Here is a 72,089-nt window from a genome sequence, read left to right on the forward strand (position 1 = left end):
TTGACAGACTGCTTCTCCCAGGGGGCAGCCGTCACCCTGACCTGGGGGCTGAGAGAAAAAGAAGCTCTCTCTTCTTGGCTGCACCTGCCTCAAGTGGAACTTCCATCACACTGAGCTGTCCTTACTGAGATTTATTTTATTTTCTTGAATAAGTTTCTCCATTTGTTGTATGCCTTAGGGCAATTTCCAGAGATATTAAAAATTGTTTCTGAAATGTCGTATTCTTTAATGATAGCTGTTTTGCTGGGGAGAGGGTCCACAGAAATCTTTATACCACCCTTCAGAAGTGTTTTATTAAAAAATAAAAGAAGAACCACAGTTCAACCTTTTGTTGTTATTGTTGTTGTTGTTTGTTTATCTTGGGTGTCTTAATATTTTTACAGCACTATAAAAGTGCTGGAGTGGTCATGAGAACAGCTTGATCCTTTCATATGCTCTGAATTATTTTTGGAGGAAAAGTCCTTTGAAGTTCCATAGATAGTTCTGAGTTAGCACCTGGCTGCAGTCTCACTAATAAGAGCTTAATCAAGTCGGGCATGGTGGTGCACACCTGTAATCCCAATGGCTCTGGAGGCTGAGGAAGGAGGATAGTGAATTCAAAGCCAGCCTCAGCAAAAGCAAGGCACTAAGCAACTCAGTGAGACTCTGTCTCTAAATAAAATACAGAAAATAGGGCTGGGGATGTGGCTCAATGGTCAGATGCCCCTGAGTTCAAACCCTGGTTACCATCCCTCCCCCGCACCCCCACTTAATCCAGTAGGGCCTCATGGTAAATTGTCATCTTTTCTTAAATCTTGTTTTCATGACCACAATTCTGTTTAACAGTAAAAGCCAAATCCTTAGGTGTTCCTCTTTGAAAGACTGGGCTCCTCTGTATGAACCATTTCATTCTATTCCCTTATAAAAGACTCTTTTAGGCTTCAGATTGAGCAGCAAAGGTAAAATTTGAATTTAGTAACTGATCAGACATTTCTAAACCTGATAACAAATTCCTCCCAGTTCTAGAATTTCTCTTTAATGTCTATTTTATTAGCTATTTCTCCAGGTAATTAATAACTAAAGATCTTTTAAAAATATGACTTCCATCAAGCATAAGAATTATTTAGCTCCTCATAGGTTTTGGGTATTGAAGTAGGGACTCCTAAAAATAAAAATAAACTTTTCTTTTTAGTACAGGGAATTAAACCTAGGGGTGCTTTACCATTGAGTCTCATTCCCATTCATTTTGCTTTTTAGTTTGAGACAGGGTCTCAATTACTGAGGGCCTTGCTAAATTTCTGAGGCTCGCCTCAAACTTGCAATCTTCCAAGTGGCTGGGATTATAGGCACATACCACCACACCTGACAAAAGTAAGCTTTTCTTGTTTTATAATTTCTTTCTAAGAACATTTCTGGGGCTAATCATATTTTAAAATTTTATGTTTTATTATTAAGCATTTCTCACCATTAGAAATGTGCCATGGTAATAAGAAAATGATAAAACAAATTTAAATGAAGGCTATGTGCTATTAGTGGTATGTAGGAATAAGAAATGTTTATGCTTAATCTACATAATTGACTAGATTAAGAAACTTAATTTCTCATTTCATTTAAATATTCAAGAAGATGTTGTTTAGGTGTCATGCTTGTCCTTATTTCCTTACTCAGACTATTTTAATAAGCTCCATCCTCTGTTCTTCATTTTTGGATTATTGAGGAAATAATAATAATAATATAGCAATAACTTTTATTATTATAAATAATAATTTTATAATAAACTAATAATTTTGTTTATTATAACCAGAGTTCTTCTGATCATTTTGGCAACCTATTAAAAAACCTTCAATGTCTTCAACCATCCTTAACATGTCATATTATACATCAAATACTGCTCTCAGTTTATTGTTTCCAGCTCCCTTGCAGAAACTCTCTTCTCTAGCTAGTTTGGTGCATTCATTTTCCCCTGAGTATATAATGTCCAGTTTCACCTCTTAGTTTCTGATTATGTCACTTGTCCCATCTGGATTGCCTCTTTAATCTAGTTTCATCTGTTAGTTCAAGTTATTTTTCCAGGCATCACATAATAACAAGGAGAAGCTAGCATTTCCAGGTATGGTTGCATTTAAAATGAGGTAGAACTAAATCAGTGACTCAGAAAGAGAGGTGAGCAATAAACCTAAGTACAGAGAAAATTTGGTATATGAAAAGTGGCTTTCAAATTAATTGGAAAAAGTTGGGTTATTCACATGGTCATCCTTTGGGGGTGGGGAATCCAGCTATAGTTTTACCTCATCCCGATGTTAGGAAGAGAATCCTGCTTATCCAAACTCTGAAGACTTATTTTCCACAGAGTAACCTTGGTATCTCTCCTCTTTCTCTTTTCTTTCTTTTCCCCTCCCTCCCTCCCTTCTTTCTCTCTCTCTCTCTCTCTCTCTCTCTCTCTCTCTCTCTCTCTCTCTCTCTCTCTCTTTCGTACTAGGGATTGAACCCAGAGGTGCTTAACCACTGAGCCATATCCCCATCCCTTTTTATATTTTATTTTGAGACAGGGTCTCCCTAAGTTGCTTAGGGCCTGGCTAAGTTGCTGTGGACTGGCCTCAAGCCTGCAATCTTCCTGTCTCAGCCTCCCAAGTTGCTGGGATTACAGGTATGCACCACCACACTCAGAACTACAACCCCAGCCCTGCATCTCTTTTATAATAGCATCTACTTATCACTTAACTTTGAAGTTGAAGTAGGAAAAGAATGTGATTATCACTCTTAAAATCTCAGTCCCAAATCCACAAAGCCAAACAAGAAGAAAAAAAATCAGTAAATCTTATGCCTATCAAGGTTTAAGACTTCTCTTATCATTGAAGGTCATGGTGAATACTTTCACTTTCCACTTACCAACACTATTCAGTGTGTCCATACTTTGACATTTGTTTATTGCTGTGAATTTTTGTAGCTTTGGTTGAATTGTGTAATCTTCATAGAGTACAAACTTGTTGATGGAAGACAGTGTGTTGGTCATCTTTAAACACCCAGAGTGCTTTCCAATGAAAGCCCCAGACATGAGTGATAGTGATAGTGCTGAGTAGTTCTTTTATGATTACTGAAAATTAGCCCCTGACACAGTGACTTCTCTTAAGTATAATGTTATTGAATTTGTTTTGTATTTTATAATTTTCCAAATGTATTCCAATTGACATGATTTATTTTACTCAATCTTTAAAGAATCCTATGAGGTGGGAAGAACAAATATTTATTTCCTTTTCTTAGATGTAACCAATTTTAAAGAGATGGAGTTATTTGCTCATGGTGCTTATAAACTACAAAATCTAGGACTTCTAGTTCTTAGGAGCTAACTCATTCATCCTGCCACAAGTATTTCTTATATGAAGATGAGAACCACAAGTGACCTTTCAGAAATGGAAAGAATCTCACAACATTAGAAAATAGATGACATTCCTAAGGCACTAGTAGAAATTTGATGTGAAATTTTATCTGACATGTTTGTAACAGCTTTAATTATTTAATCAATTTAATAACAGAATATTTAAAGCACCAACAAAATCACTGGCCATAACAAATTTCATCCACAAATCAGACATTTTGCACCTCAATTTTTTGCTCTTCAGTTCTGTTTTGTGAACTAATTGGCAACACTTGATGAAAATTTAAGATGTAGACAGACTATAAGAGGTGGAGCAATCACATCTTCACAAGGAAATTAATTTATACCTACACACAAATACACACGCATATTCATAGCCTCTGATCCTGCCAAGAAAAAAGCCCCAACAGTGTGGTTAGCTGCAATTATAGCTAAGTGTCATAAAACAATTTTGGCATATCATGGTGCCCACAGGAATCACAGAGATCTCTCTCTTTTTTTTTTTTTTTTTTTTTGGTCTTCCAAGCACGTTTCTATCTCATATAAATTTGTCCTTGCAGGTTTTCTCTTAGCTGTTTTGTTTGTCAGGAAAGTAATTTGACTACATCCTGCAACTCATTTTGTGAGTGGGGATGTTGTGAAAGCAGCTATCTTGCAAGTTGAACTAGAACAAAGTATGTCAGTATGATATATAGGAATAGCTGTGTCTCGGCAACGATGAACTGACTACTCCATATATGACTATAGATTCCACAATGTCTTTTGTAAAACACTTTCATACACATTTTCTAATGTGTTTCTGGGGTTTTCTAATGCTTTCATAACTGCAAGGTTATTATGGGAAGTTTGAGTAGAAGCAGTTTTTGATTAGTTAGTGCCTTCTTTTAGACAAACTTTGCCATGACTATTTACTGACTTGAATATTACAAATGAAACAAACTTCTGTGAGTTTACACTAGACTATAGGCCTGGCAATATTCTTCTTCAAAGTGTCATTGGGGATATTCCAGGTGCTCTGTATATGGTAAAATGTGTGATGTGTACCAGATAAGAAAACCCCAAATTGGTGATAAGTCTTCATATTTAAATTTTTCCATATAATTTTTGCTATTATGGAATGTTCCATTCAATACTTCACTCAATATGAATTACCACATGGCACCATGTATGAGCCATGTGGTATTATTTAATTTTGAATCCCATAGAGTTTCAAATAGATAATGGTATATGTTTTAGAAATTTCCACTACTGTTTATCTATTTCTAAAAGTCAAATTCATCCACTTTGGCATTTTACAGTTTTAAATTATTTTCAGTTTTGAACCTTTGTAAATAACATAGGTTCATAGACACAAATATATATGTATCCTTGTACAATTCATTCAGCAGGTTTTTATTAGGTATTTTCCAAGTGCTAGACATTATCTTAGTCACTGGTGATAAAGGAGTAAATAAGATATTTGAAGCTTTTTCTTGTACGGAACTTATATTCCAGAGAGGGAGTCAAACAAATAAATAACCAAGATAATTACATATAGAGTCATGTGTTTGAAGAAAACAAAACAGGTAAACAGGATAGTAAACTTAATTAGAGGGAGAGGTAAAATTAGCTAGTGTAGTCAAGAAAGGCCTTTCTAAGAAAAACAGATTTTAGCAGAAATCTGTACCGAAGGAGCTAAAAAGGGAGAATTTCTCAGGCAATTGTCCCAGCTGTGATTATCGATGACCTTGGAATGTGTGATAAGTGTTGTGGCTTGGGTGTAGCCTGTAGGAAGTCTGTTAGAAGAAGAAAATAACGGAGGAGTAGGCAGAAGTTGATTCTTCAGGGCCTCATGGGCTATGATTAAGAGTTAGATTTTATTCTAAGTGGATTTTTTCCAAATTCTAAATGCTGTTTGAGGAATTTAAGTGTGGTGAGGATGCTGTTTTTTGGTGAAGAAGCAAGGGAAGCACCTGTTTATTCAATCTGTCATTCATCAAATATTTATGGATCTATAGTCTCATACCAACCATGTTTTAAGCCCTAGAATCTAGGAGGTGCTAGGGATTCAGTAATTCCCCAGAGGATGTCCCTGCCCTTTTCAAGCTGACATTCTAGGTTCATATAATAGAAGTCTCGTAGCAATGCATGTGGAAATTTAATCAGGGTAGCTGGGTAGTTGAAGATGCTATTTTAGGTAGGGTAGTATGGAAGGCCTTTAATCAACATTTTCAGGCATTGAACTAGTGAGTCAAGCCAATTTATGGGGGATGATTGTTCTCAATAGGGGACATATCAGGATCAGCAAATGCAAGATCTTCTAATTGATGAGCCTAAAAATCCCAGGAGACCTTTGTGGCTAGACTCAAAGCATAGAGTATGAGGACAATGCCAGAAGTTGAAGACAGAGAAGAGCCAGGGTCCTTGAAGGCCATGGGGAAGATTTTAGTTTTTCTTTTTAGTGGGAAGAAATTAGAAGGTTTTGAGCAAGCAAATAGGTGGCATGGCCTCAGGTTTCAAGATCACCTTAGCTGCTGTGTGAAGGGAGAAATGATGGAAATAAGCGAGGACAGTTAGGAGACTATTTATTAGTCCATGCAAGAGATGATGGTGGCTTTGACTTAGTGATAGTGGCAAAAGTGGTGAGACATTGTCAGGTTCTGAAGGTACCAAAAGGGAAGAGCTAATAGGATGTATAGATGCATTGGACATGAAATTTTAGGAAGAGAAAGGAGTTAAGCAAGATTCCAGTAGTTTGACCTTATAAATCTAGTGAATGATAGTGATAGTTTTAGAGATGGGGAGACCAAAGAAGAGAAATATACAAGGGAGAAAATAGCAAACTTGTTCAATTTATGCTTTTTGGACTTCTCTGTGGAGATGTTGAGTTGGTAGTTAAATATACAAGCCTGGAATTCAGGGTCAGGTCCGGAGATACAAATTTGAGACGTTAACATTTGGGTGATATTAAAAGCTATTGGAATTAATGAAACCAGGTAAAGGGTGAGTGGCAGGGAGAAGACAAGATGCTTGAGGGGAGAACCTGTGAAGCCCCCACATTTAGAGATCAGATCGAAAGAAAAGCTAACAGATGAATGACCAGAGGCAGAAGGAAGGTCAGAAAGGCGTGGCATCTCAAAGGCTAGCTGAATAGAATATATGAGGAAGAAGGGCTCAGTGTCAAATACTGCTGGAGAGTCAAGGAGGAAAATGAGTTGGCTATTGGATTTCCTAATGTAAAGTTTATAGTGTTAATAAAAAGAGGTGGGAGGTGTGGAGAAAAGTATGATGGGAGAGGGTTTGAGGAAAAAAATGAGAAAATAGAGACAGATTTTAGACAAAGGATTTTTTATTATTTTCAAATTAATTAATTATTAATTGTAATAAAAGGGAACAGAGAAATGAGCCAAGTGTTTCAGGTTTTTTTTTTTTTTTTTTTTTTTTTTTTTAAGAAATGTGGAGTAAGGGGCTGGGGATGTGGCTCAAGCGGTAGCGCGCTCACCTGGCATGCGTGCGGCCCGGGTTTGATCCTCAGCACCACATACCAACAAAGATGTTGTGTCCGCCGAGAACTAAAAAATAAATATTAAAAATTTTCTCTCTCTCTCTCACTCTCTCTCCTCTCTCACTCTCTCTTAAAAAAAAAAAAAAGAAATGTGGAGTAAATAAAGGTTTGCTGTTATTTGTTTGGTGGTCAGTTTTTTAATATGAGAGAAATAACAGCACTTTAGGCATTCATTTTTAAAACATAAAACTTTATGATTAAAATAGCGAGTCTTTATTTTGGCTTCAGAGTTGGGATTAGCTCATGTGATGTGAAAGTAGAAGCCAGATTAATTAGGGAGCTATTGTAAAAATACAGGGAAAATATGACAGTGGTTTGAACTACAGAGTGAATAGTGGGAAGAGAATAAATTCAAGGCAGATTGGGAGGCATACTTGAAAAGATGAGTGAGAAAAAGGAAGTGTGGACAAAGAGACATTGAGTGTGACCATATTTCTCTCTGGTTACGTACATGTCCACATTGTTAGCCGTGGCTCACTGGCTGCCCTCCCTGCTTCTCTGAAACCCATCCCCTGGAAGTCTTTGTCAGTCACTATGGTCCACATACCCCAGCTATTGCACATCAATATAATTATATATAGTGTATTGCACATCAATATACTCTACTATTTGGAAATGTAAATTCTTAGAAATATCCCCACCCCAAACCTCTCGAATTAGAATCTCCGAGGTGGGGACTAGCAATTTGTATTTTAAGAAGTTTTCCCCGTAATTCATATAAAATCTAAGAACTATTTCGATGTGTTCCCTATCCCCAGTAGTTCATATCCTATTTATCTTTATGCCCCAAATGTTACAATTTGGGGGCAATCTATTTGAAATTTATTTCTGAGTGGTATATTGCTGTCTGAGTAGAACAGTTTGCTGTTCTGGCATTCTTTCTCGTACATGCCATACTGGAAATTTTTTGGTTTGTTTTGGTAAATGCAAAGTCTTTTTCAATTCCTCTCATCTCTTATTTGTTGTCACTCCCTTGTCTCATTGGCTGCAAATTGTACCTTGTTGTATGACTTGCTCATCTCAGTTGCTGATAGACATAGCCACCAATAGTATGTGTTATCAGTTGAAGCAAACAAATTGTTTTATATTGATCTATATTTGGAGGAACATCTGTGGTATTAACTATACGTCAATATGCTGCTATACACATTTAAGAGCCAAAGGTTTATATTATGTACCTAGTCATGTTGATTTTTGTGGTGGGTAAGGAGACAACTGGGGTTGTGCTCCAACATGAGAGCTTTATCCCGGGTGTGTGAATGAATTGGAATTTTTGTATTGAAGACACACTTTTTGGACTTTAGAAAATATTCTGCTCTGATGGCAGGGGGACAGGTGAGGAAGATTAGTTCGTTTCCATATTTAAAAATGAGTTGGCTAATTTGAAAGATGCAAATTAAAAAGAACCCCCATAAGGATATATAACAATGGAACCTACAAAATTTATGAGGCTGATGAATACGTTCATTATCTCTATGTGTCAATATTTAAACATACATAGGGTATTGTTACATATCAGTGTGCATCTAATGCAAATTCCTGGGCATCTACTTTAACCCTTTTACATAAGGGTGATCATTATATCTGTTTTTAGAACATATATAATATAAAACCCATAGTTTTTGTGGGTATGTCAAAACAATTTGCCTGATTGTATTATGTATGGATATGGAATATGGGCTCTAGTTATGGCTCTTTGTAAAATTTATCTGTCTCCCTACAAGCCATGGGATAGAGAAAAAAAATGGCATGATGTGGTGACTTTTCTAGGTCAATCATTTTGATTTTGAAGTATTTCTGATACACAGTGGAAAAGGGGACTACAAATGATATTGGCTAATTCAAAATCTATCTCAAGTCCTTTCTAGTATGCTGAGAATGAAAAGCTAACACTGTATTCCCAGACTCTTAAGGAATCAGATTTTCAGGTATGATTTAGGATTCATCAATCAAATGCTGTTGCTTGAGACTTTGATTTTAAAGAAGTGGCGGGGGGGAGGGGAAGAGGCAGAGTATAGGGCATAGGTTCTGAAGCTATCACCTGAAATGATGACCTCCCAATATAGATCTCCCGATCCTATGGCTTCCTGTCGTTGGTGGCAGTATTCCAGGCATATGAGAGTTGTAGTCAGCAATTGTGCATTATTGTCTTGCTTTAGTAGTAATGGCCACTTTCTCAATCACAGCAATTAGAATGGTTCTGAGGGCTGGGGATTGGTCTTGGGAGATAAGCTTGGTCCTCCAGCTGTTTGAATTTATGGAAGCACCTAACTCCCTCTAAAAAACCCTTTCTGCTTAAAGTACTTAAAGTGGGTTCTGTTGTGTGCAGCTGAGCCCTCAGTAATAAAAGTAATTAGTACCAGAAATGGTTGCAAGCAATAGAACATAAAAAATAAGACTTTGTTTTGTTTTAAGGCTATTGTAGCATTGATTGAGCAATAACTTAAATTATCACCTATGGTCATATGGAATAATATGCCTGTTGAAGTAAGGGTTTGGAAGAGAGAATGACTGTTTTGATAGACAATTACAGGGAATGTGAGGATGAAGAGGATTTAGGGTATTTTTTTTGTGTGTGTGTGTGTGTGTGTGTGTGTGTGTGTGTTGGTGAGCTAAAAGAAAGAAAGTAATAAGCTCAATATTTTAAAATTTCAGCTCTAGGAACTGTCTTGAGAATCCAGGAATTTCTATAACTGTCCTTAAAGAATCTCTCATCTTTTGTAGCCTCATTTAGATGGAAATTATATGGAAAGTCTGATGCTGCAGGGTGTTGTATTATAAGGTGGGCTGAATTTACAGTTTTGTCATTTATTTTTCACAAAATAAAAACTACTGCCTTATACAAAGGTAGATACCTTTATTGAAATGGCGTCATTTAGGAAAACTTGGCTCAGTCTGCCTACCCTGTACCCCTGAACCTTACCACGTCTCCCTTGTTGGCTGAAGAGCTCCTCCTTTGCCGGATGATGTTGATCTCATCTTGTGTGAAGACCCTGTAGCAGTTGTTGGAGTCACATTTTTGCAAAGAGTGACAGTTCTGCTTTTGCACATCCTTCCCACTCTTACTGCTTCCAACGATAGTCAGAGTCAGATGCCTGCCTGTCTCAGGGAATAGTTGCAATGTCGAGACTTAGAGGAAAGGGCTTAAAAATGAAAGGAGTTAAATGGTTTTGCTAATATATTTATAACAGCATAAATCTGGAGATTATGTGTGGGAAATGGATTTTGAAGACACTAGACCAAGGCTTGGATAGGACTGATTCATTGACATGGATGCAGTTACCAGAGAATTTGGAGTTCAGTGTGTAGCTTGAGAATTTGAGAGTATTTCTGTTTGGTTTGATGGCTGACTGAATCTTGGACTTAATGGCAGCTTAAACTAAATGAAATTGGGATGCCAGAAACTCCTTAGAAGAAATGCAAAACTTCAGGAATTAAAAACTTTAGAAAGGATTTGGCATGTGTGTTTGGTTCACCTGCCCAATAACTGCATCTCACAATAGTACTTAAATCATTGATAAACACATTGATTTGGGTACTTTTTTGATAAGCCATGACTGTCCTCTGTAGGCTGAAATGAACACAGAACATGCTGTTATTCAAACAGAATCACAACTTCAGTGGAAATGATAGAATTTTATGTACAAAAGGCCAAGTATGGTACTAATTACACCAGAAAGGTTGAGTGTAGTTACCTCATTAGGAAAAAGGACAACAGTTGGTTTGATGGCAGAGATGTTTAGTGGTGGCTTATTGATTTGGAGGCCTTTGGAATGAAATAGGTGGGCAGCCCACTAAAACCTGGGGGTCTATGAATAGATGCCTGACCTGAGATAGCTAATCATGGCTTCCCCACCAATTACCAGACCTAAGTCAGTACAAAGATCAGAGCCTCTTGAGTTAAAGGGAATCATTGTTTGCTCTCCCAATGTTTGAAAGAATCTACCCAAACATCTCAAGAACATGCTGCAAGTCTTCCACTACTTATGAGAAGGCAGTGCTATGTGAAATAAAGGAAGATAGTCAGAACTTTCAGCAATTATAGACACTAGTTCTGAGATAACACTTACTCATGGGGACCCAACTGCCACCATGGTCTACTCATCAATGTGGGGGCTGAAGTGTTTTAGTGATAAATACAGTTTTAGCTCATGTCCACCTCAGAGTATTTCTCACACACACACACACACACACACACACGCGCGCACGCACACACACAAAGTATTTTTCTAATTCCTGAGCATCATTAACTAGGAGAATCCACATATGCTCCTGCAACCAAAATACATGATAAGAACACCTTAGAGGAGGAAAAGTTTATTTTGGATTCATCCTTTCTTAAGTCCATTCATGGTCAGTGACCCCACTGCTCTGGGTCATAGATGGGGCAGAACATCATGGTAGAAAGGAATGACAGAGGAAACCTTCTCAGCTCATGGCAGCTGGGAAACAGAGAGAGAAGGAATGAGATTTAGTGCCTATGGGCACACTCCAAATGACCTACTTCCTCCAGCTATGCCCCACCTGCTTAAAGTTAGCACGCAGTAGTCCATTAAAATTATTAATTCATCAAGTGGATTAATCCACTGATGTTATAGCTCTCATAATCCAATGTTTTTACCTTGGACATTTCTACATTATCTAACACATGAGCTCCTTGGGTAACACTTAAAAATCCAAACTACAACAATATCTAACCCTAGAATGCAATACAGCTCTTTCTCATAAACTAGGTCATGTCTGATTCATGGAGTTATAGATTAGGGCTTTTCCATCAGCAGTCCATCCTCACATGGAAGTATAAAATGTGCTGTGAGCTTCACTCAAGTTTTTATGCATGTCATTCTTCCATCAACTCACCTCCCAGTCAGTTGGGTAATTCTATATAATCTGAAAAAGAAAAAAAAAAGTCTTTTATAGATGGATCCTCATGACAGGTGGTGTGAGCTGGAGGTAGACTGACTGCTGCAGCATGTCAGCTTGGCTCAAGGGTGTTATTAAGAGGGGAGAAGGAAGATCCTCCCAATGGTCAGAACATACAGCAATATGTCTAATGGCCTATTTTGCTTAGAATGAAAGATAGTTCTGAATATATATTTCACAGGCAACAGCAAATAGTTAATGGTTTAGAAAATATGAGATTGAAGGAAGGTTTGAGAAAGAGGTACATAGACCCCTGGGTGGGCCCAGAGGCCGAGTCATATATTCTTTTTCTTTTTTTTTTAAGTTGTAGATGAACACAATACCTTTATTTATTTATTTTTTATGTGGTGCTGAAAATTGAACTCAGTGCTAGGCAAGTGCTCTACCACTGAGCTACAACCCCAGCCCCAAGTCATATATTCTCTATGACTTCTGTGAGATGGGGGTTCTCAAAATCAAGTGAACATTATAGTCACTAGGAGTTGTGAAAGAGAAATCCTTCTCCATCTACTCCAGTGTTTGCACTATAGGCTAATGAACAAGATGGCAGTAAAGCACAGGTAGAGGTTCTATGTCAGCTCAATGAATTTTCCTCCACTATAGTTGATATGATTATATATTAATTAAGTGCCTTCCAGAAGCAGAATAATGCACAGGTAGCTTAGGGGTAAATAAAGTTTTTTTTTTTCAGGCTGGTTGTCACATTTTGTAGTTGTTATTAGTTTTTATTATAGATAGATTTTATGAAGTTTCTGCCGTAATGAAGAAAGCAGTTATTTTCCTCTGTAGAAATGGATTATTTAATCTAGATTTGGATTTGCCTACTCAGTTTACAATGCTTTTGTCAGCAGACATCTGAGGACTAACTAAATAGTTTATTCACAGTATCCCACACAATACTTTTTCTGACCAAAGAACTAATTTTATAGCCAAAGAAATGAGGCATTAGGTTGGTACTTATGGGATTCACCGGTAATATTCATCCAGAAGCAATTGCCCATGCACAATGATAGAATGGCCTATTGAAGATTCAGTTATGGCACCATATAAGAAGCAACACCTTGTGAGATTGGGGTGCTGTCTTACAGATGTGGTGTTTACTCTGATTCACTGATCAACATATTTCTCCCATAGGTGGAATTCATGGAGCCTGAAAATGAAGGGAGAGACTTGGGAATGGCGTCTCTTATTATTATACCAAATGACCTACTTTATAAAACTTAACTTCCTGTTGCTGAAATTTTAGGCTCTGCTGGTTTAGAGGTCTAAGTATCTAAGAAGAGATTATATTCTCCAGGGGATAAAAAATTTAATATGAGACTGTAAACTGGTCATCTTAGGAAAAGGAGGCTAATCCTGTGTTGGCTGGCAAAATTGATCTAAGTGTTATGGGGGAAACAGAAGGAGTCTGGCTGGAACAGCAGCAATTCTCTTGAATATCTCTTATAACTGCCAGTCTACAGCTATGCTTATAGGGGGATACATTATTGTTTGGAAATAGAAGTCTGGAAAATAGCTGCATATGGATGCTGGACAGATAGTGGCTTTATAAACCATCATTTCAAATTTTTCCTAGAATTAAAGACCGAAAAATGAAAAAAATCATATGTTGTGGCCTCTTTGCAGCCAGAGAAAGAGTTCCGGACATGATTGAGGTTATACCAACCAAAAGCATTTTTATGATACATTGATTAAACAGTGAGTCACATGGGTTGTTCTTACCCAGGTGGGGCATCCATTCACTTTCTGAGGTTATATGTTTCTCAGGTCATCTGCTAACACTTCCTAATTTGGCTCTGTATTTCAGCAGGTTCTTGGAGAAGCAGTTTTCCTGATCATAGCCGAGGAAGTGTGACTTTAGGATCTGTTCAGGTTTAGTTCTGCTTTTCCTGATCTTCCAACACTTTTGTAAGCCCTTAATTTCCTGCATTAGCTTTCGTTAACTAGGATAGATCTTGTTTTCGGCAATGGAACCCTGCCCAATCTACCTTCCAATTTGGAAATATTAGTGGGATTTTTTTTCCAGAAGAATTTTCACTTATTTCCAGCCATCCAAAACTATTCTCTTAAGAAGCTGCATTATATAGTGTATGCTGGCAACTTCTTCTAATTTAGTCCAAATTTAGGTGTGTCTCAAATGTTATACCTGTTAGATTAGGACTCCTGTCTTTCTTATAGGATCAGTAAGAGTTTCTTTAATAATTTTCCTTCTTTCTTAGAAATTTGCTTTCAATAGAAAACTAAGAGATATTTAGTAAATTATTTCATAAAAAATCTTGAACTGATTTATTCTAAAGTTATTTTAATTTCAAGCTCAGTTTACATTCTGTTGCTCAAGCTGGCAAGCTATAGTCATATCTTCCTCATCTATTTGGGGATTCCTTGAAATAGGAAAATATATTTGTCTAAATTTAAAGAGATTCTCTCAAGTTTTGTCAGAATAGACTTTTTAGAAGTTAGACCCAGGGATTAAATTCTATGAACCAAGTAATAGAATTTATTCTCAACCTTGTCTCATAGAGAATAATCCTAGAGGCTTCTGAAAAAAAGTTAATTCAAGGCCACACCTCATATACGTCAAATCATTCTCTATGGGGTATATATATATTTTTAAAAAAAATCCTCTACCAGATGAGTCTAGCTCACAATGGTTAGATTAGTCTGCTCAAGCTGCCGTAATAAAACACCTGGGTGACTTAATACAATAATTTTCTAAATATAATACTAAATTATTTTCTCACAGTTCTAGAGTCTAAAAGTTCAAGACCAAGATTTCTCTTGAAGTTTCTTTTCCTGGTTTGTAGATGGTTTGTACATGGCCTTTCCTTTGTTTCAGCATGGACAGAAAGAGATCTCTGGTGTTTCATCCTCTTCTTATAAGTATTCCAGACCTATCAGTTTAGGTCCCTACCCTTAAAACTTCATTTAACCTTAATTACCTCTCATAAGGCCTGTCTCCAAACAGTCACAGTTTATGAATTTTGGGGTAAGGGACACAGTTCAGTCCATAACAATGGTGATTGATGACTATTGTTTTAGTAGAATCATTTAGATTTGGGGACCAGTTTTGAGGGTATCAGAAAAAGCAGGTGTGTTTCCAGGTTTACTGTATGTGGTGACTTCTTCTGGGTAGAATGGAGAGAAATGACTAAACATGGAATGGCATGAAAGAAGTGGGTAGAAGCTAGTTAACCAGGACATTGAGTAATCTGGCAGACTGAAGTCCAGTTCAAGCAGGTATACAGTATTTAAGGCATTATATCCCATGGTGGGTTATAATACTGGTTCTTGTCAGGAACTGGAGCTCTTAAAGTCATGAATACTAAAAGAAGATAATAGAATATGAAAATCAAGGTGCAACTTTAGTGACAAGAGCAATAAAGAATGGATTGATGGTACTGTCAACTGGTTTTTAGGAGAAAGTTCTTGACCTTGAGTGAAAACCAGAAAACCAGTGTTGAGGCCTCAAGAAGCAATCTATCCACATATGGAGAAGTTAGAGAGTTAGCCAATGTACTCCATCTCTATGGTTAACTAATGTGGGAACAGCTGACTATCATTAAGTTTCACCTTTTGGTGGAGTGGAAAATTGTCTTTAATCCTGATATGGCTCTCATTGGTCTAGAATCTAGAACAGTAATTCAAACTTAAGCAAATGTCAGAGTCACCTGGAGTGGTTGTTGAAGCAGGAATTGCTTGGGCATACCCCCAAAGTTTCTGATTCAGTATGTCTGGGATAGACCAAGAATTGGCAAGTTTTCAGATGCTATTTGATACCACTGATTTGGAGACCACTATGAGAATCACCAATTCTGCTAAAATATAGTGGATATTTTATGTGTGAATCCTTTAAGATATATATCTAAAGCATAAATGTGAAATGTAAAGATATGTATATCATATACATAAACCTGTTTTTATAATTTCCCTCACAAATGTATAAATAGCACAAGTAAGATATGGCAAAGGAATAATTTTTGATAATGGGAGACGGGGAACTATGTAGATATCCAGGAACTTAATTCATTATGAAAGTCTCAGGATAAGGAGAAAGAATCTTCCAGATAACACTGAGCCAAGAAATTATTTTTTTTATTGGTTGTTCAAAACATTACAAAGCTCTTGACATATCATCTTTCATACATTTGATTCAAGTGGGTTATGGACTCCCATTTTTACCCCAAATACAGATTGCAGAATCACATCGGTTACACATCCACGTTTTTACATACTGCCATATTAGTGACTGCTGTATTCTGCTACCTTTCCTATCCCCTACTATCCCCCCTCCCTCCCCTCCCATCTTCTCTCTCTACCCCATCTGCTGTAATTCAATTCTCTCCCTTGTTTTTTTCCCCTTTCCCCTCACAACCTCTTATATGTAATTTTGTATAACAATGAGGGTCTCCTTCCATTTCCATGCAATTTCCCTTCTCTCTCCCTTTCCCTCCCACCTCTCGTCTCTGTTTAATGTTAATCTTTTCCTCATGCTCTTCCTCCCTGCTCTGTTCTTAGTTGATCTCCTTATATCAAAGAAGACATTTGGCATTTGTTTTTTAGGGATTGGCTTGCTTCACTTAGCATAATCTGCCCTAATGCCATCCATTTCCCTGCAAATTCCATGATTTTGTCATTTTTTAGTGCTGCATAATACTCCATTGTGTATAAATGCCACATTTTTTTAATCCATTCATCTATTGAAGGGCATCTAGGTTGGTTCCACAGTCTAGCTATTGTGAATTGTGCTGCTATGAACATCGATGTGGCAATATCCCTATAGTACGCTCTTTTAAGATCTTCAGGGAATAGTCCGAGAAGGGCAATAGCTGGGTCAAATGGTGGTTCCATTCCCAGCTTTCCCAGGAATCTCCAAACTGCTTTCCAAATTGGCCGTACCAATTTGCAGTCCCACCAGCAATGTACAAGTGTACACTTTTCTCCACATCCTCAATAGCACTTGTTGTTGTTTAACTTCATAAAGGCTGCCAATTTTACTGGAGTGAGATGGTATCTTAGGGTGGTTTTGATTTGCATTTCTCTGACTGCTAGAGATGGCGAGCATTTATTTATGTACTTGCTGATTGATTGTATGTCCTCCTCTGAGAAGGGTCTGTTCAGGTCCTTGGCCCATTTGTTGATTGGGTTATTTGTATCTTATTATCTAATTTTTTGAGTTCTTTGTATACTCTGGATATTAGGGCTCTATATGAAGTGTGAGGAGTAAAAATTTTTTCCCATGATGTAGGCTCCCTATTTACCTCTCTTATTGTTTCTCTTGCTAAGAAAAAACTTTTTAGTTTAAGTAAGTCCCATTAGTTGATTACTGTTATTAACTCTTGTGCTATGGGTGTCCTATTAAGGAATTTGGAGCCCGACCCCACAATATGTAGATCGGAGCCAACTTTTTCTTCTATCAGACGGAGAGTCTCTAATTTGATATCAAGCTCTTTGATCCATTTTGAGTTAACTTTTGTGCATGGCGAGAGAAAGGGATTCAGTTTCATTTTGTTGCATATGGATTTCTAGTTTTCCCAGCACTATTTGTTGAAGATGCTATCCTTCCTCCATTGAATGCTTTTAGCCCCTTTATCAAATATAATAAAGTTGTAATTTTGTGGATTGGTCTCTGTGTCCTCTATTCTGTACCATTGGTTCACCCGCCTGTTTTGGTACCAGTACCATGCTGTTTTTGTTACTATTGCTCTGTAGTACAGTTTGAAATCTGGTATTGCTATACCTCATGATTCACACTTCCTGCTTAGAATTGCTTTTGCTATTCTAGGTCTTTTATTTTTCCATATGAATTTCATGATTGCTTTATCTATTTCTACAAGAAATGCCATTGGGATTTTGATTAGCATTGCATTAAACCTATAGAGAACTTTGGGTAATATCGCCATTTTGATGATGTTAGTTCTGCCTATCCATGAACAGGGTATATTTTTCCATCTTCTAAGATCTTCTTCTATTTTTCTCTTTAGGGTTCTGTAGTTTTCATTGTATAAATCTTTCACCTCTTTTGTTAGGTTGATCCCCAAATATTTTATTTTTTTGAGGATATTGTGAATGGGGTGGTTGTCCTCATTTCAATTTCAGAAGATTTGTCGCTGATATACAGGAATGCCTTTGATTTATGCGTGTTGATTTTATATCCTGCCACTTTGCTGAATTGATTTATTAGCTCTAGTAGTTTCTTTGTAGACCCTTTTGGGTCTTCTAGGTATAAAATCATATCATCCGCAAATAGTGATAATTTAAGTTCTTCTTTTCCTATTTTTATGTCTTTAATTTCTTTTGTCTGTCTAATTGCTCTGGCTAGTATTTCGAGAACTAAATTGAATAGAAGTGGTGAGAGAGGGCATCCCTGTCTTGTTCCAGATTTTAGAGGGAATGCCTTCAGTTTTTCTCCATTTAGAATAATGCTAGCCTGAGGCTTAGCATATATAGCTTTTACAATGTTGAGGTAAGCTCCTGTTATCCCTAGTTTTTCTAGTGTTTTGAACATAAAGGGATGCTGTACTTTGTCAAATGCTTTTTCTGCATCTATGGAGATGATCATGTGATTCTTATCGTTAAGTCTGTTGATGTGGTGAATAACATTTATAGATTTCCATATATTGAACCAGCCTTGCATCCCAGGGATGAATCCTACTTGATCATGGTGCACAATTTTTTTGATATGCTTTTGTATTCAATTCACCAGGATTTTATTGAGGATTTTTGCATCTAAGTTCATTAGAGATATTGGTCTGTAGTTTTCTTTCTTTGAAGTGTCTTTGTCTGGTTTCGGGATCAGGGTGATGTTGGCCTCATAGAATGAATTTGGAAGAGCTCCTTCTTTTTCTATTTCTTGAAATAACTTGAAAAGTATTGGTATTAATTCTTCTTTGAAGGTTTTGTAAAACTCTGCTGTATACCCATCCGGTCCAGGGCATTTCTTGGTTGGTAGTCTTTTGATGGCTTCTTCTATTTCCTCCTTTGTTATTGGTCTGTTTAAATTGTGAGTATCTTCCTGACTCAATCTGGGCAAATCATATGACTTAAGAAATTTATTGATGCCTTCACTATCTTCTATTTTACTGGAATATAGGGTTTCTAATTATCTTCTGTATTTCTGTAGTGTCTGTTGTGATATTGCCTTTTTCATCCCGTATGTTAGTAATTTGAGTTCTCTTTCTTCTTCTCTTCGTTAGCATGGCTAAGGGTCTGTTGATCCTATTTATTTTCTCGAAGAACCAACTTTTAGTTTTATCAATTTTTTCAATGTTTTTTTTTTTTTGGTTTCAATTTCGTTGATTTCTGCTCTGATTTTAATTATTTCTTACCTTCTACTACATTTTCTGTTGTTTTGCTCTTCCTTTTCTAGGGTTTTGAGATGAAGTGTGAGCTCATTTATTTGTTGGTTTTTTCTTTTTTTGAGGAATGAACTCCAGGCAATGAATTTCGCTCTTAGAACTGCTTTCATTGTGTCCTATAGATTCTGATATGTTGTGTCTGTGTTTTCATTTATCTCTAAGAATTTTTTTATTTCCTCCTTTATGTCTTCTGTAACCCATTGATCATTCAGTAACATATTGTTCATTTTCCAGGTGATGCAGGATTTTTCCTTCCTTCTTTTATCATTGATTTCCAGTTTCATTCCATTATGATCAGATAAGATGCAAGGTATTATCTCCACACCTTTATATTTACTAAGAGTTGCCCTATGGCATAATATATGGTCTATCTTTGAGTAGGATCCATGTGCTGCTGAGAAGAACGTGTATCCACTTGATGATGGTTGATATTTCTATATATGTCGGTTAAGTCTAGGTTATTGATTGTGTTATTGAGTTCTATAGTTTCTTTATTCAGCTTTTGTCTGGAGGATCTTTCCAATGGAGAGAGCGTTGTGTTGAAGTCACCCATAATTATTGTGTCGTGGTCTATTTGACTCTTGAACTTGAGGAGAGTTTGTTTTATGAACGTTGCGGCACCATTGTTTGGTGCGTACATATTGATAATTGTTATGTCTTGTTGGTGAATGGTTCCTTTTAACAGTATATAGTGTCCTTCTTTATCCCTTTTGATTAACTTAGGTTTGAAGTTGATTTTATTTGATATGAGTATGGCCACTCCTGCTTGCTTCCGAGGACCATGTGAGTGGTATGATTTTTCCCAACCTTTCACCTTCAGCCTATGTATGTCTTTTCCTATCATATGAGTCTCCTGAAGGCAGCATATTGTTGGATCTGTTTTTTTAATCCAGGTTACTAGCCTATGTCTCTTGATTGGTGAATTTAAGCCATTAATGTTTAGGGTTAATATTGATATATGGTTTGTACTTCCAGTCATGCTTATTTATTTATTTATTTATTTTAATTTGGCTAGTTTTTCCTCTTTGGTTATTCCCCCCCCCCTTTACTGAGTTACCTCCCACTGTTAGTTTGGGGTGCTGTTTTTCAATTCCTCTTCTTGTAGTGTTTTGCTCAAAATGCCTTGCAGTGCTGGTTTTCTGGCTGCGAATTCTTTTAACTTTTGTTTATCATGAAATATTTTAATTTCATTGTCAAATCTGAAGCTTAATTTTGCTGGATACAGTATTTTTGGTTGGAATCCATTATTTTTCAGCGTTTGAAATACGTTGTTCCAGGATCTTCTCGCTTTCAACGTCTGTGATGAAAAATCAGCTGTTAATCTAATTGGTTTACTCCTGAATGTAATCTGCCTCCTTTCTCTGATAGCTTTTAATATTCTCTCCTTGTTCTGTATGTTGAATATCTTCATAATTATGTGTCTCGGAGTAGGTCTATTACAGTTTTGTATGTTTGGGGTCCGGTAGGCTTCCAGGATTTGGCAATCCATTCCATCGTTCATATCTGGAAAGATTTCTAAGATTATTTCATTCAACAGATTGTTCATTCCTTTGGTTTGAACCTCTATTCCTTCTTCTATCCCAATGACTCTCAAGTTTGGTTTTTTTATGACATCCCATATCTCTTGTAAGGATTGCTCATGATTTTTTAACCTCCTTTCTGCATTGACTATATTCTTTTCGAGTTGATAAACTTTGTCTTCATTATCTGATGTTCTGACTTCTATTTGATCTAGTCTATTTGTAATATTCTTGTTTTAGTTTTTAATTTGGTTTATGGTTTCCTGCATTTCTAGGATTACTGTTTGATTTTTTTAAAAATCTCTATCTCCTGGTAGAGTTCATCCTTTGCAATTTGAATTTGCTTATGCAATTCATTTTCAAAGTTTTCTTTCATTGTTTCGACTTGCTGTCTAATGACTTCTCTAAGATTCCATTCCATCTGAGTCAGGTATGCCTTGAGTTCTTTCTCTGTCCATTTTTCTGATGCCTCTAGGTTCTCCTGTAAATTTAAGTTGTCCTGCATTGTTTGTAATCCTTTTTTCCCTTTTTTTTCATGGTGCTCACGTTACTTTCCAACTCTGTTTAACTGCTGTGTTTCTGTTTTCTTCTATAAATTTGTTTTGATTTTGTATATCTCTGTGGTCTCTCCTTTGTGGTGGGAGACTATGCCTAGAAATGTTGGGCTTTATTGTGCTTTAGAGCTGATTCATTCAATTCATAAAAGGCTTATGGATTCTGTATGCATATAGTGATTTGTTGTTTGGTCTTAGGACTTTATGTTTAGGTTAGGTGCTATAATGGTATGAAGGTTAGTATGTCTTGGCTACTTTGGAAGATTGCTCTACTGAAGGGGGATATTAACAGGTGATTGGATCAGGGTATTTGGCAATAGCTAGGTATTTAGGAGCCCTATAGACAGCCTCAAAACAATCACCTATTTGCATTTAGACAATTACACGTAATTGGGATGAAAGTTGGGGGGAAGGGGAAGGAAGGTGCTCTTAAAAAGAAAGAGTGAGAGAGAGATAGATAGAATAGAGGAGAATGGAAAGAATAATAAAACTTGAAAAGGGAAAGAAAGAAGGAAGGAAAAGGGGAGAAAAAAACTAATAAAATAGAAATTTAAAAAAAATGAAGTCTTAGAGATCCATTTTTTTTTCTCTTCCAGTAGGTGGAGCTATGCCCTCCGAGCCGAGCTTCTGCCCTCTATGTGCCAGCAGCAATCCCTGTAAGGCGGCTCCTGGGATTCTCTCAATCCTGTTAGTACAGAGCCGTTTCTCTTCACCGGCCCCTCCCCCCCCTTCCTCCTGCCAGCCAGCCCCCCCCACCGCCCCTCACCAGAGGCGCTCTCCAAGGATCTGGTTACACTTGCAGCCCCACTGCGTGCCCTATTTCCTGAACGATGGAGCACTTTCTCTGTCATTCATCCAAGTCCCAGTGCTATGGAGCAGTGATCTGGGAACCGACAGTTTAATTTTTTCGGACCCCTTTGGTGGGCACGCCCGCGGAACTGGCGGCTAAGACCTTGGGTATCGCTGCTGGTGGTAAGGGGAGTTGGGGATCGAGAATCCCCTCTGCTTCCCTCGGCCCCTACAGACACATCCAAGCCACTGGCAGTAGGGAGAGTTGGGGATCGGGGGTCTCCTCCGTTTCCCTTGGCCCCCACAGTCATGCCCACGGAGCTCTGGGTCAAGTTTTCCCGGCTGTATGTATCTGGTGGGGGTGGGAGACACACACCTGCTAAAGCCGACTCTGCTGGGAAGGAATCCTGACGGCCGAATTCTGGTGACGTCACCTCTCTGCTATGGCAGGCCCCAGGCTCCTTGCTGGAGTGTCCGAAGGGAGGGGTGAGTCTGGCCTGTCTCTGGTCTGACCCAGTCTCGGTTGGTTTCGGTTCCGGGTTCGCTATTTCATGAAGGCTTGGTTAGAGACCTCTTCATAGGGTCCCTGCTCCGCACCTGTTGAACCGCCTTGGAGGATGGTCGCTGCACAGCAGCGGCAGGTGGCGGGTCTGGACCTCCGCGCCATGTGGCAGAGATTCACTTGTCTGGGGCAAACTGTCACCTCCAATAATCCTACAAATTCACCAGCAGGTCTCATTTCAGCGGAATTTTGCTAGAAGTTTCTCAGCAGGTAGAATCTGAACGTATTAATGTGACTCTCTGACCCTGTTATTGAGGAGGTACTGAAAGCACTGCCTCCCCGCCCGCCACCATGTTGGGTTCCCTGCCAAGAAATTATTATTTCTCCCTGAAGCGGGGGAGGTCAACAGAACCTCCTCCATCTTAACAGTGGTGGCAGGTTTTCGCCATGTTTATAGGCCTTTTCAGAGTCCTATAGAATTATTCTATATAAATTAACTTGTGATTTATTTTCTCCCAGTACCCCCTTTCACCTATAAAACACTAAAGATAGATTGCTTTCAAAGGAAAGTTTGGGGACTTAGTGAAGCATCTTTAGAAAAAAATGCTTTATCCAACATCTTACAGAAAAGACTGGGATCAGTTTTGTTGGTCTAAGAGCTTAAAGATGAGAGGACAGGACTCTGGGCCTGGTTTCTAGTGTGGCTTACATTTAAAACATTATTTGGATGATTGTATGATACATGGCAAAAAATGTCATGAGAAAAGGGCCTTTTCTGATTTGTATAGCATCCTTTTGGATTAGCAGGTCTCTAAGACAGTCTTACATTATGGGAGATTGATGGACCAAAAGAGAGAAGGGTGGAATCTGGGGTGAGATTGTGTTCAGAGGTCCAGATCCCATTTCTGGGGGTGTTTCCATCTTTGTTTCACTGTCCAGAAGTTGCCAAGTTAGTGGTCCAAGAAAAAGATCAATGAGAGGAATGTCCCTTATGCTCTGGAGCCGAGTGAGACCAGAGAAATGACACAAGTCCATTGTTTTGGGAAAGCTTTCCAGAAGAGGGTATCAGAGAGACTAAGAACTTTTTCCTATCAAATTGTGAGTCATACAACCACCTACCCATTTCTGATGACGAATCCAAGTTTTTAGTTGAATATGTGAGACTTCAATCGTCCTATAGTGGCATCATCAAATGAGTAGGAATGATGTCCCATGTAAGTCTTGAGTTATTGCGTGCCCACCATACACCTGCCCTATGAGAATGCTTTCCCACAAAACCTAGTAACATTTTTAAGCCCCCAAACAGCCCTGGACACTTACTAGATTAAGGCACTGGGAAGGATCTATCTTATCTCTACCACTGGGTAGGGTCAGGGCACATAATTGTTTTCTACGAGAGGCACAATTAGAGGAGATGTCCTTGTTATACATAGACATCCATATTGACAGTTGTTTTGTATTTTGTTCTTGTATAAAGTAGCAAACTGGATAAAAATATCTGGTTCAACTGAAGTTGAGTAACATACTGACCTTTGTGTGATTACAGAGATAAACGTTGAGACTACTTCCTGAGAGCTAATATTTATTGAACACTTATTAAATGCCAGAAATAATATTAAAACTTTTACAAGTATTGTCTCCTAGGAACCCTATAAAGTATGTATTTTTATTTTGCATCTTAAATATGGGTTACACAGTTGGAAAGCGGTAGAGCCAGGCTTACAGTCAAGTCTGCCTGACCCTAGTGTATAGCATTATGCTGACTCTCCAGCATAGAGAGATGTGGTTGGTGTAAACATCTGTTAAGGTAAATTTCCTGTTTAGATTCAAGTGTATAACCAATCCAACACTAACTGGTATCCAGGAGAGATAAGCACAGACAAGAGTATATGGTGGGAATGGGTCAAAGAAGGTTATAAATACAGGAGATGAAGAGTAACATGGAGTAGAACCAAACCTGAGCTAATACTGTGGCTGCTCTTGGTTAAAGTTTTCATCGGTACCCATAATCCCAGTCTCACAAAGCTGCCTCACAAGGAAATGGTTCCATTGTTAAATATAATTACTTCTTGTCAAAGAGGATAGCTGCTTCTTAAAGATGCACAGTGTAAATTTGCCTGTTCCCAGAACCTGTTTAAAGTTGGTTTTGCCCAACATTTTTCAAATATTTGGTGGCAGATCTCTTTAATGTATCACGACAAATTGTCCTGAAGGCTCTGCTGCCTTAGTGAGATGAGATTAGTAGTCAACTCCAGATACACACTGACATTATATCGGAATATCATCTCTTATTATTATATTGCATTTAGAATTTTTATTTCTAAGTTTAAAGTTTTGACTAGTGAGCTAAAAATCATTCATTCCAAAATAAGTTATCTTAACTACTTTCATTATTTAGAATACTCATTAAATAATTAAATAATGCCTTCAAATAATAATAATTAGAAATACAGGCTTAGGTACCCCTATGCCATTTACAATAATCATCTGGTGCCATAATTGGGAAGAATAAGGTGCAGTGGAAATGGTATGACAGTGGCCAAGAGAGGTCGGTGTGCCCTGGTAATGGGCATGAGGGATTATTATTCAGATGCTCACTAGCTCTCTGACTCCAGCCTTCAGTGGATGTGAGGGACAATTGGCACAATTTCTGGTGATACATAATTCATATAAGGAAAAAGATGCAAATATGAGTTTGACTAAGTAGAAAAGTGCCCCAAACTCAGAATATAGGGCACCCTTATAATAATCTTCAAGAACCTGCCTCTCCCCAGCCATCTTAACCCACCTACTTTGTTCCTATAGGTGCTCCTGAGTTACCACATAACCCCATAACCCTGCCAAACTAAAATGATCCTATACTTCAGTAGGGTTTTTAAAAGCTTTATATTATGATAAAATTGTAAGCTGAAGGTGTTCCAAGAATAATAATTTAAAAAACCCTGATTACCCTTTGTATCATTCTTGTAGATTTAACAATTTTAATTTTGCTACATTTGCTTCCTCTCCCTCTTTCTTTGCACACCCATACATACACAGACACACACACTCATACACACAAATTAGTTTTCCTGATCTATAGTTATAAGTTCACCTTTGTCTTTAAATACTTTAGTGTATATTTTCTAAGAACAAGGACATTCTTAATCATAGCATAATGGATAACAAAATGGCCAAATATTCCTCCCGTTCCTATGTACATGTCCTTTTTTTTTAGAGAGAGAGAGAGAATTTTTTTAATATTTATTTTTTAGTTCTCAGCAGACACAACATCTTTGTTTGTATGTGGTGCTGAGGATCGAACCCAGGCCGCACGCATGCCAGGTGAGCACGCTGTCGCTTGAGCCACATCCCCAGCCCTGCATACATGTCCTTTTGTAAAATGATTTTGATACTCCTTCCATCAAGAGGGAGTTTATTTCTTCATCCATTGAATCGGACTTAGTCATGTGACTTGCTGTGGATATAGAATACTAAACGCTGATGCAAGCAGAGTCTTGAAAAATGCTTATGCTATTTGATTTGCCCTTTTTTTCTGACACTGAAAACGTTTCTGGTGTCATGTGAACAAGCTGGGTGAGCCTTGGAGGATGAGAGCCATGAAGTCACCATCTTCATTAACATTAGTCAAAGTGACACTGGAATGAGGCTATATAGATAATACAGCCTCAGCTGGACCACCCTAGACTAGAAGAATTACTAGCCAACCTACAGAACTATGAGAAAGAATATTGTTTGTGGCTTTAAGCCATTCAGTTTTACACCCTGTTTTATGCACAGCAAAAGCCAATGATATATAGAGAGAAATGACCAAAACTTCAGTATATTTAATATATTGTTTTATCTAATTCATATTCAAATTTTTCCAATTGTCCTTAAAATGATTTTTATAGCCTTTTTTTCCAAGTTAGTCTGTGTCCCAATCCAGGTTTATGCATAGCAATTAGCTGTCAGATCTCTTCGATTTCTTTTAATATGGAACTCTTCTGTTTTTACTTTTTTTTTTTATGGCTGACAGTTCTGAAGTGTATGGAGCAGTTGTTTTGAAGAATGACTTTAAGTTGTAGTTTTCGTGATGTTTTCTTGTGATTAGATTTAAGTAATGCAGTTTTTACAAGAGTACTGCATGAGTGATCTTGCATTCTGCCCAGTGCTTCCTATCACAAGGCACAGAATGCTACTTTGTCTGATTATTAGTGATGTTAACTTTTTCACTTCAAAGTTTTCTGCACTGTATTATATTTCCTTTTGCTATTACTAAATAATCTATAGGGAGTTGAATTGGTTCTCATTCTTTCACACAATTTATGTTTTAGTATGTCTTACACTTATTTTAAAATTTTTGTTTTGTTGTTATAAAAGCACTTAACATGAAATCTACTCTCTTAATAGATTTTAAGGTGTATAATGCAATATATTTATCTATAGGCATAGTTTTTTTGTAGCAAATCCCTAGAATTTATTTTCTTGCAAACTGAAATTTTATACCTAGTCATGAGAAATGCTGCTTTTTCCTACCCTCCAACCCCTAATCATCACCATTCTGTTTTTCTCTCTGTGAGTCTATTTTGGATATCTCTGGTAAGTGCTGTTCTATAGTGTTTGTCCTTCTATGGGTGGCTTATTTCTCTTAGCATAATGTCCGCAAGACTATTCACGTCTCACATTTCAGGATTTCCTTTTCTCACCTGGAAAGAGGGCCACCATGGTGTTTGCAAAAGGCCATCAGTGGGATTTTTGAGCATAGAATATGCAGCAGCAAGTGGATCTCTTTGTTATGGCTGAATCTGTAAGCTGATCCATCAGTGATAGCAGGTATACAGCATGGGCAGACCACCCTATAGGTGAAGAAAGCTAGTCAGCAGTGAGGAGTGAGGGAGAACTTCGTTTCTTTAGTCTCAGCTGTATTCTTGCATTTCCTACTTCCTCAGAGTCTCACCTTCTTTGTTCTCTGAGTCAACGAGATCATGTCTTTGCTTAGAGTTGGGTTTCTGCTACCTGTTACCAAAAGAATTCTAACATTCTACCTAATACATCACCTACAGTTATGAGTAAGATACAAATTATACTGTCAATCTAAATATTGCTAAAGTGTATAAGATTAGGGGCATGGATTAGAAAGATAAGCATTGCTACTTTGATGCTATAAATAGTTTCAGATGAAAAAGGCAGTTTGGAAGAACTTTGGAGTCGGACTATGAAGAAGGATCCATTCTGATCATAAATTGCAGGTGGGGCTCTGTGGAACAAGATGCCAAGCTCGAATTTGGGGTACCAAGTGTTTAACTAGGGTTTAATGCCTGTGAAAGGAAAGGAAAAGAAGCAATTGAGCTGAGGGAGAACTGTAATGTAGGCTCAACAAAGCCACAGTCCACTGAGCCAGTCAGAGTGTAGTGTGTCTAGACAAAGTTGCTGGTCCTTAATACTCTCATCCTGCTCAGCCTAAATATGGCTGGCCTAAGAGGGGTATCAATTCAGTCTGAGTGACTCTCTGCAGCTGGGGCAGATTCTAAAGGAACTCTTGGCTGAAGGATGTCTGCTGACTGTCCTCTCTATATCTGGGCAGTTCATCTCTGTGTCTAACCTACCAAGATACACAAAAAGTGAATGATGTATATTTTTATGGCTAAATGTATGCTGTCCTCAGTGTGTTCAAACAATATTGTGTGCTTTAATAGAGTGGTGTATCTTTTTTTTAAAAAAGCCGTTATTAAATTTATGATGTCTAAGTAGCCAGTGTCATTTTAGAATGGAAAAAAAAATAACAGCAAATTGAGATTGAGTCCTAAAATGAAAAGTGGTCCTTAACTTGTATGAAAAGTTCCTGTCGCGTTCGATTTATTTCACAGATTTTAAAGGAACTTTGAAAGAGTTCCTTCTTATTTCAGTTTCAAACTTTTGAAAGACTTACTTCTTATTTAAAGGAAATGATAGTAGGAAAACCAAAATGGTCATTTTGATATTTTGATACCAAGGTTGCTGTGGATTTATCTACAAGAACAAGTTGAATAATACCTTACAGAGAGGCAGAACACATACAAGAAGAATAAGATAAATAATGGAAAATAAAAAGTTTTTTTTTACAGTGGTAAGGAAGCTGGGGTGGTCTAATAGATCATGGTGACAACTGAGCAGTGATAACTATAAAAGATATTCTTGGAATGGATATCCTCACAATTCAAATGACTGGCCTTAGTCCAGGTCTTTATTTGTAGGTCTTAAAAATGATATGTGTCTGAGTATCACCAAAGGTTTTTTTTTTATTGGAAATTGCTATAACTAAGGACAGATATGATTGGAATTTGGAAGGCAGCATTTATCATTGCTAAATTGGATTGCTTATATTTATAGTTCTTTCAAAAGTACCAAACATGGAAGGTTTCCACTTGCAACAATTCTTCAATATTGTGTGTTTGCTCAAAACATATGAGAATGAGGTACTTTTGAGACTTGATTTTATAAATATAGTTTGGGAAATACACATTGTGCCTTGAAAACTGGTGCCCAGAGGCCTAATCAATTCAGGTCATTCAGTGGCATTTATCTAGGAATATGTACTGAACACAGGCATTCTCAAGATGAAATAGATAGCTTCAATAAAACACTGTTCAGTCAACTATGACCAATAAGAATAAACTTATAAAATTCTATACATATTATTATACATGCACATAACACATATTACAAATGTACATTACATATATTATAAATTTAATACATGTGGAATAAAGATTTAATGTCAAAAATATTTTATAAAACTGGAATTAAAAGTTTCACAATGAGGTATGGACTTAAGACAATAACAAGTATTTTTTTTCCTGTTTGAAAAATGAATATTTTAAACTGTGTGGCTGCCTGAAACTTCAGATAACTATTGAATTGTCCCCAAAGTATGCAAATTGATAAGCTATCATTAGAGCCTACAAATTTGTATTGACCAACAATAATAGTTATAAAAGTAATGATTAGGCCTGTGAAACAGAAATAATAATCAAATGCAAGTCCTTGGAACCATTTTCTAGTCTTACTCTGTATTGTATTTTATCAAAGTAGACTCTAAGATATGCACTCAGACACTACAGGGATATAAGGTCCCAGAGTCTTCTTTAGTGAAGAAAAACACAAAGATTTTTGAAGAAATTTTTAACATACATTTTCAGAAAATGAGCAATTTGTATGATGTCAAGCACCATTAATTGAAATATTTATCCTTTGCTTTAATAAATTTGTCTCACTGACTTGATCCAAAGGCTTTTTGATTAAACAGTTTATGCTCCTAAGTTGAAAAAATATATAGGAGGAGTATTTACTTTGACTTAGCAGCATGATGCTGAAAATAAACTATTGTACTGTGTATTAGGAAATTCAGGCCCAGATACTGAATCATCAGACACTATACTGCTATTATAAATATAAATATTTATAATACAAAATGATAACAGCATTGATAATGTCAAGACTAAAATTTTAAATTCCAAAAGAAGTAATAGCAATAAATATAATGGTTTAGAACTATAAAAACTGATTTTAAAAACCCTGCCCAATAGACCAGACATTTTATTCCAAAACTAATAATATAAAGGACCCTAAGCTAATAACTGTTCTACTAAATAGAAACATCTCAATAACAGAGGATGACAAAATTAGTGTAGCCTGTGGCTTTGGTATAGGATTTGATGACAGTTGGAAATTGAGAAATATCAAAATAGAGACAGTTATCTTACTGAGTGAAGTAGTTTCAGAATAGCTAATGGGAACTCTTACAAACCTGTAGAATCTGTCACATGTGACATCAGTTAAAAAGTTGCTACTTTCTGCTGCTTGTTACACCTCAACATATTTCTAACCCAGATCATAGATATAATGTATTTGGCTAGTACTGTTAAATTGACTTGAGAACAGATTTGTGTGAACAGTGAAAGCAAATAAAATTATAAATCCAGGGCAAAAGGTATCAAAATATTTCTTTACAAAAACAAAGAAATTTCTTTGAGATGATTTCTCATGGGGAATTTGACTAGAGACGGGATTTCTACAAACTGAAGATATATAGAAGCAACAATTTGGAAGGTTCCCAAATGTCACTGAAACAATATGGCCTTGAGAAGAGATAAATTAGACAGATGGAACCATGCAAATGTCACCTATTGGAAATCTGAACAGGAGGTGACTGATGTAATAAAAGCAGCTTGTAACCAAAAAGCTCAGGACCTGACTTATTGCAGATTTCTGGTACAAGAAGTTCATGATAGCACATCGTGTTGTTGCAGAAAAAATTGTGAATAAATCAGAAATGAATACTCAATTTGATGAGACTTGAAAACAAGAAGCAACTCTAAATAGCAATATTTTGAAGTCACTACATTTTACATCAGTGACATTTTTACCTACTTTGTATAAACTAGTGACATCAGTTTTGTTATAGATTTGCACCACTAAAAGGGAAACACCTCCATTAATGAGATTCAAGGATTACAAATTTCCTAAAGGAATAAACGCACTATTATAGCCTTTATTTGCCTGCAAGAACCTCTTGTTCCAGTTATTGCCATCCTCATGCATACCTTCATATTTCTGAGTTTCAGGTCTTTGCTAATGTGCTGTGCTTTTGATGGCCTCCCTGCCTCCCCATTTGGACACATTCCAATCTTACCTTTATAAGCCTTCATGAAGTCATTTCTGACCACCCCAGCCCAGGAACACCTCTTTCTTGTTGGAACTCTACAGTCACAAGTCACATAATGGCTCTTTAGCTTTTGGCTTCATGTGATAGCTAGCTGTGTACTATTTCTTATTAAAATATTAATTCCCCAAGGGAAAAGTTTAATCAGAACCATTCTTATTTTCTCTGCAGCAGCTAACACAATATCTCATATATACAGTAAACATTTGTTAATTGAATAAATAAACTATAACCCATTTCCAAACCATTATTAAACTAAAATATGTGATTGAGTCTACTCATAATTCTTCTAGGTATTTACAGGATTTATGAAAATAGAGGCAAGTTCTTGTCCTTTCTTAATTTATAACAATTTGTGCTGTTCATATAGCACAAGGCAGATAATTAATACTATCCAATTATTAATAGCATAATTATACATCATAATTAGGTAATATTAATTAAAGCTACTTAACTAATATTCATGTTTCTATTTTGAAGCCTATCTATTCTTTTATTAGCTCAACTTATGCAATATGTATCACGGTACTTAGTGGTATCTTTAAAAAAATAAATAAAACTACTTAAGGTTTTATTACCTATTTAAGATTTTTTTTTTTTGGTACTGGGGATTGAACTCAGGGGCACTCAACCACTGAGCCACATCCCCACCAGCCCTATTTTGTATTTTATTTAGAGACAGGATTTCATTTAGTTGCTTAGTGCCTCACCATTGCTGAGGCTGGTTTTGAACTCACGATCTTCCTGTCTCAGCCTCCAGTGCTGCTGGGATTACAGATGTGCGCCACTGTGCCAAGCCTATTTAAGTTTTTAAAGTAGTTTATACTTTAGATACTTTAGGTCAAATGAGGTATGCTGAAATATTTGTGTGATTTGCACATTATTTTTAAAACATTAAATAATTGCTGACATTTTAATATTAGAAGAATCCACATTCAAAATAGAACTAGATTTATAACTTCTTTTGAAAAACCAGATCTGACAGTATCCACCCCTATTTTTTTTAGGGTAACAATCTGCTTGGTTGGAGTTGTGTTGGCTTCTGTAGCCATGGAATGCTCTCTAGTTTTCAATGGTCCCACCAGGCCCTTCTCATTTATTAATGTTCCTTATCTGTCCATTTTAGGCCATTAACTTTATTTTTATTTTAAAGTTCCTTTGAAAAAGGATGTGGCAGAGACTGTATTTATTTATGAACCTCAATTTCTTTTTCCTATTTTGCCTAGATTCTTGAGTGTGACCATGAGATGGAATTCTTGCCAATGAGTGGAGAAGTAATAAATGTCACTTTCCAGCCTACTCCACTCAAGCTTTCCACACAGACCTCTCCATTGTTGTCCTCCTTCCGATGGAGGATGCACAAGGACCAGTATACAGGTAGAGCTTCAAATATGAAGGAGCCTAGGTCCTTCAATGATGTTGATTGTTGGAGAGATCTGATAGGTATAACGGTCATCTCCCTTGGTTTTTATGTGAGCTAGAAATAGCCTACTATATCCTGCTATATATACTATAACTTTATTCATTCAAGGATTTTTGTTATCACAGTTAACATACCTCAAATAACCCAGAGTGCTGATGACCTGGTAATTGTTCATGGCAGTCTGTATGAAGGAATGTACCTGATTCTTGGTAAACAACAAATGTCAAGTAGGCAGGGGAAGAGAGAATGAGTGACTTATCCTGTTTGGTGGCATTACTCATTCTTCGATGAAGAGCTTTCGTGGAAGCTTTGAATTCAATTCAGACACAATAAAAGAGTGCCTGGTATGCAAGGCCTTGTAAATAACATTTGGTTAGTAGAAAGGGGTGAAAGACAGAGATGCTGGGTCAGCCCTGACTTCAAAATGCTTTCTACTCTGAGAACCCCTATCATTAGCCTCAACAACAATCCTTTACAGAGCACCTGCTTTAATGCCTTGAGTTTGTCTCCAAGGTCAGTGGAATGATATTTAGTTTCTCTGTTAGTTTTATTAAAATTTGTTGAAAGAAAATGAAAACTTCAGTTTCAACTTACTGTCTTCCAGGGCCATGGACTAAAAAAACCCAACCCACTCTGTCCTTATGAATCACTAAGTTGCAAGCAAAATTAATTTAAATTAAGGAGGTCAGATGTATTATGATTTGCATATCAGTTTTAGGTTTGATTTTGAGGCTTAAAATTAATTATATATGGTACAATTTATAGTTTTATATTTATATGCTAATAATATTTTTGCCCAAGCATAATTATTGTGTAGAGAACATCATACCCATATAGAATTTTGAAGTATGATTTTTAATTGGAGACTAGTTTCTATTATTTTGTTTTTATTCCTTCATCTATGCAGGTCTCTATGAAGAAGCCTGGAAATTTCTCTCTGCTCTGCTTGCTATTAGGTAGATAACTTCATCTTTGGGGATAAGGAACAAGGAAGCCAGTGTATTTTGACCTTTTATGCATTCTGCATGCATGGACATGTAATATATTTAATGGACTAAAACTCCTACTTAAAAACAATATTGTTTTTATTGTTTGCTTAATGTCAACCCACTTTGTGACATATTTTTCAGGAACACATTGTAATAAAGGCTCTCTTGAAGTCCTTTCAAAGTGCAGCTTGAGTGGAAATGTCTTATGTCTATCATATTGAGAGTCATTCTGTCCCTGAATACATTTGCAGGATCCATTAAATAGCAATAGTATTGTGGGTGATGCTGTTATAGAGCCCTGGAATGTTAGAACTCAAAAGATCTTTGACTCTTAGTGTGTCTACCCAGCTTACTATCCCTTTTTTTTTTTTTTTTTTTTTTTTTGGAAATTTACTTTCAATTTCTGCTGAAAAAGTAGATCTAAGCTTAAGTAACTTAACTCCTTTGGTGATAACTATAGTAACTGTCTATAATAGGGATGGACAGTTGATGTAAATGCAATCAATCAAATTACCTTGCTTTCTTTTGTTTGAGCTAAGAGCTAACTACGTGGCTGACTTGGACAGCTGGAGGCTCCAGAGCTGATGTTAGGGAATGGATGGGTCAATGATTATACTTAAAAACAAAAGCAAAATCAAAACAAAACAAAAACTCAAACAGCTACAACAATAACAACAAATGGACTCAGGATGTAAAGAGATACCAGAAATCAGCTTTGTTATATGTTATTTGTTAAATCTGAGTTTGAAAATACGCTATAGTCAAGGCCAAAATGGGCTGGGTTTCTGCTTTTTATCCCTGAAGTTGAAGTTTCCTTCCAGTAGCAGAAAGAGCAGCTAGAATTCCCCAGACCTCCCCTTGCCTGTGACTCCAGGGGCCTCAGGAATAAGACCTGCCAGATGAACATTCTGTACAGAGATCACACAACCAGGGAGGAGAGAACATTCAAGACTTATGGGCAGGACAGGTTCTAAAAGAAAAGGAATCAAAAGATCCTGGGTTCTACTGGCACATGTACATTCTTTTCAGTCTTGCAAGTCAGGTGAGTCATGCTCCGGAAAAAGGAGAGAAGAGGGTAAAGTCTGGGTGGACTTCTTTTCAGACACTCTTTAAACAGAGAATATTTCCAGTTTTATGGGCCAAGGCAGGAAGGAGAGAGGCTTATTTCCCTTACGCAGCCTTGAGACCAATGTTGCAAGACAGTGTTATGGGGGAATAGGAATTAGGAGTCTGTAGAGGAAAGAAAGGAAAAAAAAAAGCAGAGGAGAGTAGAGATATACAGAGGACAGAAAATGCAGAGAAATAGCTGCCTGACACCTCTATTACCCTGAGGCTTGCCCCTTACTTGTGATGTGAGTTCTACGAGAGTCTCCCCACTCCTTATAATAAATTCTCGTACTTGGCTGAAAAGCTTCCTCTCTCCAGCTCACCTAAGATACTAATCTTTACAAAGTGTATTATGTGCTAAACACTGTGGTATGTTCCTTATAATAGTTAATTTGATGAAAAGCTGATTTGTTACAATGCATTTAAGTAAAAATTAAGTAATTAAAGATTTAACTTTGAAAAGGGTTAGCATTTAATAATTCCCTTTGCCCCAATATAGTTTCCTAGCATTTGCATTAGACTATGGAAAAGGACACTTAGAATTCTCCCCCACCACTTGTTCATGTAGGGAGAATTATTAAATGCAAAAAAAGATACAATTTCACAGAAATTGTGTGAATACATTTGTAATAGTTTTAACATTTATTTAATATTATAAAATGGTCAAGTGTGGACAAAAATGTTGTGCTATTAGGATGAATCCTGTGAAGTTTACATTTTTTTCAGTTAAAAATAATTGAACATTAGCAATTTCATATGTATGAACCTCATTATGCACCATAGTATTTTTAGTGGGTATATGTAAGAGATGAGGTCTTCTTTATGCAGAGAACTGTCTGGACTCTGGTCTAGGCTAAAATGCAAGAAAGTACTTCCCAAATGCCAGCTCATGGCTAAGTAGAAACAATCTGTGGGAAAAAAGACTTTATTAAGACATTTTTAAAAATTGTCAAATTTCTTTGATTTAAAAAAATCCTTAAATACATAATTTTGGATGATTAAACTATCTTTTCTTTTTAAAAGTGATGTTACAATAAATAGTACTTTAAAAATTTACTTACATAGAAAAATAATGGAAAGTGTATGTAAGTCTTCAAAATTGTTCTTGTTATGTCACTATTCTCCAAAATCCAAATGTTCAAGAACCACCCAAGGGTACACAAGGTAGCAGTGTGACTGGAATGCAGGCGAGTAGGGAAGATCAAAGGCTGTACAAGCCATTCACTCATCCTTCCCTTTTCATTTATTTATGTAATAACTTGTATAGTACCGGAGGTTATTTTTTGCTCTCCTTAGGGAGCAGGGTCTTCAGAGCCTGGGTCTCCTCTCCTTTTATTGTTGTATCGCTCTTTTGCTTCATGAAGAGCAGAGCTGCCTTGTAATACACTGGGGACTGAAAAGGCAATGTCCCTTAAGTTTTTTCCCCTAAAGCCTGAGCAACATGATTATCGAGAAGTTCCCATTCTGTCCCTCATCCTTCTACCTTCCCTTCTCCCAGCACAAACACGTATTTGATAATTGCAGAGGCTTCTGAAGTTCTTAACGAGGGGGTCTTGTAGCTCTCAAAATCCTAGACCCATGCAGAACAGTGATGAGGACTTCATTCCACTTCCTTTCCCTTTAATCCTTGGGAAGGAATAATTAACTAATATTAATTAAACTTTCAAATGGCCCCTCTGTTCTGACGGACAACTTCTTCCTTGATATTTTGTAGTCATCTTTCCTAAGTCCTCCATCTTCTTCCTTGCTCTTTCCTCACAGGGTGGGATTTCTAGTTCCTCACCTCCAATTCTTTATTGTGACTTGAGGACTTCAGGCCTTGGTTGTTCTCAATGTGGAGGTGGGTGGGGGTGGATTTTTTTCCATGCATGGGAGAAAAATATAATTTTTCAATTCTGGTTCAGTCTGCGGTCCAGCAGGTATTTTGTTTTATTTATTCAATACTTTTACTTGACAAGCAAGGTGAGAATTATTTTTTTTAAATATAGACAATACAATATTATCTCCAGTGAATAAAGCACATGTTTCTAAGAACTTGACTTGACCTTTCCCATTGCAAAACAATAACAATGAATAGAACTATTTTACTAAAAAGTTTTTTAGTCTCAGATCTGACTTTCTTTTCTTTTTTTCTTTCTTTTTTTAAAAAATTATGCACTACTATTGAGTTCTTCTTTCCACCCTAGAGGGGTGTCACCAGTTTCAGTTTGATGCCAATGATCAATCAGTAACCATTGAATGTTGTTTAACAATTGCCACGCTGTTTTAATTAGTGAGAATGAACTCAGCTTTCTCCTATTGACCCCTGACTGATATAGGCAGGAAAGTCTTTCTACAATTCTAATATTGTGCAGGAAACTCTTTACTCCATAAGCAGGTAAAGGGAGTTTTAATCTGTGTTTTTTAAGAGGTGAAAATTTGAGAAAGTTTCAATAGCAACTGATTGTAATATACCCTTAAAATATTTCATTGTTGTATTAATATTAAGAATATTTCAGAAAGGGAAACAGGTAAACTATAATAATGTTTACTGATCATGTAACTGTGGAAAAGCCACTGAATACTTTGTGAATTTAGAATAACAATTTGTTCTCTTAAACATGTTCATAAAACCATTAGAGATGTCAATGTGGTATTTTGTGAATCATAGAAGTGTGCTATAGAAGTACAAATAAGCCTCAATTTATAATGTGAAAATCATATCTATTCATTATTTTTTCTAATCTGACTAAAATACTTTCTAAAAACAGAATCCTCCCACTGAAGTAGAGCAGTAGTATAGGCAGTAGTAAAAACTGTCTGCCGGAAAGTCTTGCAATAAAAGCTTTTCTGGGTTAGCTTTATAGGTGAGAATTTGGAAGAATTTCAGAAAGCAAAGTCCATAGTTTCTGATCTTACCTTGTGCATCTGCTGAACACCTTTTCTCCTCAAGTGCTGACACTCTATCAAGTGCTAGAAGTTTATACAGCAGCTGTACTTTGGAACTGGAGTATCTCCTAAGAATCATGTGTTGAAGGGTCCCTAGCTGTTGGCACTATTGAGAGGTGGCTTTAGGAGGTGGGACTTACTTGGAGGAAGTAGGTCTCTTGGGAGCATACCCTTGAAGGGAATAGTTTATCACCAGATCTTCCCCTATCCCCTCTCTCTTTCTCTCTTTCTTTCTTCTTCCAGGTTGCCTTGAGGTTAGCAGATTTACTCTGCTGTGCACTACTGGCCATGAAATTCTGCCTTGTTAGTGACTCAAAGCAGTGTGGTCAAGTGACTATGGATTCCAACAAATGAATATATGACTCAAAACAAATCTTTCCTCTTTTAAGTTGATTTTTTCAGGTATTTTTTTTTTTTGCAGTGACGGAAAACTGACTAACCTAAGTGCTTACTTGAAAACACTTCTAGTGCCTAATTTTAAAACCTCATTGAGATCTTATGTAATGTTATGGGAAGTTAGTGTATGGTCTATGTGAACCTGTATGACCTATTATTTCTCTTAGTAATTCTCAAGCTGGAGACTCACTCAGCATGTTAGGGTAGAACCTCCATTTCTATATTTCTAACAAGATCCCAGGTGATGTTGATGTTTCTCTTCTGCAGACCAAACTTTGAATAAGGATTTATGAACAGAATTTTAATGTCAATCAACTGGTTTTTATGATAGCAATAATTGGCTGATTTCCTCTCTTGATTGAGAAAAATTACTTGGGATCACCATTTAACTCAGTCCCAATGCCAACTCAAGATAAATATTTATAAAAGAAGAAAAAGGGCAGAGAAAATAAGACTGTGATTAAATTCTGTGATAGATTGTTAAACTCTGGGGTAAACTCTAAGGCTTTTCTTTCTACATTACACAACAGAATCTGCTTTTTAGTGTGGATTTTGGAGTTAGCAAGATCTGGATTTAAATTCTGTATTTACCCTGTTCACTTTTTTTTTTATTGATTTGTTTGTTAAAAGTTTTTTTTTTCTTTTCCTTTTTAGTGGGATCTTACACATGCCAGGCAAGTGCTCTACCACTGTGTTGTACCCTTATTGCTCAGTTTCCCATCTGGGTAGCACAGAGTTGCTGTAAGGACAAAAGGGACAATGCAGATCGACTGCTTCGTGGAATGCCTGCAAGTAGTTAAGTGCTCAAATTCTACATGTTATTATCTTCAACAAGCAAGTGAATCTAGGTCCAATTTGATTGTTACTGGAGTAGAAATTCTACTACACATCTATTGGCTATCACCATTTGGTAAGGTGGATTTTTGAACACTAGTCTGGTACTACAAGAATCATATCATCATTTCATTGTCAAAAAGAAGCTAATAATTGCATACAAAGCACTTCACCTGAAAAAAAGTGTGAATATCAAAATTGAACAATTTTTATTCAGATCCTTATAATTGGAGGTTGTCTCATTTAAAACTTTTGGCTCAGATATTTTTGTATCAGTATACTTATTATGTCATTTTATTAATATATATGGAAAATAAAGTATGTACATTTGTCTTTATGAATATTTAGTCACCCTTCAGCCTTGTGATAAATTTCACAAACACCCCAAAGATTAATATTCAACACATCAAATGTTCTGTATTTATCCAGCATGTTAGACACTTTCATTTCAACCTCAGAAGCTTTTTTTTTTTCCTTCCAATTGAGGAGGTATTTGTGCAGTTGTTCACATCTGTAGAATCCCTAACACTGTATTTATGTAAAATTATACTTCAGTATAATTGCCTATGTAATTAACATTCAGGAAGAAATTATTTATTCAGGAGCACATTTCACAATTCAATTTCAGTCTGTGACAAAGAGGCTTTTAAATGTTAATCTTATGAAAGAAAATGGAGCAAATAGTAAAGGCTGAGGATTAATACAAGAGGCAGCTACTTACAATGTAATATTTTCCCTCACTGGGAATTACCTATTTTCTACCAGAGTCTAGGCATGTTTCAAGTCTCACTGGGAAGTGTGGGAATGAATGTTGAATTGTGTGAATGTTAGCTGGCTTCACATCAGGTGATCAAATAAAAGAGCAAAACTATACTGATACTTTTTTTTTTGTTTTGTTTAAGCTTTGAGAGAGACCGAATAAATGCATAATATGGTGGAGTTAAAAATGATCAAAACACAAGAGGTATATTTTCTCAATCTATGCATTTTTTTTTGTTTTGGATAATGTTTTTAAGGTTTAAAAACAGGTACCTTACTTCCTCTCTCTGTTAGCTAGCTGGCTTGTTCAGTAACATGTAGTAACATCTTTTGAAAAACACAAGAACTATTTATGTCACCATTATTATGGGGATTGGTGAAATATGGAAACCAGAATAATCGGAAATCTTATCTGTTAATAGTATGTTTCTTTTATGTTTATAGAATATCACATTGAAACAATATTAAAGAATTTGATGTTCAACAGAACATAAAAGCTTATAGGAAAGTTATTTTCTAGTCCTATATGAATCCATATATGAAGCTCAAAATTTTCTTTAAAACTATTCTGAGATATAATTTAGTGGTTTATTTGAAAAATAAATGAATAAATAAATATCCACATAGAATGTTTACTGATATTATTAAACATTAATCAGATAACATATATGCTTATTTTATCATAATATAAACATTCATTATCATCGACACTACCCCAGTCTAAGTCACCAAGATATTTATCTTCCTTATTGTGGTCCCTGTTTTCCCACTTGGAGTAGCCAGGAATCATTTTTAAACTTTCTTTCTATCCATGAGCTTCCACCACAGCATATGTCCACCTACCTGTGTCTGCATTGAACCCTGTTATTTTGAATGAACTCTTCATTCTCTTGTCCGTGGCTAACCCTTCACTATCTCCTCTCACTTCCTATGGTCTTAGTCCATAGAGAGCCAACCCTGTTCCTCAGAATATGGTCAGAATATAGTACCAGGAGAGAGGGGTGGGGAGGGAGGGAGGGAGGAAAAAAAAAAACATGCTCTGATGAACAGGAAAAAATATAGCCCAGGGACTCACATCCTCCAGCCACACCCCACCTGCCTATGGTTACTACCCACTTAGTCACTATTAGGGGATTAATGCACTGATTAGGTTAAAACTCTCACAACCCGATCATTTCACATCTGAACTTTTTTTGCATTGTCTCATCATGAGCTTTTGGGGGGCACCTGGTATCTAAACCATAACAGGTTATAACTGCAATTGTTAATATCTGAAATGTTTACCATGTCCTATAAGCCCTGTGTGGTCTGCAGATTCCTTCCTCTCTAATTTATTATGTTGCTCCTTTGAGTTCCTAGAACATTATCAAGCTCTTTTCTGCCTTAGGGTCTTGACACTCTTCCCTATTTCAGGAACACTGTTTCCTCTTTCTTTGTATATCTGAATCCTGCTTACACTTTAGGTATGAGATTACCTATTGCCTCCTCAGAGAGGCCTTCATATTTTCTAGTTTTTTTTTTCTTTTATTTTAAACTGCTATCCCATCTTTGCTATATTTTCTGAGTTCTGATTATGTTTTTCTTTTTTTAAATTTAATATCACTAACATACCATAAATTTGTCCCTTCAAAGTGTACAATTCTGTGATTATTTGTATATTTGCCAAGTTGTGCAACCATCACAACTAATTCAAAAATCTTTTTATCACCTCAAAAAGAAATCCTGATCCCATTTCCAGTCACTTCATTTCCCCTTCTCATATACTGTTTCCACAGACATGCCTATTCTAGACACTTCACATAAATGGAAACATATAATATAACTTTATTTACTTATATATAATTTTTTTTACTTAGCATAATGTTTTCAAGGTCATATACATTGTAGCATACATTAAAACTTCATTCCTTTTTATGCATAAATAGTATATCTTTGTATGATAATATCATAGTTTAAGTACTCATCAGTTGGTGGACATTTGAGTTTACTCTTTTTGACAATCACGATACTGTTATGAATAATGATATACAAGTTTTGGTGTGGACATATATTTTCATTTTTCTTGGGCATATAAATTTTTTAATTATGCATTTATCTGCTTGTTCCTTATTTATTTGTAAATATTGATTATAGGATATACTCTCTGGGGAAAGGGATTATACTGTATCATCTGCTGCTAAGTCTCCAGTGGCGAGGACTATTCTTGGCACATCATAGCACTCAACATAAGATGCTCTTTGATTTAATAATGGGGTTACCTCCTGACAAATCCATCAAAAATTGAAGCTATTATAGGTAAAAAATGCATTTAACACCCCTAGGCTACTGAACATCATAGCTTAGCAACATAGTACACTGTAGAGTATTGATTATTTCCCGTGATGGCAAAGCTGACTAGGACTTGCTGTCTGCCATCATGAGATTTGCTATATTTTGCTAGCCCAGGAAAAGATCAAAATTCAAAATTTAAAGTACAGTTTTTACTGCATGTGTATAATTTTTATGCAATCATAAAGTTGAAAATTGTTAATTGTAGGTTGAGGACTATCTGTCTGTTGAGTAAGGAAGATGATCAAACCACATGCAGCCTACATTTTCAACTCATGGTTAATATACAGCATCTTATTCTGAACTTTTCTATTGTGGGAGCATTGGACTCAGCTAGAATATCTGGCTAGGAAGTTCTTTGTCTCTGTCTGAACTAGATATATATCTTTGGATATATGTCAAATTCTTAAAATCTGTGGGCCTTCCTTCTTCATTTATAAAATGTGAAGATTGGAGTAGATAATGTTTTCTGAATATGTTCAATGGAGGTATGTGGAGTTGCCTCAGGCACTGTTTCTTTTGATCAGAGTGACTCTGTGATTCTTAGAGTAATAGTTTTCCATGTATGATTTTATTTGAAGATCATCATGTGAGATTCAGCAATGATTTAAAATAGTCACTGGACACTCTGGTGGGAGGTCAAGCTACTCTCAACTCTTTCTGTGATTCTTTGTAAATTTGGAAATCATGGTAGGGAGCCATAGGTAGACTGCCAGTGGCTAGGAGGAGAGTTCTCAGATACCTGGATGGGGTCTGCCAACAGTAAAACAACAAAGAAATCACGTGCATCAAGCTGTGGTAGCATGTGTGGAGGAGAACAGAAAGACCACGTGGGGGGTGAGAATGTGGTATAGATTGGAGCTAGATCCACTCAGCCTTGCATGCTGAGTGAAATTTATGTCCATAAACTTCTAAAAATATCAAAGAGCCATTATGGTGGTTGAAATAGGCACCATGACATACATGGTCCCTCTGGAAGATAAAGACAGTAGAATAATATGCCATCCTGGAAACTGAGATAAGCCTTTGACAGACAGGCAGTTTGATTAAATTACTTTGTTTATTATTCATTCTGTGAGTTAGGGGCTTGTCATTTAATTCTTGGATTATGTGAAGATTCTTCTGATCTTTATACACTGTCACATTTTGATCAGGGAGCTCACACACTTTGGTGTTCAGATTCTAGAATGAATTTAAATGTCAAGGGCTAGTTTGTTGGAAGTTTCTTCTCCTTTTTGCTAAATTTGGTCAATGGTGAAATTAATCTTGACCTCTTTATAGTCCTATTGTAGTTATATGCACATGTCTAGATTTTTGGGGGGTGGGAAGGTATGTGTGTATCTTGTATGAAAACAGGGTACAACTGAGTAGTTTGAGTTTTAATTCAAGCAAATTGAACCCTCTGATTCAAGCATATTGATATGTGAAGATTTATTTCCTACTGATTGTGTTCCTTGAATGGAATAGGAATCTTGTCAGTCCCAATCCATTAGGCTATTCTCTTATAATTAAAAGACAAACAGGTTTGTGTAGCAATGATTGCTTGCAGATTTGTGTATGTGCTGAGGGCAGGGAAGGCGGCGATAGAAGAGGTGGTGAGGAGGGAAGTCTACAAGAGATTGGAACCACAACGTATTGAAAGAATTTCAACTGTGTCATAAAAGAGCTCCATTTAGTAAGTTTTCCAAAATATGTATACTGAGAAAACTGGGGTCTTTTCTGAGCTAAATTTCATACAAAAATACAATTTGTGATAATGGTTTATATCATTTATTATGAAGATAAAAAATATACTCCTTGAACATAAGTGGAAGTATTGATTATTGATAAAAATATGCATTTTAATTAGAAAGTTTGCATTTAAGATGGAATTGGGAACTGAAGAAGATCAAAGAAGATAAAATGAAGAAATAACTTTTAGGGTTCAGGTTGTGTTGTTAATACCTAGTACAACAGGAAAGAGGCAATTGTGCAAATTGGCATCCTAGATCAATCCTAGATTAAGATATTGATTAACTCAGCCATTTGTATGGTTTGTTCTGTTTGTTAGGGTCTGGTTGTCTCGTGTAGAATACAGAAAATTAAACAAGCTCCTATAATTCATGTGGAGCTAATTATAGTGTGTTTAAGAGTGGGCAAAGGCAGTGCACCTAACACATCTTATTGGTGTAGGAGTCAGAAAAGTATTTGGGAGTCACTATGAACTAAATTGAACATTATTAGAGAGTTTGGAGTAGAACAGTGACAAAGCAAAAACAGAAACAGAAACAAAAACTGAACCAGAAAACAAAGCATGCTTAACTCCAAGAGAGTTGTACATGTCATTATATATGTCATTAACTTATCAAGTTGGTTAGTATTCTTGGAGATCTCTTTGATCTCTCCAGGAGATCAGAGTGGAACTACATAGGGAAGAATAGAAAGAAACAAAGTTGAAGCGATAGTAAATAGGAGATATGACATGAAATCTTCACAACTCAGGTTAAGGAATTTTAGTCAGCAAAATAGAAATAATTAAAGGATAAAATAAAATGTAACTGAGCAATACCACAAAGAGTTAAAAATCCAAATCCAGTAACTTGTACATACAATAAGTATTTTTTATAAAACAATTTTAAGGAAACAGAAGAATCAAAAGAATAGAGTAAAAATGTGGATTAAGAGGAGATCAAGTTTTTGGCTAAGAGCTTGAAGTTACATTTTCCCTTAATTTATTCTAACTATAATAAGCTCCTAGTTAATTCCACATACTACTTCTAGTGGTAGGGGACTTGGAGACACAAGGGATGACTCTAGGACCCTTTAGGAAGCTGCAAGGAATTTCAGATGGATTATGACAGGATGCTCAAATATGTGCAGGAGTGAGGTAGTTTACCTAATGGCATGAAGCACCCTGGGAGGGAAGTGAAGCATCCTGGGAGGGAAGTGAAGCACCCTGGGAGGGAAATGAAGCATCCTGGGAGGGCAGTAAAGCATGATGAGTACAAGCATGTTCTCTTAAAGGGGAGCACCAACTACTGTACTTTGGCTGAGTATTGCCCTGCAGCAATCCTGCCTTGGTGTTGCCACATCTCTGTTTTTTCAAATATTGACAATTAATTAACATTTCCTCTGGTCTTTGCTTTTGCTTATATCAAAATCACTCCTAACATTTATACTGTTAAGAGTCTTAAAACTGTGCAAGCTATTATCAAATTTTCACTAAAAATAACCAACAGTTCATAAAGTTTCCAGAGGCTGTCTTATTAATTTTGAGTCAGAATGTGAAGTGCCAAGTGAACCAGTTATTTGTGTTGACTTCAATAGGGCTGTCTTGTCTCTTCTTTGCAAGCAACCTACATGGGAAGCTGATTAAATCATGATGGTTGCTTGGTGTGATGACCAAAATCAGATTTTAATTTTACTTGAATTCAACTTCATGGTCAACCCAAGTCTTGGGTGTGACTGTTTTGTTCCCTGCTGTTAAGACTCTCCTTTTTCCATCAATTGAATCCCTGTTCATCCAGTTTCCTCTTTCTAGTCTACGGAGCCAGGTGTTCTGAGGGAAGAAGGCAAATGGGATCAAGGTTTTTGTTATGGTTTAGATATTAGGTGTCCCCCAAAAGCTGATTTGTTAAACAATGCAAGAAGGTTTAGAGGTGAAATAATTGTTATGAGATCCTTAACCCATTAAGTGAATCAGTCCTCTGATAGGGATTAGCTGGGTAGTAACTGTAAGTTGGTTGGGTACAGCTGGAGGAAGTGGGTCATTGTGGGGGCATGCCTTTGAGGTATATATTTTGTCCTGTTGAGTGGAGCTCTCTCTGCTTTCTGGTGTTGTGTTCTGAGCCATTTTCTTTTGTCCCACTTCTTCACCTGATATTATGCCTCACTTTTGGCACTGAGGAATAAAGTCAGCCATTTATGGACTGAGACCTTTGGAACCATGAGCCCTAAAATAAACTTTCCCTCCTAAAAATTGTTCTTGTCAGGTCTTTTGGTCACAGTGGCAAAAAAAAAGTTGACTAAAGCAGAAATTGGTACCAAGAATAGAGGTCATTGCTGACCATGTGGTTCAGAAGATTTTGGAGCATTTTGGAATTGGTGAGAGGAATTTTGAGATGTTTAGCAGTGCAAGCTGGAAACACTTTAGATTGTTTTAAGTGGAACTTAATGGATGGTTCTGGTAGGAGCTCAGAAGACTAGAATGCTGGTAGAACTATGCACAGTAAAGATAGACTCGTGAGGTTTCTGAGGAGGACTCTTGAAAATTGTACTGGAGGCCATTCATGCTCCATTCTGGCTAAGAAGTTTTCTGCATTTTGGCCATATCCTGAGATTCTCTGTGAGGCTGAATTTAATGGTGATGGATTTCTTAATCTGGCAGAAGAAATTTATGGTATTCAGGCAGTGGAAGAACAGAGTGGAAAGATTTGAAAAACTTGGACTTGAAAGGTAGAAGTAAATCTGGGGCTAAGGAAGTTGAGTTGTTAAAGATTTTACCATCACTAAAGAAATGCTAGACTTTGCCCAGAGACAATAGGAAAGATGGTTTAAGGGCATCTCAGGAATTGGCAGGACTATACCCATCTCAGGCTCCAGGGTATAAAAGTAAAAATTCTTTTGAGAAGAGACCAATGGGTCACCCTGCTTGCACAGGGTGGTTTGTTTCACCATGCTCAGCCACCCAGGCACTTAGAGGCTGCTGTAGCTTGGGTCCCTGGAGACTTTACTACTAGCACAAAGTGGAGCAGGGTCAGACTCTCTGTGGGCAGTTCCTGAATGGGTGATTCATGGAGATGTGAGGAGGAGTCTGAAGCTGCACTGGAGAATGAAAAATTAAGAAATGCCAGTAACTTGGAACATCTGCCTAGGAAAGCGCAGGGATTGAGCTGTAACCAGTAAAGCCTTAGGGACAGAGGTGAAAAGCCCCTTTTGGAGAGAACATCAAGATGCCTTGTACCCCAGATGCTGGATGTGGAGCTACAGGATTCATTTGCCCAGCTGTATTTTGGCTTTGCTTTCATCCCATCCCTTCTTTCTATCCCCCTATTTCTTCACATGGAAATGTTTACTCTGTACTTTTGTATATTGGATACAGGTAACTTGCTTTTGATTTTTCAGGTGCTCACAAAGGAGTTTGCCTTGAGTTTCAGAGGAGATGGACTTGAACTTTTGGGTAATCCCAGAACTGTTGAGATTATGGGAACCCTTGAAAATGGGCTAAATGTATTTTGCATTGTGAGCTTGGCATGGGTTTTGGGGGCCAGTGGCAGAATGTTATGGTTTAGATATTAGGTGTACCCCTAGAGCTCATTTGTGAGATAATGCAAGAAGATTTTGAGGTGAAATAATTGTGTTATGAGAGCCTCAACCCAATCAGTGCATTTATCCCCTGATAGGAATTAACTGGGTGGTAACTGAGGGTAGATTGTGGCTGGAGGAGGTGGGTTTTTGGGGGTGTGCCTTTGAGGTGTATATTTTGTCCTCTTAGTGGAGCTCTGTCTGCTTCCTAGTGTGATGACTTGAGCTGTTTCCCTCCTTACACTTTTCTCCCATAATGTTCTGCCTCACCTCCAGCCCTGAGGAATGGAGCCTACTATCTTTGGATTGAGAACTCTGAAACTATAAGCCCCCAAATAAACTTTCCCTTGTTACTGTCTAGGGGTGCTTGGTTCATTGTCTGTACTCAATAAAGAATTGAAGAATAGGACACAGAGATATCAAGCAACAAGTAGGTTTATTGCAAAAGCAACAGAGATACAGAGATAGACTTCTCTGAAGAGAAGGGCCTTCAGAGATGGGAATATGGTGGGGGAGTTTTGGCCTGTTCTTTTTATGGTCTCTGGAATTTCCTCCTTTCCTTATCTCCTCCCCTGTTTACATGCTCCTCACTATTATTGATTGGTGCCCTCTCTGTTTGCACATCTGTTTTTGATTTTCTACTGGATCATCCACTTAAGAGCAGGAGTATGGAAGTGTCTACCTAATTGGGCCCCTGCTTGTGTCCACGAGTACTTTTATTAACCAGGAAGTTGACTTCTTTAGAAGACCCTCTCCATGCTCTTTTGTTGTGTCCCTGTCCCTGACTGCCTCACTCGCCATCTTGCCCTGGCTGCCTAAGCCCTTTTATATTTCCTTCACTCTCCTTAAAATTGTTCTTACCTGGTCTTTTGGTTGCAGCAACAAGATAGCTGACTGAAACAATATTTATTCTATTGGATTTGTAAGGGAGATTCTCCATCATAGATTGGTGCGAAGTTTATATTACATATGTTTAGCACAATCTCTGACAAATGTAAGCTCTCAAAATTTATTTTAATTAGTTTTTTTAAAGACTAATTCATATAGTTTAAGAAGTCAAATAATATTCTCTATGTCTACTCTGGAAAGCTGCTCTCCCTTTGAATCTAAGATTGGTTTTAGATTTTAGCTTCACTGCTTTGAGTTCCAGATATCTGCATCCCTTTTCTGGTTATCTATCTTGACTCTGTTAAAATGCATTTCATTGTAAATAAACCCTTCTAGAATTATCCTAATGTGAGTATGCTATCCATTACCTGTTGGAACACTGACTATTCAATACTTGAAGCTGTTGTCATCTCTTTCCTGAACTATCATTTGTCTCTGGTTCTGTTTCAGGCAGAGCCAACATAACATGTAGTTCTGAATATACCACTTCCCTTCTAAATATTCTATGTGTGTCCATTAGACTAGACTTGTTAATTGTAACATTTAGAATATTCTAATAAAAGATTTATTCTATCTATATTATTGAATTTCTGAATTCTCCATTTTTTCTGTTTCCTATTCTTTTATTATACTGTTCAGTATATTTAGATTTTTTTGTTAAACATATTTTGTATTTTTTTTTTCAAATTTTACTTCTATAATCTTAGATTTTCAGAGTTCCAATCCTATTTTCATGGCTACATTGCAAATTTTTCCTTATGTCTTTTACAAAGTTTTATTGTGATTTTTATCTTTAATTATGAGAGGGGGAGGGAACAAGAGTGCACGCATGAGAGATGGGTTGGTTGTGGTGGAATCCTTGTAAACCATTTGCCTTTTCCAGGAGCCCTAAAAGTATAACAGTCTGAAAACCATTTTATGTTACTTCTTTGACTTTGAGGTTCTTAATAGCACACACTTAAATATGGCAGCTGTTTTGATACTTTTAAAGAACTGTCTGAGGTGTTTTTTTTTTAACCCACTCAGAGTTCAGGAAGAATCAAAGCAAACATCACCTTCTCCCTATGCAAGTGGGTGAAAATTTTCTAGTCCCCCGTGTAATCTAGCATCTGAACACTTGAGGCCCTGGGTTTGTGCATGTATCTCAGGTGAGACTCTCCACGCCACTCAGGGCAGACACATTCTTTTCTCCTGGTGTGTGAAATCTGGAACTAGTTTAGCTACTCTAGATTAACTGCTTTCCCTCTCATCCTACCTTCCCAATCAGAGCATCAGATAATGACATAGGGGCTCTGGGGAATCTCATTTGTCATCTGAATATTTCACTTGATTTTTTTTTAACCCTAGCTTACCAATGCATTTCAAGATAGTTAAATTATATTCAGATATCTTAAAAACAATTTTTTTCATGAAAGCGTTTGAGGTTATCCTGCCTGTCATTCACTTGAATTCACTTACCATTTTGCTCTGCCTTCTAGCAAATTAACCACATTGTGGGTAAATGAGTAGTCAGGTTTCACTTTCCTCCCACCTTGCTGCTGCAGCTTCGGTATTTTCATCCACATTTTCCTTCAGCTAATTCCCTACATCTTTGCCTCTCGGTATCTCTCACTCTGATTCACCTTCAGCCTCTTATTTTCTCTGAATCCTCTCCCATCCAACTCTCAATTTCTGTGCTTTCTGGAAATTTTCTAGGGTTCTTTATTCTTTCATGTTCTCCTGTGTGAGTACATGAGCTCTTAGGATTTATCACTTGTTGTTGATGCTTCCAAACTTTTCACTCAAGTCAGCTTGCCTGAGCTCAAAACTCCTATCTTAAATGGTTATTCAGCATATGCCAATGTCCCATAGGCATCTCAAACCCATCCAAATCTAAATTCATTACTTGGCCCTCAATTCCTCTTCATTTAAAAATTTATTTTCAACCTTAATGTCAAATTAGGAATAAGATTTGGCCTTTTGTGTTGCTAACCATCTTAGAATAAAAGACGTCAATGACACTAAAATGTATCCTAACATGTATCAGATTTACAAACTAATAATGAGCTTCTATACCCTTTTTCCCTACTCACTTCTATGCTTCTTGAGTTGAATTGCTTTGTCTTATGTCAGATCATGAAAAACAGCTGTTTAAAATGTAAAGCTGAAAAGGTCAGGATGAGGCGGAATTGCTATGCTCATTTCTTTTCACTTTTTCTAGGAGGGGTGCTAAATAAACTATGATGTACAGGATTTTTACAATGAGGACATAAAATAATGTTCTGTCCTGGTAAAATAGCTGTAAATTGTTACAGGTAATAGAAAAAAGATGTTATTGTCCTTTAAAGGAACGTGTTTGATAAATGGTCTGAGCTGATACCTCTATAACCCATGTTCCAGCCACTCAGATTCCTCAATTAATCCATGAACTTGCACTTCTTTGGGTCTTTATTCATGCTTTTCTATACTCTTTTTACATCAAATTTTAACTCACTATTTAAAACTCAGGTCAAATGCTGCCAGTGCTCTAATTCTATAGTCCTTTGAATTAGAATTAATTACTACTTGCTTTGTGTAGTAAAGCAATGATTTTTTCTTAAGTTTTTTTTTTTTATTGTGGTAAAAACATCACATTATGGTGTTGCTAACTGTATGCACATGTGGTAAAATAGATCTCTATACCTTTTCGTCTCAGATGACTTGAAACTCTATACACTGACCAGCAACTCCTCATTTTCTCTACCCTAGCCCCCTGGTTTCCACTTTCCACCTGTTTCCTGAGTTTGATTACTTCAGATACTTCATGTAAGTGGAGTAAAGAAGTATTTGTCTTAAGGTGATTGGCTTCTTTCATTTAGCATATTGTCCTCAAGATTCATCTCTGATGTAGCAAAACAGAATTTCCATCTTTTCTAAAGGCTGGACAGTAGTCCCTTGAATGTACTTACTAAATTTTCTTTATCTGTTCATCCATGCATGGACATTTAGGTTGATTTTAAATCTTAACTATTATGAAGAATGCTCCAATAAACATGGTGTGCAAATCTCTCTTGAAAACTTTGCTTTCAATTTTGTGGGATATATATTTAGAACATGGATTAATGGATTATATGGTAGAGTTTCTTTTTTTAAAAAAAAATTATTTTCAGAGGAAGCTCCATGCTGTTTTCCCTAATAGCTGTGCCAGTTTATAATTCTATGAATACTGGATACAATTTTCCTACATTTGTGCCAGCACTTGGAATTCCTGTTTTTTGATAATGGCCCCGTATGGATGTGACATATATCTTATTGTTCCAAATTCTCTCTTACATCTGTCTTGCATTTTATTGAGTTGTCTATGTCCTCACCAGCCATGGAGTAGAAACTGTCTATTTGTAGTAACCACATAAGGGCAAGTTCATAGTAGGTGCTTAATGCATATTTACTAATTTAATTTCTGTCAGCAGGTAAATAATCTAAATCTTATTGGTTACACCCCTGTCAGATATGTAGAAAGTGTTAATCTTTCCAACACCAGGTATATCTTATTATTTTTAAAAATAGCTAACCATGGAACATTGTACACTATTATTCCTTTCCCCATGAAATTTGATTGACTTTTTGGTGTAGTTACTTCAACTTTGTTCCAAAACAAAGATTTTAAAAAATGCATAACATAATTATATTACTTTGTAATAATAACTTTATTTTTTAAAATAAAGTATTATAGACTATCAAGTTATACTTAAATGCTTACCTATGTGTAGCATGTTTATCTATATAAAACAGTATACATAGGAGAAACTATTTTGCATATGATGAATTGGACTTGACAACTAATGATAACTTGTAGTAACTGATCAAACTTATCGAAGGCAATTGGAACTGCATGATTGATTGAATACGATGGGGTGAAAATAAGACTCTGTGCCTTTTCTCTTTTAGTGTTGTACTCTAAGGTCCTCAACATTTTCTATTACAGCTTGCTAAAGTACGTCGATAAATCTCAACACTTTACTTGTGATGTTATTTTATCTTCTCTTGGACATCTGCTCATACTTCATTCTTTTGAGAATTTTTTTAAAGGCTCTTTTCCACTACGATTACCGGCTGTAGCTGATGACGATGTACAAAATAGAATATGGGAAAAGGACAGCTTGGCTCTTACAATATGGTCCATTCACATTAACTTAGATCAAAAGTGCTTATTCTGGTGTTTTTTTTCCCCCTATGTCACCTGATCCTTGGAATCAGACTTTTGGCAGAGAAAGCACATGCTCAGTGCGAAGGTCAATGAGAAGGTCACAGTTAAATTTCTTAGGACTTGAATTGAACCGTGTCTAGAGGGACAAGCTCAGGCACCAAATGTCAGTACTAGCAGGAGAAATGTGTAAAAACAAAATTGCAAATTATGAGAGAATTCTGTAACAAAAAAGCCAACCATTTTAATATAGGTTAAAATTCAATGTTTATGGAAATGATTACAAAAGTAAAAATCTCAACAAAAAGGCAATGGTAGATTATAAGTTATTCTGGCAAAATGTTTGCATTGCCCTTTATTAATTGAATGCATCTGCAGCTGTGTGGTGCTTAAGTTTACCGAAGGGGAAAGTGCACGGGCACTTGATCTTCTTTCCTTGTCCTCCACAGTCCTCCCCTGTCTCTGTGAGCAATGAGGCCACATTAGCATTAAAACTTGCCTTTTGCTGCCCGCGGGTGCTCTCCTGAATAGTGGTGGGACCTCAACGTTTTCCTGTTTCCACTTGAATTCTCCTCTGTTTATTCCTCAACACCTCTGGGAAGGTGCATCATGAGTTCTCAGGAACTAGCCCATTAATCTGCTTTCGTGTCTTTGATGGCTGCTGCTTGGGAGTCACTGAGAGAAGTGTCTTGTCATAGTCACGGGTCTGTGCTGGTGCTGGGCTGAGCATCTTGGTCCCTTCTGTCCTTCTGTTGCCCTTTTCACCACTCTTCCACTTTTTATCACATGGGACAATAAAACAGACAGCCTAAAATTTGTGTCTCTAACCTTCACTGACGCTGTTCTTACGGTTTCTCTGAGCTCCTGGGCTCCAGCTAATTCCTGCCTTTTTGCCTCTCGGATGAGCTTGTGACCTCTGCTCTCCTGACCTTCCCAGACTGGCTTTCTTGTCTGTCTCTCATCATAGCCTTTCTTCCATACCACTCTGGTGAGCGGGACTTGTGGTCTCAGCCTCTCTGTGTCACCTGTCCAAGCTGTATCCCGCCATGATAGGATGGACTGCTCAGAGACTGGAAATAGACGGATTGTGATGAGTGTGACATACAGTATTTTGCCTGGCTCATCTCGAAAACAGGTGGCTGCTCAGTCAGCTGGGGTCTTCTCGAGGACACTCTCCCAGGCCTCCCTCCCTCCCACCATATGCACTCCAGTCCAGATGGTGGCATGGTTCCCCAGAGTACTGAATCAACTTAACGGGAGATGGCAGGGCTATGCTGATTTTGCCTAGGGTCTAATACAAGCATGGAGTTTTTAAATTTTACTTTCTAATTTGGGAAAAAGGAGCAAACCTTATGTGAAAATCATGTTCACAATGTGGTTTCAGATTCTCTCACAGGAAGTCTAAATTTTCGTGATTAAATTAGCATTCATAAATGCCAAGGCAAGAAAGCAAATTAATTTGTTTTTACTGTTGGGAAAGAATAAAGATGACTTTGGATCATCTAATATATTATGCTATTTACTTCAGGTATCTGATTTCCTTTTGATCTCTGCTTTAGTAAAATAGGGGCAAACATATTTATTCTGTGTGATTTATGGGGTACAAATTCACGTACAAAAGAGGAAGAGGCAAGCTTTTTTTTTTTTTTTAAACGTAAGGTTAAAACAGCTACTTTACACTGTGCTCTGAAACTAACCTACTTTCAAACAATTAGGCTCACAAGGACAGCATGTGTTTGCTTAAAGTTAACTCTGCTCATACAGTGTGTTTTCTGGTGCATTTGGGTTGATTAAATCCTTCATGTTGCTTGAATGCTTATTATCACTGAATTGCTGGTTAAGGAAATCAGGGAAAAATGTTCCAAGACTGGCATAGATTTTATTCACTTTCAAAAGTAAAAATGATTTTTTTTTATGAATGGTTGAAAATTTATAATGACTAGAAAGAGAATAGTTTATGAAGTTTTTCAGTCAATTTAAAAATCTTAATTCAATATTTCAATCTTAACATTTAAAATGTGATCTTTGTAATATCAAGAACCCTAAAGATTGTAAGTTCCAGAGATTCATTTAAATATATACGTGCATGTGTGTGTGTGTGTGTGTGCTAATGTATGTGTTTTTCTGGTAAAGTAGCATACTTGCTTCTGTGGGTGTGTGTACCTTTAGTCTATGACAAAAAATTCTGTAACATTCTTCTTAGCAATATGGCTTCTGATTGACAGAATATAATTTTGATGATGGTCTCCCTTGTGCCTCATCTGTGACCAATATGTTTGCTATTGTCTGTCCACTTCTTACCCTGGAAGTTAAGTTCAGAGAAGAAAGAAAGTTTAGGAGAAGAGAGAACCAATAAAAGAAAAATCAGGGTAGCAGAAATAACATTGTCCAAATGATGTTCAACATTTGTGTTAAGTATAAAATTTTTAAAAGGGTCAAATCATGACTCTCCTACAAATATAAAATGAATATATCAAAGATTTTATTTAACTCATTGACTAATGAAGGAACCAGCAAGATGTTACACTGGTTAAAAACAAAATTTAACTTACAGAAATTTCCCTATTGGACAAAATCTATTTGAATTTGTATGAATAGGAATCATTTATATAGCTATGGACAAACAAATCTTTTCATTACTGTCAGTTTTCTAAATAGTTTAGTTAAAGACAACAAATGGTAGCATTAACCCTATGGAGGGTTGACACCAATTTTTCTCTTTTTTTCTATTTTTAAAAGTCATTTCAAAGTCTTTATTAATTTTTCCTTACACTTATATGCATAACACATAATCCTACCATAACATAAATAGGGTAAAACGTTTCAAAAGGAGTGTTATTTTATTCCAAAATTAATGAAATTATAGAACCTCAGCAGCTGGCTGACCAGATAATTGACACCTCACCATGATGCCATGCTCCTCCCAGTCCCTACTCCTATAGCATTTACTCTTCCTCCTGAAGGGGATGTATGTGGTAGAGGTTAATGAAGGGTGGGGACTGGTAAATATCAAGAAAATAAGGACGCTCCCTCTCCTTGCTGCTTCTAGACACAGCATCTTCTCTTGTTCTCTTCCACTTTCCCCTCTTCATCTCTCAATTCTTCACTCTTAAAACTTGATTCTTGTGGGGGCTGGGCATATAGCTCAGTTGGCAGAGTGCTTGCTTTGCATGTACAAGGCCTTGGGTTCAGTCCCCAGCACCACATAAAAAAAATTTAAAAACTTTTGAGCTTCATCAAAATCTAATAAAACTTTTTATCCTTACCAGGTGTTATCCTGGGAGGCTGAGGCAGGAAGATCACAAGTTTAAGGCCAGGCTTGGCAACTTAGCAAGACCCTGTTTCAAAATAAAACAAAAAGGGCTGGGGAAGTAGCTTAGTGGTAGAACATCCCTGGGTTCAATCCCCAGCACCATAAACAAACAAACAAACAAATAAATAAACAAACAAATAAATAAAATAGATAGATTAAAAAGACTTATGGTTTCCCAGGACCCAGGCAGAGGAAAAATACCAGTGTCTCTGGTTTATTATCACAATGGTAAGTTGTCCTGGCATTTATTTTAATCTGATATCTGGGAAAACAGAAAAAGGAGCCAATACAAACTTGCTGCCTGCCATTCAGTACCCTATGAGACTTTGAAGGTCCACCTTACAGACAGATTTGAGAGCAGCCTTCCCCCAGGGAAACTTCTAGTCAAAACAGCCCTGAAAACATGACCTGTATGGTCTGAGCTTCTTATGTAGACTTGAACAATGTACAGCTCTTTTGGTACCTGCCCTCAGGCACCAGCATCCTCAGGCTTTTGCCTCTAGGTTCCCCTTTGTCTCTTTAGCTCCTTCTTTATACAACAAGGATCTTGTAATCTTCTAAGATGATGTTCCTCAGTTTGTAATGCTCTCTTCCCTGAGAACTCTGGTGGGTAGAAATTTCAGTAACACTTAAAAAAATCTTCATAATGGTAATGGCAGGGTAAGGAGATCAAGAGACCTTAAACAACAATTTAACTAGTGAAAATTATAAAAAAAATAAATAAATAGCCCAGTCATTTAAAGTTGCTGGAAATTGTCCTGAGGATAATGTGCATTCAAGAAACTGCAGATTCCTGGTGAGGAGATCTGGAGTCTGATGCTTTAGTCATTACTTACTTCTTGACCCCCTGTGTGTTCTAACTTGAGAAAGGTTGGGCAGAGGAAATTGATAGTCAACACTTGTGTTTCCAGAGACAGTTGTGTTTTGTGCACAAGAATAATAGGCTACTTCTAAAAGATTCAGAGGTGCTGACAATAAATATTAATTCCAACGATTAATGAACATTCTTATGGGCCAGGAATTATGACAGGCTCTGGAGACTCAAAGATATAGACAGATAGTCTTGGAAAATTCAGATGACATAGTCATTTAAAAAATCACTAATTTATAAATCTAGTATGATAAGGGCTTTTATGGAGTATTTGAAGAAAGCATTTAAACAAAAGGAATAATTTAGCATGACAATAAAATTAAACTCCTTTATTAAAAAGTCTTACAGAATGCTTTTATACCATTGTATCATTTGATCACCACAACTACTTGCTTTTACATAGCTGAGAAGCTTGAAATTCAGAAAAGTGAGGTCCAAAATCTAATATGTAAATATATTTACAATATATCAAAGGAACAAAGCTGCATACAGAAATAAATTCATTATTTCATAAAATGTCTGTATGTATGTGCATGCATACATAAACTGAAATACAGAGAGAATAGGATTTGGAAGCATATAAACCAATGAGTCAGAAATAGTTTGGAAGAAATAGAATCATGGGTATGTTTCATTTCTTTTTATTTGTATATTTTATGATTTTTTTAAATGAACGTGTATTATTTTGACTATATTAAATTGACAAAATAATAAAATGTGGACCCCCATCAGACACCATAAAAAATCTAACTCAAAATAGATCAAAGACCCAAATGAAAGGGATAAAAACTTTTTAAAGACTTAGGAGTCATCTTCATAACCTTGGGTTATGCAAACTCTTCCAAGATACAATACTAAAAGCACAGATAACAAAAGAAAGGCCAATAAATTGAACTTCATCAAAATCCAAGCATTATTGTGCCAATGATAATATTCAGGAAGTGAAAAGATCTCTTTTCCAATGAAGATAATATTAACAAACCATATACCTGGTAAGGGACTAGTATTCAGAATGTATGAAGATCTCTTCTAATACAGTGATAAATGAATTTTAAAATGGGTGAAGTTTAGATATTTCTCCTAAGAAGCTATGCAATTAGCTAATCAGACATGAATAATATTCAGAATCATTAGTTTTTTGGGAAATACAAATTAAAACACAATGAGATACAACTTCATATCCATTAGGATGCTTATAATAAAAAGACAGACAATAACATTATTGACAAAGCTATAGGGAAGTTTATTTTCTTATAAATTGGTGAGTATAAAATGGCAGAATCACTTTGGGAAACAGTTTGGCAATTATTCAAAATGTTAAACATAGGAGTTATCATAGAACCCAGCTGTTATACTCCTAGGTATGTACCCCAAAGAATTGAATAGACATATTCACACAAAAACTCTTCAATGAATGTTCACAGCATTATTCATAATAGCTCCAAAGTGGAAGCAACCCAGATGTCTCTTACCCCATGAGTGTATAAATAAAACATGGTATAGCTAAGCAATGGGATATAATTTGTAAATAAAAAGGAATGAAGTATGAATATATGCTACAATATGGTTAAAGCTTGTAAATATTATACTAAGTGGAAGAAGACAGTTAATATAGGTTAACTGGGTGGTAACTTTAGACCAGTAGAGTGTGGCTCGAGGAAGTAGGTCACTGAGAATGTACCTTTGGGTTTATATTTTGTCACTGAGTATAGTTCTCTCTCTCTCTGCTTCCTGGTTGCCATGTTCTGATCTGCTTCCTTCTGTTATGATGTTCTGCCTCATCTCAGGTCCAAAGTTATGGAGTTGGTCAACTGTGGACTGAACCATTGAAACCATGAGCCAAAATAAACTTTTCCTCTTCCAAGTTGTGTTTTGTCAGGTCTTTTGATCACAACAACAGCAGCAACAACAACAACAACAACAACAACAACAAAAACTGACTAGAACAGCCTGGATAGGCAAATTTGGAGGTAACAAATCAGTGGTTGTCAAGAGATGGGGACAGGAGAGGGGAGACAGATTGAGAGTGACTAGTGACAGCTAATGGGTATCAGGTTACTTTTTGGGGGAGATAAGATGTTCTAAAAAAAGATTGTGCTGACTGTTACGGAGTACTGAGAATATACTAAAATTTTTGAATTGTACATTTTAAATGGGTAAATTACATGGTATATGAATTATATCTCATCAAAGCTGCTAAAAGTATATCATTAGGGTACTTTAACATTAGCAAAGGCACTTTTCTGGACATTTCTCTAAAGCAGCACAATAATCTATGTTGCTTTTTTTTAATACTAGATATCATTTCAGCCAATTTTTGAAGTGAAGGAATCAAGGCTCAGGAGAGTCAGGGACTTGTCCAAAGTCGTATTTCCAGAACCTTCCTTTTAAGACAGATATACTAGAACTTCTGAGTTGGAATCTCCTCTTTCTACTGTATTATGCAACTATTCACTTCTAATATTCTCCTTATACATATTTTACTTATGCACCTGGGTGTGTACTATAATTTGGTAAAATTCAATTGGTAAAATGAATTGCTTGGCCTTATTTGCATGCCACAACATAAAACTGAATTTAAGATTTTGTGAGCCAGTTGAAAGATTACATATAAGTTGAATAAAATAATGTGAGCATTATTCAACCTATGTCAAAGGACGACTTAATTGTGAAATAAGTGACAAAAATGCTTTATTTAACTAATACCATATATCTCCTTTACTTCTCTATGTTTAGTATGTTAAAATCCCCAAATCAAAAGAGATCACATGGGGCTGGGGATATAGCTCAGTTGGTAGAGTGCTTGACTTGCATGCACAAGGCCATAGGTTCAATCCCCAGCATCAAAAACACACACAAAAAATCACAAACTGAAAAAAGAATGAAAACATCTTTCAATTCTTGGTTACTGATATATAAACAGGTATTGATATTTTTAGGTGTTCATGTTAGTTTTCTGTTTTTGTGACAAAGTACCTGAGAAAAATAATTTTAAAGGGGGAAAGATTCATTTTGACTCTGATTTTAGTTTATAGTTTCTTGGCCTCCTTATTATGGGCCTGTGATTATGTAGAACATCAAGGTGGAAAGGGTCTATGGGGCAGAGTTGCTTACTTCATGGTGACTGGGTAAAAGAAAGACAAGAAAATGAAAAAGAGGGAAGAAAGGGCAGGGATAAAATATGCTCCCCAATGTCACAGCCCCAGAGACCACCCCCTTCAACTAAGTTTACCTTCCACAGGGTCCACCACCTGTCAATAATCCACCTGTCAATCCATGAGGTCAGAGCCTTGTGATCCAATCACTTCCTCAAAGCCCCACCTCTGAACACTGCTGCCTTGGAGTCTAAGCCTTCAACACAGGAGCTGTGGGGAACAATCCAGAGCCAAACTGTAATAGTATTAAAACTTTGTACATTTCACTCAATGCAGATCAAGAATAAACAAATTGTTTGTGGAAAAGTATCTGAGAAGTGTGAAGGGTTAATGTGCTTATTAATCTGGCTAATATTCTGGGGGGAGACCATGGGAGTCTCCTGATCTGCTGCAGCTCTCTTTACAGAGAACACTTCATTCTGAACCCTGAAACACAACACTTCCTGGAATGTAAACTAAAACCATTAGTTCTCTTTGACCCTATTCCAGGATAATTTGACTAGAAATTAATAACTGTCAGCTGGAGATGTTTTCTTGGCACTGAGGCAAAATGATGTTTGATTCCTCCTTCAGGTTACTCACATTGCACATCACAATTACATCTGAAGATTAAGTTACTGGCTGGAGTGAGAAAAAGAATTTTAATTTGCAAAACAATTATTGCTTTTTTTGAGGTCATGAATTTGTTTTTCTAGATGTTTTAAAGTGCTGCCTCACTCAATTGCTAAGTAACAAGCAAAGCTAATGATATGGTTTCTATGACTTCATAATAAAGTATTCTGTGTTTTATATTTGAACCAGGTCTTTACAAAACATTTGAAACAAAATCAGCCCATGACTACAATATAAAATAGTAAAGCAAACAAGCAAATAAAAATCAGTGACCCACAATGTTTACCAAGTACTGAACATATTGGCATTTTTTTAAGAAAAAAATAGATGGTAAATAGTGATTGAAATTTGTATTTACTGTTTCTCCTTTCAGTTCATTCCTCTCCATTCTACCTTCTACCCCAGGTCAATATATATCTATATACATACACACACACACACACACACACACACACACACATACACACACACATACACACACACACATGCATACATATATGTATATGTGTGTGTATATATATGTATATATATACATACATATTTTTGTTTTTCTTTATATATATTCCCCTATGTCATAGCAGCAACAGTCCCAAATTTCTTCTGTAGACATCATAAGAGAAGAATAATTGTGTCTTTTCTAACTTTTAATCTCACTCAAACTATGATTGGTTGTGTACCTTCTTGGTGTTAGTTGTTTGCCCAATGTGTGACCAACTTGCTGAATATGGGTGGACCAAGAGTCAGAGCCAGACCTGGTTCCTAATTTACCATACAGTTTTCTGCCAACCAATTCAATAAGAGTTTGTCCATCTTTAGCCACCTTTACCACATTATCATGGCAGCAGTATAGTCTGGAATCCCAGGGTACATTTAGACTCATTTAGACTTTGGACTCATGGGGCAGTGTTGTTTCACATTTCACTGGGTGGTGACGATGATACCAATAATTTGAAAGCCAGTGGCTACCTTTGAAGGGGGAAGAGGATTGTGGTTGTGTTCATAAGTCTCACTTCTGAATCTTCCACTCCATTTTGGACAGAAGGAGAAATTTGGATGGCCTATAGATTTAGCTGGAAAAATGTTGGGGCATTACAATAAGATCTATCTAAACTTGCATTTGTTTCCTGCTGTTAGCATGGAATAACATGAGGCAAGTTAGTCAGTGTGTCTTTTTCTTCTTTTCTCAAATGTAGAGAGTAAAATTTGTTTGTTGGAGTTGTTATAGGAATTACATTAGACTGTATGAAGGCCTTGATAGTGGGTAGGCTTCATATTTTCCAGAAATTTGGTCAATAGGAACAACCAAGGAAAGACTGATTGAATAGATTTCATATTTAAAAGATTTCTAGTCTGGTAATCTGGGACTTGTGTGTAGCTACTAAAGAACACCAACTCTACAGTGTTTTATAATTTACCAAGCATTTTCAACTTATTATTTGCTTTATTCTTATGAAATTCTTGGGTGGAGCTAGGGTCAACACTTCAAATGCACACTGTTTAAAATCTGTTTAATGCAGATGAGAAGACTGATGCTCAGAAAGGTCACATAATTTATCCAGAGTCACAGAATTGTCAGGCAAGCCAGGATAAAAGCCAGATCTCTCTTCAGCCATGTCTTCATTAGGGACCTCTTCTGAGAAGAAAGGACATAGTGCTCCGAGGTTCACAATACTCAGATCCACGAGTCCTCAATTCTCATTTCTCTCATGCTTCTGTGAATATGTGCCTTGAATAGAAATGTATGTATTTTAACGGACAATACAGAATCCATTTTAGTGATATTTTTGTACACCTGACAATTTTATGCTCATTGATTTGTTGTGCTACTGAAACAAATATCATTTCTATATTTTCAAGTACCATTTACATTTCCTCTAAGATTTTATACCGGTCTAGTCATCTAATGAATTAAATTTGCATTTATTTCACTTTAGAAAGGTTGAGAGAATTTTCTATAATAAATAATTTAACTGAAAAAATTTACATAAATTGAATTCTGGCTTCATTTTAATGGTATCAGCCCTGAAAGGTAAACAGCAACCTAACTCGATGGTGTTTTGTTTTTAATGTTTTGTCATTGAAAGAATTTTAAGGTACTGTGGATTTTTTTAAAGGTAAGCTTATATTAGAGGGATTGTTTAGATGAGCAATTATAGCTTTCTGATTTCATTATACATAGCATACATTATTTCTTTGGGAATGTCTGTTAGTGTGCATTGCTGCTTTAAGAAAATAAGAAAAGGATAATGTTTACTGATAAGAAATGTTTTTTTTTAAAGAAATGAAAGTGTAGAGAACGTATTCATATACATAGCATCTCTACTATTTCCCCGCTCAGGAAATCAAGCCTGGTAATGAACTTTGATTGTTCCATTCAATTTCAGCTAGAGCCATAATGAATCAAGATACTCTATAAACTCATTAATACTAAGTAGCTCTCTTTCTAGCCTTTGGTTTCCTAAATAACTATCTATTCACATCATGGTTAAGGACCTTCCCTAGTGCCTTTAGTAATTAATGGATGGTAGCATTGCTCAACAGTTTCTTAAAAAGCCAAAGATCATTTACTGTATTTGGAAAAATACAATGCATGTCTGAAAAGATGTGAGAGTTCCTTGCATCTGTCAATCTCTTATTGGTCATCAGTATATAGCATGTCAGTTAGATGGTTTCCATAGGAGAGAGTAAGCCTTGCTAATCTCTATAAAACCCAGAAATCACTGCTCTATCATTCCAACTTAATGACTGATTTTTATGCTGGAAGAATAGTGCATATACATTTAAAGTAGCAAGATCTCTGCAGATTCAACAGAATGCTAAGTGAAACAGAGATGCTTTCATCGCACAATATAATGAATCAGAAACATGAGAAACATAAAAATTTTAAAAACATAAGCCTAAATGTCAGATTGCAGAACAACAACAACCTAACTTTTTTACTATGTTTGATGGGAAAATGTTAAAACAAAATATTGGGCTTATCTTGCAGAAACTCAGAGTCAGATATAGTCATTTTTTCTGCATATTATTAAGATAAAGTTTAAAATCATTCTTAAATTTTAATTTCCTTTGTCTACAACAAAGACTGTGTATATGATTATGAGCCATGGTAGAGTTCAGTTCATGATCTAGCAATGGCAAAAAGTAGCCGATGTCAGTAGTTCTGAATTTTACTTTCATTCACAGGTCACTTGTTTATTTGGATATATGTAAATATCTTATTGCATATCTATTCAAATAAACTAATGTGAGCTATAGATGTTATAGGGACAGTAAAAAATGTGAAGTTACTTTCTAAATGATTATGAGATTTGAAGAACAAATAGTAGGAAATGTTATCCCCACAGTTTGTATCGGGTATAAATTTGGTCAAAGAAACTTGGTTAAAATATAGCTCCTGGGCTGGGGATGTGGCTCAAGCGGTAGCGCGCTCGCCTGGCATGCGTGCGGCCCAGGTTCGATCCTCAGCACCACATACAAACAAAGATGTTGTGTCCGCCGAAAACTAAAAAATAAATATTAGGGGCTGGGGATGTGGCTCAGGCGGTAGCGCGCTCGCCTGGCATGCGTGCGGCCCGGGTTCGATCCTCAGCACCACATACCAACAGAGATGTTGTGTCCGCCGAGAACTAAAAAATAAATATTAAAAAAAAAAAATTCTCTCTCTCTCTCTCTCCTCTCTCACTCTCTCTTTAAAAAAAAAAATAAATAAATATTAAAAATTTTTTTTCTCTCTCTCAAAAAAAAAATTAAAAAAATATAGCTTGTATATGATTACCAGCTCTCAGTTCAAAGAAATGCAACATTGGAAGTGTTTTCACTTTGATATCCTTCTTCAAGCACAAATAGCGACATAATGGCCTTTCTCAGACTACAGATTCCTATAATTTCTTGCATTTTCATGATGCTGTGGGTTTTTTTGTTGTTGTTGTTTTTGTTTTGTTTTGTTTTTTGTTAATTTCCAAGATGAATACCCCACTGTGTTAGTTTCTTAGGACTGCCATAATTACTATTAACTGCGTGGTTCAACAACATAAATGTATTTTATCCCAATTCTGGGGGCTAGAAGTTAGATACCAATGTATTGGAAGTATTGGTTTCTTCTGGAAGCTGTAAAGGATAACGCATTCCAGGCCTCTCTCTCTAGCTTCTGGTGGCTTCAGACAGCCTTTGGTGTTCCTTGCCTTACAGCTGCCTAACTCCAGTCTTTGTCTCTGTCTTCACACAACCTTCCCACCTGTCTCAATTTTCCTCTGCCTTTTTCTTATAAGGACACCAGCCATTGGACTTTGGGTCCATCCCATATCCACGGTGATCTCATCTTACGCCCTAGTTCCACAAATTAGTTTAAGTCCAACCAAAGTTTTGCCAGATAGCAGAGAAATAAGAGAATCAACAATAACAAAGTAAATACTTTATAATGTCATAAGAATTAAATGTAGAAAATGGCACTTTGTTCTAACATCAGTTCTTCCTAGTTTTTTCTTATTAAAATGCAATGGTAATAGCAAATAAGAATTATTTATAATTTAAAAAAATTTTTGGTGCATTTTGGTAACAGCTGTAAATGCAGTGAGGTTACTAAACTGATTTCTCTTATCAATTATTCAGAACTATTATTTGACAGCAGCCCAAACCCCAACTGTGTCCAAGAATACAGCTGCTGGAAGCTCCTTCATGTGACATTTGTGTCCATCACTGTCTGGCTATAAATAAGCCTGAAAATGCCCTTGTTTTCCCAAAGTCCGCATTATAGTGATTCACATTTCTTTTTCAACCTGACCACCAAGAAATAGTCTTCTCTACAACCACAATGAGAGTCATTTTCAGGGCCAGATTCTCAATGGCTTAGCTTGAGTTATGAGACTTCCCACCCTAGGACTAATTACTATCCCAACTCGTTACATGTCCTTCCCTGAGGTCTGCATGAGAGGCCTATTTCTAGAAGGAAGTAAGAAACTACCTGGATAAAAACAGATGTTGCTAGTCTGATACTGAGCACTGCTTAAAGGTTATCAGAAAATTTCTGTGTTTGAGCCCTGCAAACTCATGGCTTTCAGTCTCAGGTCTCCCCTGTTAGCCCGTGGTCCTTTTGTCCATCCTGGTATTGGTTTTATGCATTAATTCATTGGGAGCCTGCTGAGATTTTGTCTTGATGTTGGAAAAATAAACAGTACACAGGCCCTTCCCACAAATAACTTGAAATCAAGAACAATAATAAACATGTAATTAAAATATAACATGGTCATGACCCTCACTGAGGTCTGGGAAAAGTGCTTTTTGCAGAGATGAAGAGATAACTAGCCAAGCATACATCAGGCATACATCAAAAATGGGACATGGCAAGGCATGGGTGTCTGCAGATAAACTTAGTTAGATGGGTTTAGGAGAGTATGCACTGAGGCTGGAGGTTAACAGAGTAGAAGCCATAGATGAAGTGAAGTGTATCATATAACAAGGCTGTTAAATACCTCTGTAGTCTCCAGATTCTCTCTTCCTCAATAGGTTGTTACCAAGCAATTCCTCTTAATGTTGGCTTTGGTCATGTCATCTTCCTTTTGGAAAATGGACAAGACCTCCAGCACCTAAAACACATAGTAATTTGAGCTGTATTTTGGAGATCCTGAAGTGAAGCACTTGAGACAATGTTTCTGTTCCATGTTAATTACTGTGGTTGTTTGTGCTGTTAGCCTGGCATTCCTGTACTCTGTATAGTATTGTTCTGTTTTTTCCTACATCCACTCTGTCCAAACAATGATACTCACTGTTCCCACAGAGGTCTTGTTACCTTCCAGTGTTGTAACCTGCATTATCTTCTTAGGTTGGACTCTGGTCCATAATTTCCATCTAAAGGTCACCCCCATCGTCTTTCTTCTCATATCATTTTGCTTAAACATCTTTGATGATGTTTAACATGGAGTCTTATACTATGGTTATTTATGTACATGGCATCCCATCTAATTTTTTGTATCAGATTGACTCTAATTTGGTGTGTTTTGTGGCCTGATTTCCCTTCCACCAAGGAGATTTCCGACTATTTTTTATAAGGGATCTTCTCTCTGCTTTCACCTGTTGTGAAAGCTGCTTATGGGTTTGGTTGTCTCAAAGAGAGTTTTTAATATGACAATTTAGAAATTTTCATATTTCTAAATCCTCAGTTCTTTTTTTGCATTTGCTTTTTTTTTTAGTTATACATGACAGTAGAATATAATTTGGCATATTACATATACATGGAGTATAAATTATTCTAATTAGGATCTTATTCTTGTGGTTGTACATGATGTGGAGTTACCCTGGTTGTATATTCAAATACAAGTCTAGGAAAGTTATGTCTGATTAATTCCACTGTCCTTCCCATCCCCTCCCCCTACCTTCCCTTTGTCTAATCCAATGGACAACTATTCTCCCCCCTCACCCTCCATTGTTGTGGGTTAACATCCACACACCAAAGAGAACATATCAGAGAGGATTTAGAATAATGAAGAAGAGAATACCACTATGTTATAGAGTGGATGGATAGCTTATGTCTGGATGCTTTTGTTTGGATAAAGACATTTCATATTCAGTACACAAAGATATAGGATGTTTATATAACATGAAAAAACACTCATCACAAAATGCATAGTTGAAGGAAATATAGGTGTGCATCTGAGAAAAGAATTTTGGAGCATGAAGCACTGAACTAGGATTTCATACCAGTATAAGAAAAACTTATCAAGAGCAAGACATGTTCAAAGGATGAGTTGACAATTGGAAGATAAGTTGAAAGGAGTGGCTCCTAGGAGTTTTCAAGAAAGGGTTAGACTACCAAATATCACATTTGTTATAGAAGAAGAGATTTAAGTAATGCTTTGAAACCAGTGTATGCAATAAACATCCTTAATATGTTTCCCAATTTAGAAAAGAAATATGACAATTACTATTTTTTAGTTTTTAAATGTATGTCTATTGATTAATTTTTTTCTGGAATCTTTAGCCAAAGTAACAAGATAATATAAATGAAATGAGATATAAAAGTTGAAAAGAAGACATAAAAATTGTAATTATTTGCAGAAGATGTGGTTACTTATGGATTAGAAACAAAACTTATCCAGTTTATTTATGAGAATGAAGTGAAAGGCTGTTAAGATTATTGGGAGAGTTTTGTAAGGTAGTCATAAACTGACAATATTTTTGCACTATGCTTATTAGAAAAAAATGTATGCATGTGTGTTTGGGGAAAGGATAATGAAATCTAATAGCACTCACAACAGAGATAGGAAATGGTGGAGAGTAAATTTACCAAGAACTTTCAGAGGCATGTGAAATAATGGAGCCAAGAATTACTGAAAAACATGAAAGCTTAAATGTGCAGATAAAGATGCCCCTTTGGATATCTTAATATTTAAAAACAAGTTAATAATTTTAAGAAAAACTCAAGTAAAATTTAAGTTGTCTCTTTTGACCTTGAAACTCATTCTAAATTTCATCCAGTAAGTTAGAGACAATGCTATAGGAAAAAGGCAACTCAGGATAGGAATAGTTCTGCTCATTATTAAAATGTATTACATAGCTATACTTAGAACAGTATAGAAAAGGTGCAGGACTAGGGAAATAGAGCAGTGGTTTAAAGGGAAAATTCCAGAAATAGACCCAAGAGTATAAAAGCATTTAACAAATGTAACTTTTTAAATAAATGAACTAAAGGTGAATTATTCCATCAATGGCATTAGGATGACTGATTAAATTTGAAAAAAAAAAGAAGAAAGAAAAAAACAAGGTTAGATTACCAGAACACCATATGTTCATCTATCTACTAACTATTAATGGCTGGAAACAGCAGTATCTGTTTTATTCTCTCTCACAGTGTCTATGAGTCAGGAATTCGAGACGGGTACAGATGGTCTGATCTGACTCCTATTCATTAATGCAGTAGCAGTTGAACCGTGGTGGTGGTGATTGGAGCAGGAACAGGAGGACATCGAAGCAGCTGGGCTCTGGACCAGCCTCATTTCTGTGGAGTCTCAAGATCTCTTTATATGATTTCTTGGGCTAGTTGGGGCTTCCTTACAGTTTAGAAGCCTCAGTGACTCAGATTTCTTAGGTGGTGGCTAAAGGTGTCAAAAGCAAGCAAGATAAAACTAAATTGCCTTTTGTAACAGAGCTATGAAGTACGTAGTATCCTTTCTGCCACATTCTATGGGTTAATAATGAAAGACAGGCCTGTCTTTCAAAGGTGAGGCACAGGCCCACTTTCCTGATGGAAGGATCGTCAACATCATTGTATGAAGAACATGTGGAATAAGTTGTCTTAGTCCACTTTCTGTTGCTATATCAAAATACCTGAAACTCCCATGATTTATAAAGAAAAGAATTTTACTTTGGCTTATGCTTCTAAAGGCTGGGGAAGTTCAAGATTGGACAGCCACAACTAGCAAGGTCCTCACTTGCATTATAACAAGGAAAAAAACTGGAATGGCAAGCAAGCACATGTGGTAGAGAAGAAAGATCAAAGGGGGTTAGATGCTTTATAACAACTGAGTCTCATAACTAACCCATTCTCAAGAGGAATACATTAATCATTTCACAAAGGCAGAGCGCCATGATCCAGCTCTTATTAAAGAGCCCACTATCTCTTCACTACCTTACATTGGCAATTAAACTTCAATATGAGTGTTGGCCAACTATAGCATTATTCTAGCCATCTTTAGAAAATACAATCTGCCATACTATGTCACATGTTACTGACTGGAACTTCATTAATCTGAGAGGATAGTTCCTCATCTCTCTTCCATGATAGCCAGCTAGCATCATAGACCAATGAATTTCAAACTTCATTATGTATCAAACTTACTTGAGGGCCTTCTTCAGTCACAGAGTTCTGGGTCCTACCCCAGAGTGTCTAGTTCATCATGTTTAGGAGTAGCAGGATAAGAATTTGCATTTCTAGTAAGTTCAAAGATCATGCTGATACTACTGGTCTGTTATAATGTGGATGCAGAACGTCTTCCCCAAAGCCCATGTGTTGGACAGTGTGGCAGTGTTCAAAGGTAAAAAGATTGTATTATAAGGGCTCTGGCCTTATCAGTGGATCAATCCCTTAGATGAAATAATAATCTGAATGGATTACCAGATGGTAACTGTAGACAGGTGGGGCATGATTGGAGAAAATAGGCTACTGAGAAAATGGCCTTGGCCCTTTTCTATCTCATTCTCTCTGCTTCCTGACTGCTGAGCTGAGCTGCTTTTTTCTGCCACACCCTTCTGCCATGATGTTCTGTCTTACCGTGGGCCTAGAAGTGAAATCAGCCAACCATGGACTGAAACTTCTGAGACCATGAGCGAAAATGAATATTTCCTCCTCTAATTGTTCTTGTCAGATATTTTGGTCACAGTGACTAATGGTAACTAACACATGGTCTGAGGACCAGATTTGGGGAACTACCATTTTAGACGTATAGCATTTGTTCTTTGCTTACTACTATCTTTCAGGTGGATACTTTGGGCCTCAGAGAAAGAAATATTTCCCATGCAGTAAAACCTTTTCCAGAATTGAAATGGACCTGTATCTGCATTCATGGTTGGCCAAGGGATATTAGTGGGTTGAAGAGAATAGGAAGAATTTCTAGGCTTTGATAATCCAGCTAGCCTGCACTCCTGCCTTTTTGTAGTGACAAGGATTATGTATAGGGCTCTGATCTTCATATTGTTGTCCATTTATAGTCTAAATGGACATGGTATGTTTCTTGTTTAATTTTTTTTTTAAAGAAGATGAGTGGATTCTAACCTGAAATTACATATCTATTAATTTAATAGAAATCTATTTGTATATCTCCCACAGCTTCTGTCTTAATTGATAGTATATCCAGGTATAAGAACTGTGGAATATGAATGATCTTAATTGAATATGAATTAATCTTTTTCATTTCTTACCTATACCTTGGACAGATCAATTCTTTTTTAGTCCTTTCAAAGTATGCCAACTCAGTTTCCAAGTTATGTCTAGCTCATGAGTCAATCTCTGACTCACCATGGACTAGGGAGAGATCCTTGTAAGGGAAGAGGATGGAGCCTTTCCTTATTCTTCCCCTCTGCTTCCAGATACTATATCCTTGGGCTGTTGAGACTGCACAAGATCAGGTTGAGGGGAAAATATCTTTTGCTTAAATGCCACTGCTATGGTCCTCCCTTGGCAGTTAGTTCATTTGCTTCTGTGTAAGAGGTACTCAAAGCCTGACTAGATTGTTGTGGTTGCTCTTCAGGGATTCATGAGAGACCCATGCTCCCTTGTGACATGGGAGACATGTTCCTGCAAGACCTGTTCCACATTCCATCTGTTGGGGACTCCAGGGTACAGTCCAAGCCTCACACTATTGGGCTGTCTATCATGCAGCACCTTTGGTTGCCTTCCGTGATGTTCAAGTATCCTTAAATTCTTACTACTTTAAATGGTAGTGATATAGGCTAGACCACTGACCCTTCTCTCATCCCACCATTTCACTTTAATTTCTTCCCTTCATCCACCTAGGCACAGGGTACAGATCAACTTAGAATGACAAGGATTACTTGAATATACTACATAAGTGGATATACACTCAGGAAATGAGATGCTACATTCCCTACAAGCTTCCCCTCATGTCTACAAGTGGCCTTCAACTCTATCATACTCAAATACCAATACTTTGTATTACCTACTCCTTTTTATTATTAAATAAAACAAAGATAATAAAATATCATAGAAATGCTCTAACTATAAAATAAAGGAAAAAGAGAAAGAACGTCAGGAATGTTTACATAGAAAACATAATGGAATAGATGTTTGCATCTATTTATGATGAATATTTGGATTTAAGATTGAAGATTTAAGAGAAACTCAGAAAAATCTGTATATAGAAAAGAACATTAAAGGACATGTGTGTGACTGGACCCTAATTAAAACTAGTGGAATGATAGGCAATAATAATTTGACTTATATGTAATTGATTAGAGAAAAAGATCCTCAACCAAGATAAGGAAAACATGCGAAGGGAAATACAAACTGTCAAAATGAAAAAAATTAAAAATTAGCAAACGAGTTAGTTTTATTTGTAAGTGTAATATGAAAATAAATTTCATCTTATATCATAGGTTGGGTTAATAATTATAAAACAGAGAAAACATGTCCTGTTTTGAAATGCCACCACATGTCAAGGCACATACTCAGCATCTGAATGTCTTGCAGAACATGCTAAAGTTTCAGAGTGTGAAACAACTCTGCACTGGGTGAGGCCCTCGTGTGCATGGCAGGATGTGTAGCTCTCCTGGCTCCTTCCCATCAAATGCCTATCATGCCTAGCCAACAAGAAAAACATTAGCAAGAAAATCTCTCAAAATTTCCAACATGCTCCCTAGCATGGTCCCCCCTTTGTGAGAAAGAATTTATTTTATTGTTATTAAGCAAGACCATCTCATTGGTGCATTCAGCGGGAACTGCTTTTGAGTTAAATTTCAGCATAATATCACTTGCTTACCTGGAAACTCAGCACTATATTTCTGTGAATGTAACATTGAAGATACTATTCACATCACATAGTTTCTTTCTATGCAGACTAATGGGATGCATTTATTGTTAACTTAATACTGGGATACTTCAACTTCTCCCAAATACTTCTCACTCTGAGTCATATATGTAGTCTTGTCTTTCTGTGTTGGGCTTATGAAATCTTAGAATCAAATTTCTGACCTGTGCCAGCAAGTTGATAGAATGGCATAAAATGCTTTGTATGTACTGACTTCATTCTTGATTTTTAATCTTATTTTCTACTCTCTTTTTCATTGCTTCATGTACAGACACAAAA

General features: G+C 36.6%; 2 long non-coding RNA genes across 2 annotated transcripts in view; both read right to left on the bottom strand.

Annotated features, from left to right (window-relative positions):
- Positions 1 to 11,206: 11,206 nt before the first annotated feature.
- On the bottom strand, positions 11,207 to 27,365 carry LOC308657959. Its single transcript, XR_014024111.1, has 3 exons — positions 27,231 to 27,365; positions 11,760 to 11,789; positions 11,207 to 11,341 (listed from the first exon to the last, which is right to left on the bottom strand). It is a non-coding gene; the product is annotated as an uncharacterized lncRNA (long non-coding RNA).
- A 30,965-nt stretch (positions 27,366 to 58,330) lies between these two features.
- Positions 58,331 to 72,089, bottom strand: part of LOC308657958 — a 19,127-nt gene continuing 5,368 nt past the window's right edge. The window contains exons 2-4 of the long non-coding RNA XR_014024110.1: positions 65,745 to 65,858; positions 60,721 to 61,999; positions 58,331 to 60,690 (exon numbers count right to left, since the gene is read on the bottom strand). This is a non-coding gene — a long non-coding RNA (uncharacterized lncRNA). The remainder of the gene's footprint in view (positions 60,691 to 60,720; positions 62,000 to 65,744; positions 65,859 to 72,089) is intronic.

The sequence above is a fragment of the Spermophilus citellus genome (assembly GCF_964194105.1).
Source record: "Spermophilus citellus genome assembly, chromosome: 10".
Taxonomy (NCBI): Eukaryota; Metazoa; Chordata; class Mammalia; order Rodentia; family Sciuridae; genus Spermophilus; species Spermophilus citellus.